Genomic DNA, 72,089 nt, shown 5'->3' with positions numbered 1-72,089 from the left:
TAGCTCTTACAAGGTCCAGTTGGCTATGTAAGGAATTCATATTTTATTGTAAGCACAGTAGGAAGCCACTGAAGGTCTTCAGTTAGAAGAGTGACAGGATCTAATGCGAGTTTTTATTTTTAAAGGTAAGATTTCCTTCCTTTAAAATAATGATTTAAGAGAGAGAAAAGAAGAGGGAGAGAGAAAAAAAACATCAATGAAGAGAGAATAATCAATCAGCTGCTTCTTGGATGCCCCCTACAGGGAATCAAAGCAAACTACCCAGGAATATGCTCTGATGGGGAACCAAACTGTGACCCCAGTTTCATGGGTTGATGCTCAACCACTGATCCATACCGACTGGGCTGATGTGAACAACTTGAAACAATGTGTCAATATACTATGTTAATTACCTTCTTTATTGTTTCAATGTAAGGATTTTAAAAATATTGTTCTCACTGAGGGCCTCCACTACAATTTACCAGGGATTTTGGTCTTCCTCTTCCATATGGTATAACAGAATATGGACAATTATAAAGTCTTTACATGTTGGTAAAGCCATAACTGTGGTAAGTAGAATATACGGTTTCATCCCATTATCTGTGAGTCTGATTCTTTACAAAGTTATAATTCAGAGGTTTCCCTCCTTCTACTCTGAGGAGTATAGATGATGAATGTCAGCATTACTATCTCTTTAAGGAATCCTTCTCATGCTTCCACTCTAAAGTGTTTCTTACTATTTATAGCTGGAAAAAAAATGAGTAAAACTATTCTTAAAAATTGAATTTCCTTATAGATCCTTGAGAGGTTACCATTACCTTTATCAAGAAGTGATCTCTTGAAGTACCAAAGAACCAATTAGTGTGATTCTGAGAGCAATTTATATTTGAATGGTTTCTAAATATGTACTTTATGACAGGGAAGTAAAAAAGTACCTATTTGATTAATTTGATTGCTAAAGGTGAATCTCCAAAAAAGAGAACTCTTTCCCTTCAGTACACAGGTTCTTATTTTTCCCTAAAGCTAAAAATTGATAATTAAGAGCTTTCAAACATGACCTCTGCTGGGATATAATGGGGTCTTATGAAACTGGTGTACTAAATATATCTAGACACCCAAGGAAAATTCCTTAATCTTTTAACTGGCAGATCCTCAACTAAATATAATGAATGCTTTTTTATATATTTGAAATAATTTGTTTTCATGTTTTGCTCTTGTAAGAGAAGAAATCACATAGTATTCTACCTAGTTTTAAAAATCTGATTTGAATTATTTCATGTTTAGTTTCTAAACAGGAACTTTTAGTCTTTGATCTCTGATTTAAATGTTGTTTCTTCTGGCATTTTTCTTAAAGATTTTTCTAAAAATCAGGCATGAGTCTTTGTAAAGGAAATATGGTGGGCAGAAGCAGCATGGATGACCTTGAGTTCTAATTCTTCATACACAGACTGATGTCTCCTAGAAACCTAGTTGGTAGGGTGAAAGTGATGAGTTGCGGTTGGGATATAAACGACAGCAAAAGCCACCATTACAATAAAGGCTATAATTTGTCTCTTCAACATGGAGACCCCATGAAAATGTAACCCCTCAGCTAGCAATCTCATTCAGAAACACTTCACAGCTCTTCCAAAAAGTTTGAAAAGTAAGTGCTGTCCTTCAGAGGTGGGATTGTTGTGAAGCTCAGAATCTCCTCAGAATTTGGCAAGGTAAGAGCTTGGTATAAGATCTTATGAGGCTGGATATACACTTTTGTTTTGTTTCAATGTTAGAGATGACAGGGGATCCTAAGGTTGTCATTATTCTCCAGTGAAATGATGATTTTGTTTGAAATAGAGACTACACACATTTTCATTGATGCTGTAGCCATTGGTACTTTAATGTAGATGGCACTTCCTCCAGTGAAAGCGGCCATGGCTTCAGTCACAATGCTCCAGGTGGGCAGAGCACTAACCACCTCAGCATCTTCTCAAGGCCAGGAATGAAAAGATGGGCCCAGGACAATGGGGCCCTCCTTGGCTAAAGATACAGAAATAAGAGGGCTGCACAGTGGCCAAGGAATCACAACTATCTTCAGCATGGAGCAATCTGAAAATGGTTATGATTTTGTGCTTTCACAAAAAAATGGAGAATGGTAATTTAAAAAATTAATTCATGGAATCATTTTTTTTTTCAAACATGGGCTATCTATTGGCACAGGAGTCAGCATTCCTTGATTTCCTCTGACTGTTGGTGAGGGTCATGGAATTGACATTGTTCCCCGAGTAAACACTAGTGGTCCTTCTCTAGTCAAAGAACTTACTACTACAGTGATTTGCACACTCTTGATATTTGCACTTGACCATTCCACAACCAGAAATTTGACCTCCATGTCATTGGCTTCTTCAATAAAATATAGACTGGGAATTATACTTATGTGTATAGCATACCTGGTTGTAATATACCTACTAATGTGGTTATATGCCTTTCCCAAATATAAAACTAAACAGGGTCTGTTACTAAGAAAAAAAAAGAAAGAATAAATTCTGCTAAAGCTTTTTAAATTATGAAATACTAATTTCAAAAAACATGAGTATTTCTAGAAACATGCATTCTTTGTAACACAGTTTGGGAAACAGTGGTCTAGAAAATCTCCTTTAGTTTCTCTCCCCTCCCCTCCACGCCCGCCTCCCCCACCCCAAGGGTAACTCCATGTCATTAGATACTAATTACTCAAGGACTGGGCTGCAGATCTCCTCGGGCTTGATCGCCTATCTTTCTATTATGTCAAACCTGCCTTATTAGTTCAGGTAACTTTTATTTATTTTATTTTTATTTTTTAATATATTTTATTGATTTCTTACAGAGAGGAAGGGAGAGGGATAGAGAGCTAGAAACATCAATGAGAGAGAAACATTGACCAGCTGCCTCCTCCACACCCCCTACTGGGGATGTGCCCGCAACCAAGGTACATGCCCTTAATCGGAATCGAATCTGGGACCTTTCAGTCTGCAGGCCTATGCTCTATCCACTGAGCCAAACCGGTTTCAGCTCAGGTAACTTTTAGTGTTCCCTTCCCTTTGACTTTGTGCATTTATGAAGCATATTCTGCAGGATGATCAAAATCCCTTCTCATTAAAGATATTTCCCAAAAAGTTATTATTTTTCTTCCAAAATACCAATGCCTAGAAGTGTCTGTAATAAAACATGGGTAGCTATATTCTCCTGCTAGATGATCGATCCATTTGGGCACTTCAGCCCATTGTCTCACTCAGGCCTAGTGCATCTGTTGTCTGCTGTGGACTCACAGGAAGAGCAAATGGCATGTGCTGTATTTCAGCTGTTGTACAGGCCCAGCTCTTCAAACAATGCTGATAAAAGGCACCAATCATTTTGTCCCAGGACTGAGCCTCACGATCTCTGTTGGGATACTACAATGCTCTATCATCTGATGGCAGAGCCGCCTGCTTTATGAGGGAAGAACATCTGCAGGGGAAGATGCTGTACTAGAACACAGGCTGCATAGTCTGCAAAAATCCTGGATCTGAAGCCAGAGACCTGCCATGGGTCAAATCCTGGCTCAGGCACAGGCGAGGTGAAAATTTCAGGCGAAGAACTTTCCTCTCTGAGCCTGAATCTCCAGTTCTGGAAGGAGCATCAAAGCATTTTGCAGAGTAATTTTGAAGTTTAGAAAAAGTATGTAAAGCATTTAATGTAGTTCTTGGCACAGGAATCTATCCATAAATTGCTTTCCTTCTAGTCTTCCTTTTCTTCCTCCCCATCCTCCTCCTTTGCTCCTCCTTCTATTGTTACTTTTAGTAGTTGCAGAAGTACTAGTGTTTTAGTAGTAATAATAGTAATAGTGGTAGTTAATTGCAATTATACTTAATTTTGTTCTTCAAAAGTTTCTAGGTAAAGGCATTTTTTTCTCCTAGAAATCCATACACCTGAATTCTAGAGCACAAATGCTTTCCTTATATTTGGAATACTCATAGTTTTTAAAGAAATGCAGCAAGTGATCCAATTTAACTTCACAAATGAAAAGAGACAGCATTTATCCCAGCTGACTATAGTCTATATCTCCCAATATTATCCGGCCCCTGCACTAACTGCTAAATTTACCCAGTATCACATTTCCTCTCACTCATTATATTCCAGGAACACTGCTTTTATTCTTCTCGTTCAAGCCTGTCTCTTCTCATTCTCTCTCTCCCTCTTCCCTCTTCCTTGCTCCTTCTTTCTCCTCCTCCTGTTCTCACTCTCTGTTTCTTCATCCTCCTGAAATATTCTTTCCCCCAAACTACATGGCAGACCTCAGACCATGTGTCACTCCTTTAGGAAGGCCTTGCCTGACGTCCCTAATTAAAGATGCTACCCCTAATCACATTATCCTTTTCATTCTGCTTCACAAAATGCATAACCACCTGAGATTTTAGATTGTATTTATTCACTTTTTTGTATTTGTCTCTGCTCACGAATAGGCATGGAGCCAGAAGGAGGGAACTTGCCACTCAGAGTCAGTACTATATTTCTCGTACCTAGAACAATACCCTGCCACATAGGTGGTGCTCAATATAAATAAATAAATTGGACCTTTATTAAAACATGAAGGAGGAAAATCACAGGCTACTGTTTACTCTTTTACCCCTCTAGAGCTTTTCTATATGCTCTATCTCTTTATTTTTCTGTGTTCTGCCAAAATCTGTGAAGTGCCTAATACTTTACTTGCAAGCTAATGCTTTATTCTGCTGCAGTTTCATGGATGCTGGCAGGCATAAGACTCCTGGGCCAAAGACAAAGGACTTTATTATTTAAGGCATAGCAAACAGCATGAATTTTACGTCTGCATCAGTGCTGTGCACCCCGATTTCCACTGGGCCAGATGATACCCACATATGCAGTGGGTGCATCACAGGAGAGGAAGCCTGAACTCAGGGAACCCACGTCTCTTATTGTGAGAAGCATGCCCACACTTCACTCCAGAACGGAATACTATCTTCACCTGCCAAAGCTGTAAGGATACCTGCTCTTTCTCTGAAGACATATGCTCTCTTTATCATTTAAGGCTGTTTACTACAGACATATCCCTAAAAAAAAAAACAAACCATAATCTGGAACAAAGCAATCATTGTCTATGCTAATAAAATGGACATGAATGCTAGAAAGCAAGAGTGAATTGCCCTAGCTGGTTTGGCTCAGTGGTTAGAGTGTCAGCCTGTGGACCAAAGAGTCCCAGGTTTGATTCCAGTCCAGGGCATGTGCCTTGATTGCAGACTCAAGGCCCTGGTCAAGGTGAGTGCAGGAGGCAACTAATTGATGTGTTTCTCTCTCATCGATGTTTCTCTCTGTCTTTCCCTCTCTCTAAAGATCAATGGGGAAATATCCTTGGGTGAGGATTAACAACCCCCACAACCCGCAAAAAACAACAATAGTGAATTGTCTCCCAATAAGTCCTTCTAACTTACACTTCACCCCAATGTCTAGTTTGTTTTCTTCTAGATTCTGCCTTAGATAAGACTTGTTTAACCCATTTGCTTGACCTCATGCTCCTGGATCTCAGGAAGCTCACAGTCTAATATTAGTGAGTAAGGAAGCCCATGTGTGCAGCCTCCTAAATACTTGCAATGCTGGCCACTGTTCCTCAGGCTCTCTTGCTAACTAGAGCCAGTAGCATGTAGTTAAGCAATGCTTCCCAATAAGACTGGAGAGCTGAGTATCCTCTGAAGGACATGGGGATAGTATCCCCCACAGGGGAAGTGAAGGCATAAATTGCACTGAGAAGAATCCCCTCATGCGAATCCCAGTTTGGGAGCAATCATAATATCCTGACCAGCATGGCTCTAACCCTCTGAAGTTGAAAATGTACCTATCATAGCTTGGAATGCAACATCTGCATTTTTAAGAGCAGGATTAGGGGAGGAAACTTTTTAAATGCAGTAAAAGCTTAGGCACCAATACATGAGCTGCCAAGTTCTTGAAACTGTTCAGTAAGATCTTTGGCCTTATACATAAGGGACATAGGGGCTTGGCATATAGAGAAGTAATTTTCTTGCTGAAGTACTGAAATAAGGGAGATAGCCTTTAATATTCAAAAAGGAACAGTGAAGGTGACAAGGACATACACAATTTGCAAAATGCAACATGAGCATTTTAAATCTACGTATAGACTCGTGGAGCCAATGAAAAGTAATTGTATGTGCCGGCTGATCTAATGTCAATGTTCCTACGACTTGGGTTTTTCTGAACCTTTTTGGCTGCAGAGTGCAGCCTTGAAGGCAGGATCACCTGCAACCTGCAATGCCTGCTCATGCATCAGCATCACTTCTAGAGACTTGAATTCATCCATTGCATCCTACACTGTGCAGTGCATACAGAGAGGCCTGAGTTCCTGGATGTGTGACATTTAGTGAATTCTCAAGTGACAGTGACACAGTGGTGTTCCTTACAAAAAAATGTTTTAATACCAGTGTCTTAAGTAATGGTACGTACAGTGACATTCCTCTTGTATTATTGACTTTGAACCTCACTGTGAGAAAGGATATTGATTTCGATCTATAGATTCAGAAACTGGGTCTCATAAAGCATTTATTATGCTGGTGATAATAATATTATATGAACAGAAATAATATCAATAACATTTTTTTAAATGTTCATTGAGCGTTTATCATTGAGCTAAGCATTTTCTCTAATTTAGGTTTCATAAAAAAAAAGTGAAGTAGTTTTTTTTTAAAAAAATAAATATATTTTATTGATTTTTTCAGAGAGGAAGGGAGAGAGATAGAGAGCTAGAAATGTCGATGAGAGAGAAACATCGACCAGCTGCCTCCTGCACACCCCCTACCGGGGATGTGCCCACAACCAATGCACATGCCCTTGACCGGAATCGAACCTGGGACCTTTCAGTCCGCAGACTGACGCTCTACCACTGAGCCAAACTGGTTTCGGCTGAAGTAGCTTTTGTTCCTAATTTTCAGGTGTATAATCAGAGATATAGAAATTCAAATAACTGCAGCTGAACCAGGTCCTGACCCATGTTTCCCTGAAACTGCTATGCAATATCCACTAGGACATCAATGTCATCGAGTTTCTTTTGAACAAAATCTCTCTGTCATCTTTATGGTTGGTTATCCCAAACTGGACATTTAGACCCTTCCTTCAACCTCTAATCTTACTTTATCTCACTACCCTCCTCTTTATAACCAGTCTGGAGGCTGACTTCATATGAATGTCCACTTAATCTTCACTTACTCTTCTGAAATGCAAACTTATTTATGGTATGTGAGAAATAAGAATGCTGAACTCATCCGCCATAGCTCGATAATAAAATGCAATGATCAGAGTTTTTAAACTTAGAAGTGTTTCAAAGAAATCCTGCAGATATATTTATCAAAGATTGAGCCTGATCTTTTCATCCTTGAGAATGAAAGCTGTGCTTTTAACTTAGGGAAAATAGATGCCCAAATTGCAATGTATATCCAGATGTGGAAAAAAAATTGTTGTCTTTCTTAGTCCAAATTATGCAAATTATACTTTTTTCTTGACCAAGAGGGTATTTTTTTTAATGCCATAAACAGTGAATGTATGATGGTATACTTTTAGGGATGAAAACAGGGAACCAAGGATATGCTTTTTATTGACTAGAAAGAATGAGAAATATTGATATGAGACAAAAACATTGACCAGTAACCTCTGTAAATGCTCCAACCTGGGATCAAACCCACAATCTAGGAAAGCGCCCTGATGGGAAATTGAGCCTGAAACCTTTTGGTGGGTGGGATGAAGCTCTAGTCAACTGAGCCCCTGTTGAGGGCTTAAATTTAAGTCCATGTTTTCAAACCTATTCTCCTAGCTGAGGCCATGTGGAAGGAAACACAAACACACAGACACAAACCACAAGCTTCCAAATGAGAGAAACGATCATGCTTGATAGGGTTTTACAGCTGTTTGCTTACATAACTGTTGTGCAAAATCGAAAAACAAAACTTAAGAGCAGATTCACTTAAAAATAAGCTATAAGAATTATATGATTGGTGAAGAGTTCCAAAGTCTATAGTCAGAGAAGTAGGTGAAAAACTTTGGCTTCCATCAATGTGGTGCCAACATACTTAAACACATGCTCCCTAGGGTTTTTAGCAAGCACAAAAGGAATTCTGCCTGAAAGTGTGTGCGCGCGCGTGTACACGTACACACACACACACACACACACACACACACACACACACACAGTGGCTAAAAGTCTGCACTCTGTGAAAACGATCTGGTATTTATAGCATGCACCAGGGAGTCTTTCATACTCAACCATGTCTGTTCAGTTGATTGAAAGCCTTTATTTTTCAATAATTTGTTTTTGAGTTTATGGTAAGTCTATATGCCCATTTTTTTGAGCAGGGCCTACGATTCTGAACTGAGTGTCTCTTTCCTGCAGGGAAGTGTCACTCCTGGAGGACTATATAATGAGGAGGATGGGGAAGGTGAGTATGAGCTTCTAGCACTCTGCTGCCACTTCCTCCTCCACTTCCGAGAGAAGTGAATGAAATCTCAGCAATTCTGAGACTCCAGCTCTTTCTGGGTGATAATTATAACAACAAACCTGGCTCTGTAAATGAAGAGTTAGACTTTTGAGGTTTAAGCTGAACTCTAGTGTCACTGATTCCTTTCTTCTATACCTAGGAATCGAAATAAAATCCTTTGCTTTTTTTTCCTTTTTGTTACTGTTTTATAAACACTTTTACAAAAAAAAGGTGCAAACACACTAAAAAAAATCATATTGTATGAAAAGGATAAAATAGAAAGGAGTGATCTCTGATAAGGGGTGACTAGCTAATAAATTTATATACAATAGGTTTCAAGTGTACAATTCTGTAATACCTCATCTGTACCTTATATTGTGTGCCCACTACCCAAAGTCAAATCTTCCATCACCATATATTTGATTCCCTTTATTCTTTACTGCCAGACCCACAAATAAAAAAAAAAATAAACAAGAAAAACTAACAAACAAAACCTCACAGGCACAGATAATAGTATGGTGGTTACCAGAGGAATCACATTTAGATGTTTGTTTTCTGATTGAGCAATACATTGCAAGTACCTTCTTGTGTCAATGGGTATATTTTTTTAAACACTACTACACATAATTATATGTGTAAGTATACCAAAATTTATTCAGCTACTCTTCTATTTTTGAACTTTTAAGATGCCTCTAATTTTAGAGGCATTTACAGATAGTTGATCCTACATTAAAACTTCAACTATATATACCCTTCCCTACTTGCATTAAAATATCTACAGAAAGCATTCCTACAAATAGAATTACAAATTGAAATTTTGTATATATTTATCATTGAATATATACTAACAGATTGCTACCAGTTTTATTACCAGCAACTGAGATGAACATTAAATAAAATAAACTGTCTAACAAAATAGAAACAGAGGCATTGATACATGGAACAGATTGACAGTTGTCAGAGATGAAGGAGGATGGGGGACTGGAAGAAAGAAGGTAAAGAGACTAAACAAAAAGACACAGACTACAGTGCACTGATAGACAGAAGGAAAGAGGTGTGGAGTTGGTGGAGGTGGGCAAAGGGGGAGAAAATGGGATGGAAAGAGACTTTGCCTGGGGCCATGGGTATCTGAAGCACTGTACAGATGATGTTTTACTGATGTACCCTTGCAATCTATACATTCAATAAAAATAAAGTTAAATTCTTTGTTTTCAATCTGATTACAATGTCATTACATTGTTTTAATTAGCATTTATTTGATCACAATTAGAGTTTAATGCCTGCTCTGTTTCTGCTAGCAGAATCTCCTTATAAATGTAAAATTTCATCCTCTTTATCCATTTTTCTGCGAGTTGTCTTTTAGTATTGACTTAGTTGATATATTGTAGTTTTTAAAGATTTCTTTCTTTACCAGGAATCCATTTTTATTTATATTTGGAAGTTCAAATCTAATTTTAAGGGTTTTTACTCATTTGTTTAGTTCTCTTCTACTGTACGACTCATGGTCCTGTTCCATGTATTACATAAAAATTACTTCACAATGATTTGAAATTCCAGCTTTTCTTATAAGATTCCTCATATATGCATGGATCTGTTTCTGGGCTCTTCATTGCTTTTATATTTATACAGGTATTTATGGACCAGAACTATTGAGCCTATTTATTATAGTTTCTTCATGTATATTTTTTACATCTGGTACTGTAATCCCCATGCCTAGGTTCCCTTACCCCAATTTTTTATGTCTTTGTTCAAATTTCTTTCTTCAGAGGGACATATACATTGACTTTATCAGTTCTAAAAATTAATTTGAGCATATTATTCACCACGTTTGTAAAGATTTTGTATAAAATAAAATTTTGAAATTCTAAAGCAACAATATACACAGATATGAATTCTGCAAATGGGCATAGGAAAGTGAAACCCAAGGCTTGAGTATGGAGTGTCCCTGATAAGAGTCAGAGAATGCTGTTAAATGAGAGAATCTCAAATTTAGATTTTGAACTGGAAACTAGAGAGAAATAATGATCTGAACAAAGCATGGTTACTGAGGCCTCCTCAAATAACAGTGGCATGAACAAATAACTACTTGCTATTGTGTCCAAGAGTCATGTTTTTAGATTTCATAAAATTTTTATTTTTCCATGTTTGATGTGCTGAGCTCTGAAGACCATACTTCTCTTTATGTCTTAATCAATGTGTTTCAAAAGATAAGTGATTTTAGCAACTTTAGCCTAAGAATGATATTTCAAAGTGAAGAATGATAAAAAAAAATTGGGGCTACAATTTCAAATCTTACACTTTCTCCTAGCTGTGCCCATGTATTATAGTTCAGAAGTTACTATAAGTTTTAAACAAATTTAGTCCTGAAATGTTTTTTTTTTCTCCCCTTCTTACATTTTCCTGTTGCCTCATAAGATTTTTATTTTCTTTTGTTCTTATATGTTGCTGTGGGCCAAATTACACATTGATTTTAGGATATGTGAGTAGAGGAGGCCACATTTTGTAATGGATTTTTTTCCCATAATTTATGGGGCATTCCATAAGTATATATATAAGAATAATTCTTATATATGAGACAGATGCTGTTCTGAGAATAGTATTTGTGTCCTCCTTAAGCCAAGGCTTTCTGAACCTTGACTGACCTTCCCCAAACATGTTCTTCTAAAGCCACAGGGCAATTTTCCTGAATTTGCTGACTTGCTTGGGAGCCTGACAAAAATTTCTTCAGGGGCTGAAATCATGATTTAAACATATGGCTGTCAGACTAACTTAGGGTAGTTCAATTCCTGAAATAGCTAGTTTTCCTAGAGGTAAGAGTCTCTCAAGGTCACCCAAAAAGTAACTGTAGTATTTTAACATTGTTTACAGAGCTAATAATGAAGAATAAGCACAGAACATTAATATAGTTAAGCTGCTTTGCAGACATGTTTCTAAATTCTGGCTGTATTCCACTTTGATAGCGTAGGAGAAATATAAGCACGCTCAAATTGGTCTATTAAAAATTCATAAAACAAAACAGAATGTTTTGTATGATTTTCAATTTAATAAGAGCTGACATTTGTGTTTAATTTGTATTTCAGAACACTGGTATGATTCACTTGGTTCATCATGGAATGAACTTCCCTGCTATAGTATTCCCACGTGAGTAAATAGAAAAAGCACTGTATAAAAATGGATCTTTCCCTGATTTTTCTTTGTCCATGAAAAGTGGCTTTTCAATTTCAGAATTTGCCGAAATCATAATAATGGTTTATCTTTCAATGTTTCTTTCTAGAGTTTCTGAACTGCTTCCTCCTTTAGCAATATCTACTCCAATTGTCAGAAAAGAGTAAGGCAGAGCAAGAGTAGGTATTTTCTTTAAACTCTTATTCATTAATTTTCATCCCATCTATTTTAGATCCCTTTTTGTCTGATTTCAATATTAAGCTATCCTATATTTTCACTAAACATACTGTCTTAATGCCAAAGTAGCTGAGCAGAAGTTGGATGGAGACAGAATTTCTTGCCTTCTGTCATAGGGTTATGGCTGAGTCTTGCACTTGCTTCAGCCTTAAACATTTTATGTTTTATGTCCTACAACCAGATAAGTTGAATTTCTCTGAGATAATGAATTCACTCTCTTTGCAAAGGCCAAAGCTTTCTTGATTAAGGCTACAACTACATGATCAAAAGAACCAAATGGTCAGCCTGGTATTTGAAAAATTTTGGCTAAGTGAGTTGGTTCAACTGCAAAGCCACAACATAATTGGTTGTGATATACAAAAACTTAATTTCAAAATCAGGGAAGCTAAGAAATATTCTAGGAAAAGTTGTATGTTTTCACAGACGGTTAACAATGTAAAAATTATATTAATAATTACCATAGTTATTAATTAGTGTATATATTTTAATATGTTATCTACTTTGCAAGTATGAGTTCATTAATATTCCATGCAAAGTTAAACTATTAGTCCTCTGTGAAAAATAATGAAACTGAAGCTCAGAACAGTTAGGTGGCCAAACGGTAAGTAATTGCCAGAAAAAGAAAATATCCGACTCCAAATTCTACTTTCTTAAGTGTGTTACTCTGATTACCTATACTAATCACTACAAACTTCCTAATTCATAAGACCTGCATTTCATTGTGTAATTATTTGTGAACAGAACTGTTTTCATTGACAATGCTTCTCCCGCCCTACATGGGAGAGATTTACATGCATTGCCTTATAATCACAAGTTTTTGAAGCCACAAGATCTATGCCTGGGTTAAAATCAAGGCTGATTTATAAGCCATGTGTCTCTGAGAAAATCTATTTGTTTTGAACCTAAGTTATCTATCTATAAACAGCATTATTGTGAGAATGCAATTGTAAAAGTTATGTGAAAAAACACAAACACTGCAGTGTCTGGTATATTATAGGTATTAAATAGGAGATAATCCCTCTCATATAGGGAAGAAATTGTAGTTTGGAGTTCATTCTCTTATGTTCTTAAATAAAAATTTAAAATTGTCTACTTTATGTTTAAATTCTAACACCAAATATGAGTAGTGACAAATAGTAAGCACACTCAATTGCCTTCAAAATCACACTTTATATCTTCCCAAGGCAACAAAGCACTGTCATCTTAGAAGCACCGAAGTGTAGGACACCTAAATATATCTTTGTCATCTTGATTCTATATGTTAAGTTTTCTTACGTTGTACCGATTTACTCATCCATTGCAGTGCTTTCTGGCCCAAACCTAAAGTTCTCATGGAAGAAAGTTTATATTTCAAAGATTTGTAGGGGCTTCTAGTTTCATAAATAAAATTACTCAAAAGTGATCATCACTCATCTTTAAAATTCATCAGTTCTTCCCTACCCATGCCTAATCTCACAGATGTAATTAAAATAGAGGCTATACATTTTTCTCTAATAAAAATCTTAGTGAATGTTATTAAAATAAAAATTGGAAATGGATTGAGAGATTTTTTTTTAGTTTTAAATTATAGTAAAAAAATTGAATTAGTTCTATTATATTTTCTACATTTAACATAAGGACATTAGTCACATTTAAATATATTTATGAATAATCATAATAAGATGCATTCACAGCCACAAACTCATTTTCAATTTATTCCACAGAACACGATTATGTGAACACCAAGAATTGGGAACTATTGAACAGATGGGGCATTAGTGTCTTAATTCTTGATCTTTGTTCTAGTAAATCCTTCCATTGCATATCCTTTCCACAAATAATTTAGCCATTTAGGGAAGACTGACTGATTTTTTAAATGCTGCTTTACTGTTTGTGTCACTTTTTGTGTTTTACAGATTCAAACGGAAATATATAAACGCAGCTGCCCAACAGGATAACGAGAACACATTAAAATTCTCAACATTCTAAACAAGGCATAGGCCTAATCATGCCAGAAGGCTCTGCATAAATGAAATGCAGTTTCTGGGTACCAACATGCCTATTTACTATCATATTATTATTATTTCTGATAAGTAATCTCTCTAAGTTGAGTCTCCAAGTCAGATCTTTACTTTTCAGCCTGCATGCTAAACAATTATGATACTGATTAAATAACCTATTCATTATGTTCACCTTAATGAAGAAAAATATGGATAGATAAGGATTTTACTGGTTTAAAGGAGTTTAAAGAGACTATGTACACACACACACACACACACACACACACACACACACATACACACATCCTGAATGTCTTCATTTCCCCACAAAAATAGAGTACATGCTTCTTATGTCAACTCATAGAGTATAAAACATCTACAAATATAACATATAAAACTGTGACATTTTAATTAACAATGTCTGCTTCCCTATGTCCTTTGATTTACTACATTACACTTTTCAAGATGCTAATGGTATCTAGAATCGTTTTGGAAATTATTGATATTGTTATATTTTTATTGATTTCAGAGAAAAAAGGAGAGGGAGAGAGATAGAAACATCAATGATGAGAGAAAATCACTGATTGGCTGCCCCCTGCATGCCCCCTACTGGGATCAAGCCTGCAACCCCTGGCCAGGAATCAAACCAGCGACCTCTTGGTTTATGGGTCGATGCTCAACCATTGATCCACACTGGCTGGGTAAAATTACTGATATTTTATTCGATATTCTAAAATATCTTTCAACTATCAGCATATTATCACTCCTCATGACTCTAAATAAATCTGTATTTTTCCTGTCTGGGTTGATGGGTTTAACAAAGTGAGAAGACTTGGAAGGAAAATGGGTGAATATGGGTTACACATGAGTTGCTGATAAATGAAAACTGTCACAGAAGAAAATTAAGTTGTGTCCTACTTATATGACTATTAAGTAATATATATATATATATATATATATATATATATATATATATATATATATATATATATGACATATATATGGGTATTACAATAGTTGGGCCCTTCTTAGATCTTATGGAAAAATAATGTAAAATGTCCTCTGGGGGCGTCCATGCTGGCTGTAGGAGCTGTGGTGTGAACATGTGCTGTGGTTGGATCTACCATGGTGCATAGGCTCTTCAAATCCCCTTGGTTTGGAGTGTGTGTAAAATACTCTATGCCTAGGGCAGGTGTAGTGAAAAGTGTCCCTTTTCTCTGAATACCTTATAAATAAAAACACAGGCCTGGGATTAAAGTGGCGTGGGAGTTAGCTTGTCATAGTACCTTGTCCGACAATGGAATATTTTATGTTTCAGTTAAATTTTATGTAAAATATGGACAATATAATCAGTATTATGAGTTACACGGGCATACTACTGACAATGCACCAACATGCTAAAAAGTAACGACTCTATGTTCAGATAAAAGAGAAGAAAAATGGCATTTATTGGACACCTCTTAGGAGTTACACAAGATGATTCTTTTTCCCCCATGTTATACCATAAGCAGTTAAGGATGTACTGTTATCTCATTTTAAAATATGAGCCTCAGAAAATTTCAGTAACATACAGCTATTAGGTGTCAGTGACTTCAGACTTATGTCCATGGATGAGCATTCAGTATGCCAGGCTAACCTGGGTTCTACCTCTGCAAAGATCACAGGAAAAACTGCACAGTCTCTCCGATCTGTCAAAGTGGTTGTGGCTAACGATTTCTAAGTCCAGTTAGAGTGCCAAATATTTAAGACTAAAGTATTTTGGGGGAAATTTGGTTTTGTTTTCATGATACCTACCATGCCACTCACTATGCTGAGATATTAAACTAGCCTTCCAGGCTGGATAAAATCATTTGTCTAAGTAATCCAGATGAAAAAAAGTATCTAGGTTAAGGTTCAAAATTACTCGATTACATATATCATAGTTTTTTCCTTTCCCCAAATCAAACCTTTATTTCAATATCAATTATAAATGATGAGCTAGCCTTTTAGATATGTTGGAATAGTTCATTAATAAGATGGTCTTTATTTTTTACTGGGAAATTAGAAAAAAAGGGCAAGTTTAGTGAATGTAAATATTCTATATAAAATCTAACTATATATACACAAATGTAGGGAAATCATCTTTAATTATAACCTGTATGCTTATTGTTGCAAACTGATAACCACGTTTCACAGTATGCTAATGTTAAAATATAATTTCAGTGTATATATCTGAGCCATGCAATTACTTTGAAAATGACCACTTCATTCTAGATTTCAGCTGAAGCTTATTTGATATTTTATCATTTTACTTGTATCTTTTTTTTCTTCACTCCAATTTATTTTGTAAATGATAAAAAGCCACACTGAATTAATGAGAACACTCTTACTATTTTTTTCCTCATTTGGGTCCACATTTAGTTGAAAGAAGTAAAAAAAAAAACAACATTTCTGTTGAAAAGAATCAGTGCCACTTCAATTAGGTCAGGGCTCCCTGCCATTTAAAATTGACAGAAAAAGCAAAATGTACCAGACTGTAACACTAGAAATAGAGCTATTAGGCCTCCCCAGGATCCCTGGTCCTAGGTTTGACCTCAAATCCCTTCCGCCCAGAACTAGTGCCTGTGTGGAAGGCCTTTGCAGCTGGCCCCATAAGGCAGGAGGAAAATAGCAGAAGCCTCTGAAATACTAAAGTAAGCCTATTACATTGCAGTTGGATGTACTAGATTATTAAAATAAAAAGTCTCAGAGGAATATTTTATGTGACAGACATGAAGAGGGTCAATGATAGACATAAGATAAATAAGATGGATTTTAACTTGAGCTCACTACCACAGAGTAAAGAAATAAAGTAACATAGAAACGTGGTTAAGAATAAGACTTGAAGTCAGAAGATATGGGTTTGCATTCCACCATGAACATGCACCAGCTGTGGGACCTTGGGCAAGTCTCATGCTCTTCATAATTCAAAAGTTACTGAATAATTTGTAAAATGGAAATATTAAGACTCTCTCTAACAGTCATATTTTCAGAATTAAATGGCATGATGTATGCAAACTGATTAGCATATTATTTGGCACCAAGTAAATATTTTAAGAATATTGAACATATGGTTATTGTTATTTCAAAACTTCAATCAGATTCACACACACTTTGAAGAGATTCATTCCCCTAGGTAAAAAGTAAAAATAATTTCAACAATTATCTAAGCAGGGGTTAAATTAACAAGACAGTATAAAGTAAGTTATTTCCTCTCATTAATTTCTTATATTTTATTCTCTCTGGCATTATGTGCAAATGGCAATAATACCTTAGATGGGAAATAATAAACACAATAATAATTTATAGATGCAATTGCTATTTTTTCAAATGGTCAAATTATCAAATTTTAAACACCCACAAGTTATTAAATTTACTTATTAAAAACATATCATACATATCACAAAACAAGTTACACATTAATCATCTAGTAAAAACTACCTTTGAGTTTTTGAAAAGAAAATCATAGTATGGACATTTTCATTTTCATATGTGTGCTATATTTGAAGATATACCCAAAAGTTATTTATAAATACTTGTTTCAAAATATATGGAATCACTATGCAATCCAATTCCTGTTGGATAGTAACATGACTCTTACAGTCTGAAGCAAGATGTGATTGGATTTATTCTCAGAGATTACTGTTCAAATGATCAAGTTTCAGTGGCTGTGCTCATAAAAACATCATCGGTATGGTGATTTGGTTGTATTCATTAGGTATAGGAAATAAAGTTATTCTCAATTTGTAGAGGAAAGTAAAAGAAGCTGCAACAATTCAACTAAGAGAAAAATACACTAAAAGATCACATTTTTAGGACTATCAGTCTTTGTTGAGTCAAAACAAAACCATGGAATTGCATTATATATTATCAGGTTAAAAAACAACAACTATGTTTTCTTATTGCTAACCTCAGATTTCAAACCTTACTAAAGTGAGTTTTAGTCTCAGAACTGCTCAATAAACAACTAAATTAATGGACAAACAAATTAAATAAAAATTGGGTCATGTCACATGGGGGAGTTATGATGTTTAATGGGTACCTTTAAGAATATATGAACATTTGTTAAGTCTCAACAGAGTAGGCAACTCCTGCCCAGAAATAGGTTATCATAATTCCCCCTTCCTCAAAGATTTTTTTTTTCTGAAATAATTTCCTGCTAACATTTCCCTTTGAAAACTCACAAGATAACCAAACCCAACTGTGGATGTGGTCTTTAATGCTAGATTCCTTGTCATTTCAATCACCTGCCTTATGCTTTCATCTTGGAAGATGATTGTGCTGCAGCACAAAATCAAGGAACACTTGTAGAATCCAAACCTAGGAGTGGCATGGACTAGTGTTACCTTTGCTTAACCAAGCCCTGCCCCTTCCAGAAGTATCTCCTATGCTAGAAGTCCTCTTGGGGGAAAAAAATGGCTAGGAGCTCACCAAAGTTGGAAATTCAGAGTTTATTTACCAGAGGAGCACGCAGAGTCCATGATGGCTCAGACCTTATGAAGGCACCACATCTTTTCCACCTAGTTCTGGCGAAAGTGCTGAAGGGACAGCTCCCAGCGCTTTGGGTCCTTTCAGTAAGTACTATCCCAGGAAGATAGCACTCATCTCCTCCCTGCTACAAACACCCATTCACAAAATCCAAGGAGAGAAACCACAGCCTCCCCTGACTCCTTAGAGATTTAGTGAGACTGCGATTGAAACACACCCTCCTTCCCTAAATGTATAATGACTCCTGGGTGGAGAGCCACCAGAGCAGAAGGGCAGAGGTAAACACCAGGAGGGGGTTTGGGTCCTGACTTCTAAACATCTTTTTGTGCATCTCTCCTCCCCATCTCCCGTTTGTTTTCCTAATCCCTAGAATGATAGCATGGGAGGCAAAGGGAAGATTCTGGGGATGGAGGTAGGAATCTCCAACCTAGAAATGATCTGGGCAATGTATTTAAAGTTAAATACTCCTTGTCTTAGGGACCCAGAGGCAGTTCCCATGTAAGGAGCCTGCGTTTTCTCCATCACCAAGTAAACAAACAATTGCATCTAAAAGTTCAAACCCCGATTGGAGCTAGGGAGCATGCTCTCTTGCTGTCCTCTCTCTAAGCTACGGATGGATGAAGGCGGGTTGGCAAGCGCTCACAACTGGGGAAAGTGCGAAGGATCCCCTAAACCCTGGAGCCAGTTGGTTCCCTGCTGTCCAGAACTCTCTTCTGGCCATTGCTCACCATTCGTGACTCTGCAAGACAGGGCGCTCAGACATGTGTGTGGGAGTGCGAGTATAGGGGACGGAGGCGAGGGCAGCGTGCGCCACATGTGTGCAGCCCTGCGTCTGTCTCCTGCTCCGCGCCTCGCCTTCATTCATCTGCATGCTCTCATCGCAATTCTGATCAGAGGCGGGCCCGTTACCCCGATCTGCTTTGTCTGGAACGGGCACACGTTCACAGAACGTGCTGCTACATGGAAAGTGGACCAAAAAAAACCATCCTGAACGTGGGTCCTCGGTCTCTCCCCCTGCCTCCCCTTCCCTCCCCCAGCCGGACGCCCCACAAACAGGGAAGGCTCGCAGCAGCAATCTGATGGTGGAAGGATCTGAGTCTGTAGCTGGGGAAGGAGATGAGGGCCAAAAGCGGTGCAAGTTAAATGGTGCTGCATCTATATAAAAAAAATAAATAAATAAAAATTAAAAAAAAATGGGCGGATTGGTCTCCAGACCCAGAGACTTGGTACCACCTTCCTTTCTAAAATAAAATCTCTCTGGCATGAAGTCACCGCCTATTTCACATCCGGTTTGCCCTGGGACGTATTACTACTGTCTCGGCAGAGAGAAATCTTTTGTTGTGGAGCCGCGGATTGGATTTGGGGGAGCCAATCTGGGTGTGAAATCCTCGGCAGAGGAGCACGCAGAGTCCATGATGGCTCAGACCGAGTGAGCGAGTGAGCGAGTGAGCGGGAGGCTGGGCGCAGACGCCCCTCTGCTCGCCGCCGCCTGGACTCGGGCTGCTCCGGGCTCCCCGCGGCTTCCTCTCGCACACACTTTGCCCGGGTCTGAAGCAATCAATCGATCATCGATCGGCGCCCACGGGGGCCTGAGGTAAGTGCTGCTTCCAACCACAGCACGCAGGCAGAGCTGTGGCTTTGCCTAGCGGGAGAGCACGGCTGCTACCCACAGACAGACGCGGGAGCCAGGGGGACCAGGACCGGGACCCAGGACCGAGCCCGCTCCCATCGCAGGTAGCATGAAGGCACGTTTCCCTTGCAAGCTGAAAGCTGCAGCGATAGAGGGGGCATTTGCTTTCTGTGGACTCTGTTTCTCTGTCCCCCTTTCTGGAAGCAGATTGGAATGTGCATCCCACTGGGTGGGTGGTGACCTGTTGTTTTGGTCGCGTTGCTGTTGTTGTTGTTTTCCATCCCACCTCCCCTCTCCCCAAAAGGGAGTCGGGGTGAGGTGGGGAGGGGCTTGGGTGGGCACAGCCTGAAGTTAGGAAGGCTGGGACGGAAAACCTGTCTCGCTGTTCCATCCTGGCCAGGGAGAGCCATCCTCCTCTTCCAGCTGCAAAATGCCTATTCTCCCCCCTTCGGTGGACACGCTGCTGAAATGCCCCTTCCTGGTGTAGGGGGTCTCCCTGATTCCAATGCAAACAACTCAAGTTATCATTGGAAGGGCATGGGCGCCGTGGAACATGGGTGTTTGGAGTGCGTGTTCCGTGGGGGGAAGTGGGGGTGGAAAAGGGGGAAGGAGGCAGCTTCACGGTTCTTTTAAACTATTATGCTTGTATTTGCAAGAAACTTTCTCACTGAACAACTCCCGTGCCGTGGTGGTAGGTTTGTTTTTCTCTTTCCAAAATGTTAGAGCAACAAAAAGCTGTGGTACCTTGCCTTGGGATTTTGTTCTGTCTCATTTACCCCTTCAGGAATTTTTCAAAAAGAAAAACCGACGTATTAGTAGGGGAAGAGAAACCGTTTTTCTTTCAGAGCAGCTGTCAAAGACTAATAAAAAGGATGAATTATAATCATGCAATTTCGATGCAATGTTTTAACATAATATAATTGATCTCATATTTCCTGTCATATCCAACTCATCTGTGTCAACGCCAGACAGTAAATTAAGTGGAAAACTATGATGCTCCCAGTTCTTATCTCTAGACCATTTCACTCTAAACACATTATGTTGCATTGCTTACATGCCTGTTTGTAATGGTTTTTGCTGATCTAAATGATCCCAGAGAGTGTGGGAAGCATTTGGTAGCTGTATTTAAAGGCATACTGCATTCGATGATAGAGCGCTCAGTGAAAAATAGGTTTTAAAAGATTTGTTATACATTTAGGAAATTGCTAACAGATACCTTGAACATTTCTCATATTGTGACTGGGATGAATTATCACACATTAAATCAATTGTTGCCATATCTGCTCTTTAACTAGGTAGTGCAGTGCCTTTTAAAAATTGACACCACCAATAGACTATACTTAAAAAAAAAATTATCTAAGCCTTCCGTATTCCATTTCTCCAGCATCCCACCACGAAGTCTAAATTCAACAATCAGATGATGATTGATTACACTTTACCTATGAGAGAAAAAAGAATTCCTTATTTATGCAAAGCAAAGCACTCCGCTTCCATCTGTTGGAGATGAAACATTTTCTAACAGCAACCTGGCAGAATATGAGAGGGCTTGAGAAATACGTGTGGGCATGTTGGCGTGCTCTGATGTGAGTGTGGTATGCGTGTGTGAGGGAGACCAGCACATGGCTTGACTGTAAAGTGTGTCCTTTAGCCTCGCCGAAGCACTAGTGAGCATATTTAACAAGGCAATCACAGGCAGAAAATACAAGCACGACTTTGACATTCAACAGTGTGTTTCGTATGTTGCTGGGTTTTTTTTTTGAGAAACATAAGTACAGTTGCTTCTGAAATCGAGGCACATTCAGAATGCAAAGATGAATTCAGTCACGAAAGCATTTTAACCTTCCCCATTCTGGTCCCCGAATATTCTCTCTCTGTGACAGACACCAACCTAAACATGTCAATGCATAGTTCAGTTGCAGGAACGTGAATCAGAAAGGTCAGATTTCTCAGATGATTAATAAAAAATAAAAATAAATAAAAAAGAAGAGAGTAATGCAAACTATATAGGAAGTATAAAACCTAGAGAGAACAAAATGACCCACAGTTTTTATGTTAAGCAATATTGTAACCTGAAAGCATTTCAACTTGTCTTCTTTTATAGGAGAAATTAAGATACTGGTATATATCTAAATGGAGAAATGGAAGGGACAGTGGAGAGTGGAAGGTCCAGGTTTCCATTGCTTCCAATGAGGTGTCATAGCCCAGTGAGGTCATTTCCTGACTTCAAAGCAGTCATCTGAACTGCCTCAGTCAGCCCTAGTGGTGATAACCTGATGTTCCTACAAGAGACATTGATCTCTACTTGTTCTACTTCTCAGCTGCACAAGCCATGATGAGGAGGAAGAGCCTGCGTCTCCCTGTCTGTCTCTGGGCCTGGACCTTCCTTCTGGGCACACTGGCTGGAAGAAGGTGGGGATGCTTTATTTTACATCCGCATGAGAATTTCTGTAACTTTTCCTCTTATTCTTTCAGTGGGAAGAAAATTGCCCTTGGATGAATTCATGACTAAGGGAATTCAAAAAACTTAACTGCAATAAGATTCCAGTTAAGCTTAAGGAAAAGCAGCACGAAAAAATAACCACCTGATTTGTATGTTAGTTAGAATACACTTATTATGCTTTTATTGAGGAATGTATTAATTCAACATTTAAGTCTTAAATTGAACTTTTTTTTTCACAGTCCATCTGTAACTGAACAAAACCAGCTATTTCTTATTCATAGAAAAGTTACCCCAGTTAATGTCTGCATACTATGTGAGCTGATTTTTTAACAAGAAAAAATTTAACCAATAGTAAAATTGTAGAGAAACTTATGACTATATGGTAGTGAAAAGTTCAAAATAATATTTGTAATTTGAAAGTCATTAGTCTCAATAAAAGCATATACATATGTTTTGAAAACATTACTTATATAACAACTAGAGGTAAAATATGCCAAAAAAGTAATTGAGAATGTCAGATAAAATTGAAATTCTTAATTTAAGCATAACTATTATGAACACAAGTTATAAGACAAATTTAATAATATGCTTACCCATATTCAGAACGTTTGCTAATGACCCAACTGAGCATATAAAGATATTATAGTAGCAATGATATAAATAACCAAATATTTCAGATTATTCTTTATCTACTTTTATATTTCTTATGTAATTTCCTATGGCTCATAAGGAAGTCTTAGACATACTATAAAAATCTAAGATTCTTCAAAATGTAATGGAAAGTAAGCCCTTATGTATAAGGCAGAGGGAGAGAATCGCCTGCCTGGGAAGATATAAATTTAGGAGGATTTTTAAAATTGAGAAGCTGCTTTTATTTTTGGTATTTCATGTGGTAAATACTGACTACCAGATGAACAGGAAATGCTTTATTGCCAGATACTCTTAATCTGAGGAGTTAAATGTTCTTCACTGCTTTTGAAAAATTACATGAAGTGTTACTATTGTAATGACCTGTAGATGGAGGTAGTGCACAGTGTTTTATTATCTAGTGGTTCATATGGAGTCAAAATCAGGTACCATAACTGACATTTCTCACCAAATTATATATTTAATTTAGAAAACATTAAATCAGCATGAGTGTTTAATAGCAAATCAATTATATTTATCCTAGGGCTATTCTCTGACAATTACAATGGGGCAGAGTGAATTAGAAATAAAGAAAGAATACCTGCTTATAAAATCCCATTTAAAAATCAGGTTACCATTCCAATTGCAATAACAGAACCGGTTTTCTGGGAGTGTGGGGACACATATTTTTGGCATTTGTATTCCAATGCAAAAAAATAAAATTGGTGAATACATTTACAGGTTAGAATAGGGGGGGAAATTTTCCTGAATGTGATATAAGCTGAAAAAAAAAAAGGAGAAGAAAAGAAAAGGAATACAGGTAAAAGTAATAGATAACTAACTTCATATTCTAAGAATCATGGTAACAATCTAATTGTGCCCTGTCATGTCACCCATCTCATCTTTCCCCCTTCTTATTTTATTGCTTTCTTCCTTTAATTACTTGATCTGGCCCTCTCACAACATAAGGTGTGCTAACATTTCTTTCCCATTTTTATCAGGATGACCTTCTAATATCCTTGAAAGATAACATTTGACAGTTGGTTTGTGACAGAGTTTTTGTAAATAATTGCAGTCAGAAAACTATTTTTGATTTATTGCTATCATCGACTAATGAGACATGCTGAAGATACAGAGCTCATTAAAAAAAAAAAAAACTACTAAGATGTTTAATTTTACCAAAGGAGAGCAAACCCTTAATCTGCATGATATTCATGTTGAATTTAGGAGAACTAAAGATCATTTAATAGAGGAATATTCTATGCATTGACTACTGTGAGTTGCATTTAGTTATTATAATGTTATAAAATTAAAACTTACCAGAAAAAATAGCCATTACATTTTGCTGATATAAATTTAATTTAACAATCATGTTTTTTTAAAATGATATTTTGGTTATATATCTTGCTCCTGTAAAATAAGTGGGTCCTAGTTTCATACGTTACTACTTGTTTTTTGGATTGATCAGTAATATAAAAATGCAAGATTCAAACCAAAGCATGTTAAACAGAAAATATGAAAGTGTTATTTTTGTGGAATTTGCCTCCTTTATACTCTAATTCACATTCTTTTTACTCAAGGTCAGAGCTATCACTGTAATATATAAGATATCAGTGGATGGAATGTGATCCATCCTAAATTAGAAGACTTCTCTCTCACAGGATTTTGGAGGTGTCATCTTAATCATTACATAAAATATGATTCAAGGAGCATAGATAAGATGATAATGTGATTGAAGTAAGAAACACACAATATTTGAATTTCAGTCACTATGTGGTTGAAACTCAAAGACTAGCAATGGTAAAGAATAATTACACCTTCAACTATAAAGATTTAAAGTTTAAACAAGTACTCCAATATAGAAGAATAGAAATAAAGTTTTAGACTAAAATGTGAAAAAAAACGGGCCCTATTTCCAGCTCTGCTCACAAGTTTTGTTTCTTAAACAAAACACCAATCTTACACTACAGTTTAGTAAACCATAAATTAAGAATATTGGACCATATTTTTTTCAAGGTATTTTTTTTTTACTTACAAGACCAGAAATGACAAAAAGTCAATTAATTAGAGGCTTGAATAAACAAATTATAAAACTACCTAAATAGGTTTATAAACCTTCAGATGAATGGAAACTACTCAATGATGTAAAAATGTATTTATACTAAGTAACATGTTTTATCTATTTATCTATTCTGTATTATCTTGAAAGAACATCAAAAAAGCAAAGTACAGCCCCAGGCGGTGTTTGCTCAGTGGATAGAGTATCCACCTGCAGACAAAAGGGTCCAAGGTTTGATTCGAGTTTGATTCAGGTCAAGGACACCTCAGTTGCAGGCTCCTCCTGGGCCCAGGCCCTGGCTGGGGTGAGTGCAAGAGGCAACCAATTGATGTGTCTTTCCCTCTCTCTTCCACTCACTCTGAAAATCAATGGAAAAATATCCTCCGGTGAGGATAAAAAAGCAAAAGAACAAAAGCAAAACACACAAGTATGTACATGAAGTAGATAAAGAAAGGGATGTTAGGAGGGGAAGTTTAACTTATGTTCCATGTTAAATAAGTGAAATTAACATAAAACTATTAATTATCTTGGTAGCTCATAAATATTTATATTTTTATTTGGGAAGAAATCTCTCAACATTTCTCTCACAATATGCATTAACCTTGTTTGTCATGAAAAAACAAAAACAAAAACAAACATTAGAGCATTGCGTTTACGTGCTGAGAACTATGAATGTAAAGAGAAGGAACTCATTTCCTGATAATTTTCCTTCCATAGTTAGAAATATTAGAATAAAGAGCTTATCACCCATGAGAACGAGTATGAGAAAATGGTAGGAATTAAAATAAGACTTGTTTTTTCACTACACCAGAAGGAATTTTCAAATTAAGATTCAATTGAAGGAAAATCTGGACAAAAGGTTTTAGTAGAAATGTTACATTTAGTTATCACCTCCTATTCTGCTTTTTTCAGCTATGGACAATCCTCATCAACACAAGATGAACTTAAAGACAATACCACTGTCTTTACGAGGATTTTGGACCGACTTCTAGATGGTTATGACAATCGCCTAAGACCAGGATTGGGAGGTGGGTCACCTTATTGTTTTCATTTTAGAGAACAACATTAAACCCTTATTTTAAAAGCCTGGCTTTTCTTCTAAATGGTAACATAATAAAAATGGCATTATGTAGTTAAATGACTAACTTATTTTTAATAGATTGCTCAACGTTGAATTTACCAGGGTAGTTTCATGTACAAATGCATATGTAATAAAAGGCAGATACAGACTTATAACATTAAAGATATGTTACTTTTACTAGACAAGGAAGAAATGGGGTTAATATTCTTCCTTCCAGCCTGAAGAGTTCAGCTACTGCATTCGGCATTGCTGTGCCTGCACTGAATTCAAGTAGAATATCTCTGAATCCATTGCTCTAAACATTACTTTTGGGATATTACTCATTGATCCACTATTTTGCATTAGATTAACACCGCCTCTGAAATAAAAGGTGAATTAGATAGATGGTAGCGATTTTTATAAACCACGCATTCAAAACTTAAACCCTTATTTTCTGAAGTATAAGTGTGTTTTTCTTTGTATCGGTATTGCTATTTGGTTATATTAATAACTTTTTATTATACTCAATTGAATTTAATTGCTTATACAAATAAAATTTTGCTTAGGACAAAGATACTTAATAACACGATATTTATAACAATAAAAGTAATAGCATTAGACATTACACACTTACTTGACTAACCCTTGAATAAGATAATCAACCAATCTTTTTTAGTTAAACAAAGACTAATGAAGCCAGAACAAAATATTGATCTCAGAGTAAAACAAGTGAAACAAAGAAATAAATTAACATCCAAAGTCCCACAAGAAACCAAGGTTAGAATCTAGGATTCCCAACTATTACTGATGGTGTACCTTCTCCAAAGAATTTATAGAAACTATTTAATAACAATATTAAAATTAAAATTAAATAGAAATATTAAGAAAGTTACCTCTTCATTTAGATAGTAAAAGTATGTAAACAATAAGAAGCTTAAGAATTCAAAACTGAATGGCAGCATGGATTTAGACTTAATTTTTAAAATACTTTGGTTCATGTCATCAGCTGAATATGGATCATGGGCCAATTTTGATGCTACCAAATGCCATTAATGCCTCAAGGGTGGAGGGAAACTGCTTTGTCAAAGACACAAGTCAAACATGTGACAGATTTTACCAGGGATCCTTTCTTACCAATTCCAAACATTCATTCTAGAACTTGCTATTCAAATTTCTTGAGGTTTGTATTCCACTGAGTTTTCCTTTACTATGTTTTTAGAAAAAAATCTTATGGAACAAAATGTACGGGTCACAAAATGGAGCGTATAGTGGTGTGTGCGATGTATTAATGTAACGTCTGTGTGTATGTATCTAAGCGTCTGAATTGGTTTTAGGACAACTATTTCCTGATTCATCAAATTTAAAATAACTTAGAAAGACTGCAGGTAGGGAAGGAAAATATGAAAAGCAGAAACACTCAGGATAATAACATAAGTTTTAAAAAGCAAAACTTTAACTTGCTGATGGGCATGCATCTAATTTCTTTACCGATTCTCCTTCCAGTTCTATGATTTCAATACTTACAAAATCAGCAGAATTTTTAAAAGACATCTAGAAAACCAGGTCTTTATTCTAGTTTAAGAAATCCCATTAATAATTTTACACGTGAATGAGTATTCTTCCTAAGCTCTGTGCAAAGTATTCTGCTTGTTAAAGAATTTTACACACACACACACACACACACACACACACTCACATACTCTTTCTGTTAGAAAAAACAACAATATTAATTCATAAAGCAACAATACTATTTTGATAGAATTTATTTTTATTATCTATTAATCCCCTCAAATAAAACAAAAGCAGATCCAGAGACAGAGAAGCATTGATCAGACCATCAAACCTCAGAGGGAAGATAGGGTAAGGTGCGGATAAGGAGGAGAGATCAACCAAATGACTTGTACGATTGCATATAAGCTTAACCAATGAACACAGACACTAGGGGGGTAGGGCATGAATTGGAGTGGGGTGAGAGGGTCATTGTGGGGATAAGGATATATATGTAATAGCTTAATCAATAAAGAAAAAAATAAAGAAGAGAAATAGGTAGTTGACTATGGTTAAGGTATGATATATTCTACTTAATTGAAATGAATAAAATTTACTGTTGTAATAGCAAATTCAAGGACTCAGAAAAATTGAAAAGAATAATGTCATTTCATCTTTGTTAAAGATACTTTCTCTGATATTTATGATTCCTTAAAAGTGATTTTGAGGATATAATAAACATTAAAATATTAAAAATCTCAAATATTTTCCTCTATTTCTATTTTATGTATTATCCTATAAGGTATTGAAATTCAATCTAATGGGTATGAGACTTTGGAAAAAAACTTCAATAATAATGGCTAACTTAATTTTTATAATTTTTGGAGTTTATTTTTTAGCCTTAAAGGATATAATGGTAAATGTTTATTACAAAAATCTTCAGAGTCATTAAAAATTTAAAGTACATTTTGAGAATGTCTGTATTTTGAAAACTACTCTTCATAGTATTAAATACAGACCATAGATTTAAAAAAAAAAACATAATCAGCTACAGAATTAGAGAAGAATGTCTGGATGCCATAAACTGAAAGGATCTAAAATATAATTAATTTCATTTCTTTACCATCGATTTCTGGTAGGTTATGTATTCCAGTAGATTTCCATTATAAAAATGGACCATTCAAAATATTATTTATGTGGGGAAAAAGGTGACATAATTAATACTTTTAACAATAAATACTTATTTTAAATATCCATTTGCTTTCAGATAAAAATATGTAGAGGAAATATTTGAGACTGTCAATGACTTATAAGGGAGTAAAAGACTCCTCTTACCAGGTTTATTATCACAGCTGGGATAATCTACTCTTGCAAGGAAAAGGGGCTCACTCTCTTCATTATTATGGCAAAAGTCTGGTTTTATAAAAATAACAGCACATTGTGCAGAAGACAGGGATATTTTGTTCCAAATGCCCTCAGAAAATATAAAAAATGTGACAAGCTGAGACTTGAGACTAATGTAAAAAACTCTGTGTGTGCAAATTCATTATGACCTGTTTTTTTCACCCAGAAACACGCACTGCATCAGAAGGTTTAGCATTACTGTATGGAGATATGCCCATTGTCCAATAAATAAGAAACAAAATAGTTAACTTGGTGCATCCAGATGACAGAAATCAGTCTGCAGATATTATAACACTATTTAACAAGGCTACCATTTCAAGACCAAGAGCAATACTGAGAAATGAAAATAAAAGAATAACATATAAATAAGATATACTGGAAGGGGCTTTGCATTTGGGATAAAAGAGATAAAAAAGAATAGGATGTGTGGAATTCTAATGATTTCATATACTCTATTTAGGAACACAAAGAGAAAAATAAGTTGACTTTGTTCATATTTTAAGTACAAAATAAATGAAGAAACCTTTAAGTGAACCTGAATCGAAATACAATCAGTAGCCAGAAAATACAAATTGAAATTGTCAGTAATCGTGGAATTTGTTCTCATTTAAAATTCCTGTCTTTGAGGGGAAGATGTGGAGGTCTGCTTCCCTCTTGCAACTAGGGCCTGAAGAATGTTTTCGAAAGGCTCTTGACCTCCTGTACTGACCTAAACCATGGACAGTATAGAAGAATACAATGGTTGGGAAAGGGTGAAGGCAAAAGCCAGAAAGAATGGTGAGACAGGAAAGTACAGGTAAGAGAAGAAAGGAGAGCAGAAAAGAATATTGGAAATAAGGAGAGAGTAGAGAGAGAAGTAAAGGGGAAGTGAAAGGGGTGAGGGGAGCAGCATGAAAACACGATAAAGGAGAAGGATCAGCGTTATGAGGAGTTCCTGGATGAGTCAGGATTCCTCTGTTCATTTCAAATCAGGACCAAACTACACACTTTTCTGATATTCATTTTCCCAAGTTTCTCCTTATTAACTGTGATTATAATAAACCAAAGAAACCTGAATTCTCTGAATTCTCTCCAACTTTCTAAAAAAAAAAAAAAATTAAATAATGCTCCCTTTGAATTGTACTCATCTGGTTGCAGTTCAGCCACCATCAGAGTGGCCTCCTGCACTCTGTAAAGGGGTTGCAGAAAGAACCCATAACATAGATCCAAACTTTAATTCAGTAGAAAAGATGTTTGTATTTTTAATGACAAACAATGCCTTTCAGTGATATTTTTACCTTCCTGTATGCCTCACCATATACACAGGTGACACTTTATTGATGATATGACAAAATCCCAAGGTGAGCCAGGTTACTGACATCCAGTTTAGTGTCTGGGGCTTGCCACTAGGCTGAGGGTTGACCTTCCTCCTGTTCACAGTTTCATTCTCACACAAAAGACCTTGGCTTCAATAAACAATTTTATCGCATTCCTTAGAAAACAGATTAGGGCAAAAGACATTTTTTAAAATGGAACTTAACCAAGGATAGAGCCAAAGAAGTGAGATCTTGGTTGAGTCACATGTTAAAGGAACTGCAGAACTTTTAACCTCCTCCCTCCCTACAAATGGCATTTCCTAAAAATAGTGTTATAATTTCTAAATACTGCCTTGTCTTAAGTTTAACCTCAATAAATAATGTATAGGATGATGGAATCTCAAAGATTTCATCATCAAACCATATAGGTAAGAAGGCAAAGAAAAGGAATGTACCATCAGGCGACAAACCCAGATAGATGGGAGTAGACAGAAGTGAACTGGTGGGCAGGAATATAGATAGAAGAATGGGCTTTATTTCTTCCTACTTAACAGATATCTAGTTAATATTTTCTTCTTTTTTTCTGTGTCATAGATTTCAGGTTTTGCTTTGTTTTATATTTTACTTAATTGGAGGTATCAGTTAGATAAGTAGTAGCAAACAGACTATAAATAGAGTTTTCTCTTAAGGTATATTAGTACTAACATGTTATTTAACAAACAATCTTTGCCTCAAAGCAGACTTTCTCCTTATTTATATAATGTCACTAATTTTGGATTTATTTATGTCTGTATAAGACCTTTCAGACTTCTTTTAGCCCAATTATTGTATGAGACTTCTGCTTTAAGATTTAAACATCTCCGACTCTGTAAATTGACTGGGCTGGATATGCGTGCAGCTGGCCAGGTGACACTGGGTCCTTGGGGAATTAGGATGGGATCTTGGCATTTATATGTGTCTTTATGTCAAAATATGTGAAGTTGTAAAACTAAATGCTCTGTGAAAAAATTGGATTAACTTCAGTTTGAAATTGTTTGCAACTTCGTGAAGTTTAGATTATGAAGGGATAGAGAAAGCAGTATAGATTAATATGTTATAAAAAAATTTCAGCCCTGTTCTAGCTCAAGATTATAAGATATCTGATATTCATGCAATCTTTTATTATTTTTTCCACCTGTGTGATGTTGAGATTATAGGCAATCATTTTATTCATGTTTAATTAAAATTAAAACACATGTTTTATATTTATGTGAAAAAGCTAGAATTCCAAAAGGTTAGAAGACGAAATATATTTCTGTCACAATGGAATAGTTTTTGATAAAATAAAAAAAAAGATTCTGAAACACTGACAATACCAAAAACAAATTTTAATAACTTAGATTTATCCAATTTTTATTATTGTTATTATATTTACTGTCCCAGATAGTGGCTTTGAGTATTATCTGCTGAAATTCTATTCCTGAATTCTTCTATTTGAATTTGCTGTAGTTTTATCTGGTGCTTTCAATGCAAGGTGTGTAGCAGATGCTCAGACTTTGGCATAATGCAATATATTTCCACAGAAATCGAATATCTAGACATCCCATAATTCAGTTGAATTTCATTGAAAAGGCAGTTATCAAAACCCAAGTGGGACTGTTAAAATGAGCAGAGAGCACCTCTTAGCCTTTGCTGGCTGACATCGCCAGTCATCTCGTGAAGCCAGCCCGCCTAATGAATCCAACCAAATACCCAAAGGGATGTGCCAGAATGTTTTGGAACTTTCTACTCTCATCTTTTCCTGGTGTGTAGAAACTGTCTACCAGTGCAGAGCCAAGAATTTCCTAAGATAATATGTAGCCACCAAGGCTATGCTCTCCCTGTAAAGGCCAGATGACTAGTACAAGGATGCACTTGATTTTTTGTGCAGTTCTTCTGACCTTTCATTTAGTTTTCACTTCCCAAATTCTTTCTAGAAACAATGTTGATTTTTAAAAATAAACATTTTCTATAGATGATTGACTTTTACAAATAGAATCTGAATTCTTTATTTGAAAAATAATGTAGGAGTGCTTTTGAGATGACAATTTCATTATTAATCATCAGGAATGCTGCCACTTCAGAAAACATCAGAGGACAAAGTCCTAAGTGGACACTGCCTCCCTCCAAGATTGTTGTATTATTATTTGCATATAATTAAAATGGGGGAAAAAGAAGTATCTTACCGCAAAGAGATTGCAGGTTACACAATCAAGACCTAACATAGAGGGGGAGAAACCCATTCCTCCAACACAGCAACAATACTTTTTTTCTAACGGTTAGCCCTCTCTCTAGAGAAACTGCCCATAATGTAAGGAGCAAAGGAGGACATTTCTAAGCGGAAATGAGATAAATGTCTGCCACAGTAAAATTTACTTTTGTTCCCCCAACCCTGGTAGTTGCTTGTATCACCCGAGTTCTTGAAATGCAAAGGCAACAAAGGAGCAGGAACTATTTAGACACCTTGAAGTGGGAGTCTCCACCTGCTCTGCATCTTTAGCAGTTAAGCACGTACACAATTAAGTAGCACTACATACCAACTAGGGAAAGCTGCCAACTAGTCTAACACATTAAGGGATGAAAATGAAGGATGTTCCAGAAAGATTGGCAGGGAGCAGATACATTGCCCAATCCAGCAGCATACATTGGTATTTATGTAGGGAGTCCAGGATATTTTCAATTTCCAAACAGGACCATTACAAAGTAAAACTTAAATGATACACTTTATTCTGATGACTAATGTGAGTTCAGTTAGTCTCCATATAGTGACTACAAAGAAGTTTAGAGAAGGCAGTAGACCTCCTTCGTAAGGTACAAGTCCTTGGAACTTGGCATAGTGAATACTCTGAGTGCTGCAGTAGACTGCATTTCCAGTAAAACCATGGCCAGTGCCTTAGTAAATAAGTTGTGATAGGCATCCTATATAATAAAAGCTTAATGTGCAAATTGTCCCCTTGTCCCAGAGTTTGACCACAGGGGTGGGGGGGAGCCCTAGCTCACCAACCATCTGTTCCCATCCTCCCCTGGCTGGCCCTGCCCCCGACTGGCCACCCCTACTCTGATCAGGAGCAGAGCCAGCCAGTCAACCTCCTGTGACCCCTCCTCCAGCCGGCCCAGATTGAGGTGGTCCGGCTAGACCCCAGCTGTGCACAAATTTGTGCACTGAACCTCTAGTTTCTAATAAAATACCACCTATAATTTTTCACTGTTGATTGCCTCCCTAACTCCCTTTTGAAGATTCTTGCAATGCATTATTCACACAGTATTAGCCATCTTTTTAAGCTGCAACCGACATAATTTCACTTCATTACCCAAAGGCTTCTTTTTGCATTAGAGTAAAGGTCAACTGCTTAGTGAAATGCACAAAGATCTCTAGGTGTGGGCCTATCAATACTTACCACTAGAGTGTCATCTTTTATCATGATTATCAGCAACACCAGGCTCTGGACATATTAACCTTTGTTTTATTTTGTTTTGTTTAGAGCTAGAGGAAGGGAGAAGGGGACAGGGAGAGAGAAACATGGAGAAAAATGTCAACCAGTTGCCTCTCCCATATACCTAGGTTGAGGATCAAACCTGCAATCTGGGTATGTGCCCTGACCTGGAATCAAACCAGAATCCCTTAGGTGCATGGAACTATGCTCAACCCACTGCATACACCAATGAGGGCAAACTTTCTGTTTCTTAAACATAACACACTTACTTCTAATCTTGTTCTTTCCTCTCATTGAAACGTCCTTCCCTGGATCTGCCTCTTCCTGACGTTTTCTCATCTTTCAAGTAGTTTACAGTCATCTCTTCAAAAGACATTCTTTCAGAGAATTCCCAGTAATCTGAAATTTATTAGGATAATTTGCGTATTTGTACATAAATAAATATATATATATATATTAGATAATATCTATTTATCTAATCTGTTTCTAATCTATCTAAAACATATTTTCTCAAAGACTCTGAGATATGCTACATAAGAACAAGAACATTTGCACTTTTGCTCATGAATATGTAACTGTTACCTGCCTAACACAGAAAATGCTACACACACGTTTGCTGACAAATTTAATATACCCAACAAATTCATCTCAAAGTGTTTTTGGCATCACAATCTTATTTAACCCTCATACCAATGCAATGCAGTCAGCTGTGCAGGTATTTCTTGAGATGAGAATTTCATTATTAATAGTCACGGATGATCAGAGCAATTAAAGGATAGTACCTAAAATCATGCAGCTTGTTCTCCAGGAAAATCACAGTTAAAATCTGAATCTTTTGACTCAGAATCTCCACTGTGCTTACTGCTTACTATAGTCCACTGCTTTTCTCATTTTTGCCTCAAGCACTAATCATCTTTTTGAATTATCACTGCAAAACATCTGTTTTTTCAATACTTATCAGTGGGTTATCAACATTGTAAGACATCCCAAGTAAGAACAGAGCTACCATGGTCTAGCAGTTAGAGTATATAATATAGTGTGTATATATGTATACATATATGTGTGCATTTGTATGTAGGTATATATGTTTTATACATAAATGTATCTTTGTAGTTTGACTTGTTAAAAGATTTATTTGAATTGATTTATTTATCAACAAAATCTTCATTTACATTGATGAACTACTTGAAGATATTCCCCAATCATTGTAAGAAGAGCAATCATCATCATCAACATAATTCTGTTTTATATAACTCTATTCCATGTTACTCCCTTGAAAACTGGAACATGTGTATGCATTTAAATAATTTTGTTATTTTTTACATTGGACAGTGAAAGATTATGAAGAAAATATTTGATGGAAAAAATATGCTGATTAATCTGTTCTTTCAACATGTCTTCCAAACAAGTTATTTTAAATGATCTTCATTTTCAGACTATTTCCTAGTTACATAAAGGGATTCATTTATGTTTAACTTTGGCTAGGTGTATAAACATTCATAAGAAGTTCCTGACTCATGTTGCATGCTCTTAAGTAGAGTATTTGGAAGGATAAAAATGTATTGTCTTTTCCTCATGTAATCCAGAGAAAGGCTTTGAGTATTTCTAATAACACTTTAGAATCTAGCACTAAGTCAATAAAGTTTGGTATTTGAGCAGATGATTTAGATCCTAATGTTCTAGTATTCCTTAAATAATAAATAATTTACATAGATAGATCCCCTCCTCCCACCCTATGGCAATTTCAACCTGAAGGGGAGAGGAAGACATGACTAAATTTTCCCAGATTTGGGGAAAAGAATATTCCTCAACCATTCCCTTAAGTCTCAAAGAGTATGCATATGAGCACATCTTCCATTGAAGCCTGTTCCTGAACCTGAAGAGGTCTTCATTTCTTTGCCACAAAAGCAAGATAACCACTAATTACAATTTGGCTGAAGTTCATTCACACCAATCCTCTGGCTATCTTAAAACTTTGCCCTACAGATTTCTCTGCCTTAAAGAAGAATCACTTCAGGAGCCACTTAGGGACTTCCTGGTGAGCTACAGAGAGTGACATACTTGTGGTCAAAGGTGTCAATCCTTTGTTTACCAACACTGAACTCAACTCAGTGAGAATGCGATTTGAGGATAATCATTAAGTACTATATTTTAATAGAAAATATACAAGGAAATACATCAAAATATTAATAGTGGATTTATGTGGATGGTGGTTCTCCATGATACTGCACGGTGAAAAGATAATGTCAGCGACTCACGAGCTGAGGCTCTTGGTCAGGTATCTGCCTTGCAATAGTACAGTAGTGAGTTTTGGGAAACTTTGGAGGGAGATGGCTGGCAGAAAATAAAAAGAAATACTGGAATATGATGAAATGGTATGGTAAATACACTTAGGGAAAAGGATAGATAAAGTAATATGATAGACTTTAAAATGTGGCGATAGCCATTGATGTAACCTGTTTTCCATTTATGCCTAATTCCTACATGCACAGTAACAATTATGTCTGGCAATAAATGTATGCAAACTTAACCATGTTTTATGTTCTATTTGAATGATATGGTGCTATTTACAAAGAGGCTTCTGGGCCTTTATAATTTGTCACTTATGTAGTACAGTAACCTACTAGAAAGCTAGAAACATCAGAGGGAAACAGCACATATATTTGTCAAATGAATATCTCACGGCTTAAGAGCATTTTATCATGCTAGATAAAACAGATTGGCTGCTCCCAAAACATCTGGTAAGCTAATTTTTGTAAAGCCAGCTACCATGGGGAAATACCTTACAGAGCAGAAATGTTACTCTCCCTGTATGCATGATGTAGGTAATCGTGATAAAGGAGTCCAGGAGAGCTGCCCCACGCCACCCAGCACTGCCCAGTGCAGACAGGCATTCGTATATTTCTCAAATTATCATGCATTTAATGGCAGATCCCTGCTACAAACATAGAAGTGAATGTAATTTTAGTGCCATAAACGGTCACTCAGATTTTTAAGATGTATACCATAAATCTCATAGTTTATAATCTGGAGAGTATCTAAATTCAGCCTTGGAAATGAATGACTGCTGAAGGGGCTTACAAGCATGGGAACCCACACAAGTGGCAAACTGTTAATATAGCTGAGACTTATTGCTGACAGCTGTTCCTTCCTCTGAATCTGCACAGTTGGTGCAGAATATTAAAACTGAAGTCCCAAGTGAGTCTTAAAAACTCAACTCTATTTTTTGTCTCAATTCATATCCTCCATTTTGAAATTTTAAAAAGGTAAACCCAGATAATTCTTATGTCAACCGTCTCTTTAAGCATTTTGGAACAAACAAAATTGTTTGCAAAAACAAACAAACAAAAAGAAGCCAAAAATATTGTATTGGTTATTGAAGGGGCTATCTCCATCTTCAAATGATTTTATTCTGTGAGGTACACATTATGTGTATTGGATCACATGACTTCTTTGAGAGAAATTTGCTCAGAGAGTATTGACTGTGTACAAGTGAATTGCTGAGGGATAAAATTGATATTCAAAAATTTATTATCACATATATTGGATCACCATTTTAATGTCCTATGCCAGAGATACATGTCCTAATAAATAAAATAAATTGCTTAATATACTGAGGTGTTATTTCTCAGAGCTAAAGCTGGAAATTACAAAGTCATCTGTTTTTCATTCTCACCTCTCAACAAATTGTTTCCTTTTATGAAAGAAACATTTTGCTATTTATTGTGCAAGTGAATGTCTTTCCTTAAAAATGTCTGTGTTGAGTTGATAGAAAACCATAATAAATATGTTTTATTGGTTGATATATATGCCTCAGAGACCACTACAATAAAATCATATTGAACTTGAAATTGAATCTATTAAATGAACTTTTCTGTGCCATAATATGTTCTTCTTATCCTCAAAATTGAAGATATTTATATAAGTTGTCAGGTTTTTCCAGGGAGTAATTTGGGTAATTCAGTTATGATTTAGTGGCAGAAAGCAATAATTTATAAAGCGTACCCTTGAGTCTATAAAGAGTTAATAAAGCTTGCTACCACACAGTATATACTTACCAAGAGTAGCTAAAAACATAATGGATCTGGCAAGTTGTGTAAGAATATAGACGCTTCAGTCATACCCATATGTTAACACCTTTTTATTGCAAAGTGAAATGGCCTTGTATCATTTAGGAAAGTGTGTCCATTCCTGAAGAATTCATTAAACAGTAGCTGACTTCTCCATAAAGTTTCCACCTCCCAAAGTAGCATATTTAGGCTCTGTTCTCCATTGAAAAATATTAACTGTGAAATTTCATGTGTAAGCAGTAAATTATCAGGACTGCACAGTGGACCAATTTTAGAAATAGCTAATCAAAGCCAATAAATTTCCCATTTGGTGTAAGTGTGTAGCAGTGAGATCTAATAAGGGCTGTTGATAGACATTTACTGTCCCAATTTTCTGCTTCATCAGAGCGCGTAACTGAAGTAAAAACTGACATCTTCGTCACCAGTTTCGGACCGGTTTCGGACCATGATATGGTGAGTGACGCTGCATTTTTTTTGCTCTCTTGGAGTGTTTTCTAAATTTACTTTGAACGATAAATAAATACTAAGTATTTAGGGAACAACTTGAAATAACTTGACTATAGCTTTGCGCCTATGTGCATAATATATAATATAAAATGTATACGTAATATTTATATAACAGAAAATACCCATTTATTTCTCTGGCCAAGACTATTTATGGTTATCAATCACTACAACCTTCTTTATTTCCATCCCTGAAGTGACAGCTTTGCCTTGGTTTATGCTCTGTAATCCAAATAGTGTGAGTGTAAGTTATCTTCCATTTCAGTTAGGAGGATTCTAGGTTTCTGAGTAGCCAGCGATATTATAGAATAGCCATAAATATTTCCGTTACTGAATTTTTTTGGCTGCAAAGGGGAAATGAATATGAAATCTTAATGTATATTTGACCAGCATTAGAAAGATAAATAGTTAAAATATAGTAGTAAGAAGTATTCCGTTTCATTACAAAAAGGCATTCATTAAATTGTTATCAAGAGTGTGAATAAAATGAAAGCATACCTGTTCTTTCTTTTCCCAATCCCAATGATTAACATGCATTTCTCATCCATCTGATGGCACTGGTGCACCAGTAGAGCTCTTCAGGTATTCAATAATGTTTCCAAAGTCCTAATAGCCAAGCTCCTATATAAGCAAAAAAATAAATAAATAAAATAAATAAATAAATCACAAGGAGGCCATGAAGATACATCATTATGAACATTTCAAAGATCTATTAATTGAATATTATTTTTGAAATGCCATATTAATGTAAAGGTCCTGATTTCATAGTAGCTCAGATGACTCAGAATAAAGGTTATAGAAAATATCAACTGAGACCAGCATTTCCCAAAGTGTGAAATTTTCAGTGCACCCACCTTGGCTGGGTAACAGCTCGGACAAGTCCTGAAATAAGGAAACTGCTTAACGTCATATAACCTAGTATCTGCCAATTGTATTTATCCAAAATCCTTTTCCTTCAGGAACATCTATTGACATTCTTTATAGACCTAATGCCTGTGAGTCAAACATTGGGAGATGCGGGCATGAAATGTACCAACTGTTACAAATTAGGATCAGTGGAGAGTACATGAGAGACAGCAGGGTGGTGGGTAACAATACAGATTTCTAAACCAGAATGTCTGGGTTTATGAACCCAGCTCCTCCACTTATAAGGATAGTTCCTTGGGTAATATCTTTCTGCCTCAGTTTCTTCATGTGTAAGATGGAAGTAATAATAATAATACCTCATGGGGTAATCACAAGTGTTAAGTAAATTAATACATGAAAAACACTTTAAAATTTTGGTGTATAATAAGCACTAAACAAATGTCAGCCTTTCTTCCATTCTTACTCTGGAAGAAATAGAAATAGAAAAGTTAGCCATAATTGTGGATTTATTGCTCCAGCAAAACATTTTGCCACTGTGGTTAGTCTGTAGACCGCTTATTGAAATATTGTGTGATACAATAGTTGCTATATTGATTGCTCTCTGAGGACCTATTGTGATTCTTCCAAGTGGGAACTCCATCTTCACACCCACTATTCTTTCATGCTGCTTTTCTAATTAAGATTTCATAGATCTCAGTCATAATTAAGGTTAAATTTAAACTCCTCTGCTTGTATTCCATACAATCCATAAATGATTTTATTAAAATGTCCTCACTTGTTCTAAATATTGACTATTTTATCATTTGTGTGACAAATACAACTTGGGGGTTAGCAGGACTAGCTCTAGAATTCAGGCTGGCTGAATGCAAATCTCCTTATTATCAACAGCATGACCTTGAGCAAATCACTTAAACTTACACTGGGTATGGTACTATTATTACCTATTATTATAAGATTGTTAGGATTTAAAAAAAATCTTTATTGTTCAAATTGTTAGGAATTTTAAATTAGATACACAACTGAAGCATCTATTGATAGTACTCAATAAATAATAATTACTATTTTGCCTCTGAACTCCTTATGTACCCTTCATGGAAATTTCCTCTATTCTATACCCATCTAAATCCTGTATTTCCACAAAGGCCCAAATAAAGACCCACATGCTTTATAAAAAAATGTTTTAATTAATGCAATATCAAAATAAATTTCCTTTTCAGCATTCTAATTACATTTACTGACTATGAAATACAATTTAAGCTCACATAGAGCATTGCTTTGTAAAGTTGTTTTTCTTATAAAATGTCTTATTTTCCTAAAATGATGCAAATATACTGAAGGTACAGTTTCACATTCCTCGCAGTATCAGTGCGCTGCTAGCTTACTGAAAGTGTTGAATTATTACTTAATTGGAATAGGTTTAAGAGTCTATATTATCTTTAAAAATTAAGGTCTCAAGGGACTTAATAAATATTACCATTTTCCCAGCTTGAGTTCTGAACCTTTTGAGAAATAAGACAATGAGTAAGGGATATGAAATATGACAAAATCACTTTTATTCTTAATAATACTATTGTAGAAGGTGGCTTTTATCTGCAGAAAAGTGAGTTTTATGAGAGTAAACTCTTGGATTAACCAGATTAACCCAACTAGTCAACAGGCAGTGTTGGCCTCCCACTGCTAGGGTGTAGACTGTCCATGTGAACCTTCTAGCAGAGAGGTGCACAGAAAACTTTGTGAGCCTTATGAACAGCCAGCATCCAAAATGGAAAAGTCAAGAGGAAGAGGCTATTACTGGCAAGACTGATTTTTCCTTCCAAATTCACCCATCAAGTTAAATTAGTTCTCCTTCCTCCCCTCCCCAAATAGAATATATTAGGGAATGGAGAACATTCAATGATTTATACTGGATCTGTGCTCTTCTAACTGATGGAAACATCAAGAGAAGAAGTAAAGCATTATAGACATGATACTCAGGCAATAATAATAATAATAATAATAATAATATATAATAAAAGAATAATATGCAGATTGACCATTACTCCAACACACAAGATGGCTGCTCCCATGTGGTCAAAGATCCTGCCCCCATGTATAGACAAGATGGCCACCACAAGAGGGCCAGCAGGGGAGGGTATTTGGGAGGGACCAGGCCTGCAAGGGAAGGCAGTCCAGTGAAACCTGGCCTGCAAGGAAGAGCAGTTGGAGGCAATCAACCCTGTAGGGGAAGGCAGTTAGGGGTGACAAGGCCAGCAAAGGAGAGAAGTTGGGGGCAAACAGGCTGGCAGGGGAGCAGTTAGACATCAATCAGGCTGGCATGGGAGTGGTTAGGGGGTGATCAGGTTGGCATGCAGAAGTGGTTAGGGGCAATCAGGAAGGCAGGCAGGTGAGCAGTTGGGAGCCAGCAGTCCTGGATTGTGAGAGGGATGTCCAACTGCCAGTTTAGCCCCAATTCCACCTGGATAGGCTCTAAATGGGCAGTCAGATATCCCTCAAGGGGTCCCAAATTGGAGAGGGTACTTTCATGCACAGGGCCTCTAGTAATAATAATAATGATAAATGGCTATTCTTTCTCTAGCTCTTAGTATTATGCCTAACAAAGAGTAGATGCTCAATAGGCATTGTAAAGAGATAGTAATGAACAAAGCCCTAGGCAATCAAAATTTTTCCTCTTGAAAAATAGTTGGCATGCCTTTGAGATATTGCTTCAGATTGACTGTGACTTAAGGAACCAATGATATCTATTTTTTGGTCTTAGACCAGAGGTACACAGTAGGATTTTTAACAAACCATTAACCCCATGATTATCATGAATTACTTTCCATGCATGGCCTTTGGTCAAATAGTAGATAGGAAGAAGGGGAAGGGAGTCTAGAGCCAGACATCATTTGAATTGTTCTGTAATCATACTAGCCATAGGTCTGCAACTGATCTGCTAAGTGGCTAGTGGAGATTGTACTTGGCCACTTTGAGAAGATTAATCATGTAAACCGTGTTATAGTAGAATTATGCATAGGACAGAGCAGCATGATTTAGAAACTGTCAGAATTGGAAGGCAGAATGACAAAGCAATTTTTAAGACAGGAAAAGCTTCATAGTTTTTAAAGTGGGAACTAATAAAGTATCTAATTAATAATAGCCATTATGACACTCAATATTATTGGACACTTACAAAACGGTAGGCACCAGGCTAAGGGTTTTATAGACCATAACTCATCTAATCCTAATACCCAACATTTTAGCTAAGTATTCTTATTATCCACATTTTCCAAAGGAGGCAAGTGACCCAGCTACGGAGCAACTTGACCTCAGAATGTCTGTCCCTAGCGGCTCCACAGCTCCCTAACCATCTGACTTCAACTGGAATAGAAAACAAAATTAGGACAACTCCTTAACTTTGTTTTAAAAACCACTAATTAGCAATCAAACAGCACATTCTCAGGGCACGAGGTTCTGACAGAAATATCCAGTGGCACAGCCACAGAGCATTGCTTTCCACGGTGCTTACAATGTAGTAAGCCAAAGCACACACAGATGGCAATAAATGGTGCAAGCAGGAACACTTCATTACAGTACTTATTTGGGAACATAAGACGTTTTGCCCAATCTTCAGAACAAGTCTTGCGTTTTTGAGGTACCTACTCTGTTGAACAAGATAGCTTGGAGAGACTTTTCACCTGAGTGGTGGGGGTTGGGACTATGATCCCTGAACAAGTTCTTCACCACTGCTTCCTGTTTGTTCAGACATCCTTCTGTGGAGTCCTCTCTTTTGCATCTGTCTTTACTTTGCTTGGTTATTATTACCTTCCTGTTTTCCTCAGGATTTCTGCCCTAACGCCATTTCAAAGAAATAGCAATTTTTCATTCCCAGCTACATAAAAACCCATGATAAATATATGTTCATAAAAATAATAAAGTAGGAGACGTATAATAACATCTAACATTTACTGAGAGCTTCCTAGGTTCCAGACAAACTGTTTACTTACAGAAACTAACTTATCAAAAGAACAAGTGAAAATAAGTGCTGCTATCATCCCCATTATCAATTGGGAAACCACAGTTTAGAGAAGGTAAGAAAATGGCCTAAGGCCTTTCAGTGGGCACAGACAATTCAAGCTCTAGTTAGTAGGGTTAGAATTTATTTCTGTAATAGTTATACTATGGCTCTACCCTCTCCTTCCTCTTGTTACAATTTCCTGAAGAAGGGGCTCTGGCCTAACTTGGCCTAATGAACTGTGACTGGGGGCAAGGTCATGCTCTACAAGGTGCTGCTGGCAGCTGCTGCTACCATGGCAATATTGCAGGGGCAGATCTCAGGACACCAGGGACCAAATATTTACACTAGAGTGGGCAGGAGCTGATCCTTATCAACTCCTTTTATTTCATTTTCATTTCCACTTCTAACAGAGAAGAAATAGAAATGAAAACGTATCCAATTAATTTTGCTACCTGTGTGTGTGTGTGTGTGTGTGTGTGTGTGTGTGTGAGAGAGAGAGAGAGAGAGAAAGAGACCCCAGTACATTTCAAAAGAGAATATCTTAAATGAACTTGGGGATTTCATTGTCTGTTATTAGCACAGGTAAGTAAAGCTGGCGGTAAACATGATATCCATGTAAATATGAGAATTTTTTCAAGACATATTTTTGAAATCACTGACTTTGGTATAGATCTTGCCAAAGACTTGATAACAGATATATTTCCAGTTTATTCTACATTAACATATATCTTCAAAAATATCCTTGGAGCAAGCAAACAAATGAACCCAGTTTTTAGATTCACGAGGAATTGGACAGTTAAGATTTCACATCCTTGGAACTTTCATTTACAAGTGGCCATTCCTGCTACTGCTGACCAGGCTAAAATAGTCCAGTTGGACAGAGAAGAGAGTATATGTGGCTGATTACCGAGTAATGGCAATCTCCTCCTGATCTCATACTCTGGCCTGTTCTTCTAGAGAAGAGAACATGCGCAGCCCAGAGTAAATGCACCCACACCTCCCCCCTCTCCCTCCTCCCAGCACTACTACTTTGTATCACTTCTTGATGGAATGAATCTGCAGGCTCCCTTGCCATTTCTCTCCTCACCAAAGAGACCATTCTATGAGTACCCTATTCCTCAAAGAGTTCTTACAGCATCCAAATGAAACCATTTCTCCCTCTGCTGAATTTAACAGATGCTTAAACAAATGTTTCTTGGTGAGTAAATTCCTATCTCATGCATCTTAGTGCCTTTATCTGATACTGACAGATACAGAAAGGCCTAACCATCCATCAAGGTAACTTTCTTTGTCTACAAAGATAGTTTAGCATCATGTTATACTTTTTTGTTTCAATCAGAGTTTCACACTTTGCTTAGCATTATAAACTACCCAATATAAAGTGATCAGTAAAGGCCCAGCAGAGCCAACTGTGCACCAAGAATGAACCTTCAGGCTTGACCCAATCTTGCTTAAAGTCTGAGAGACAGGTAGTTAAATTCATGCACAAAATGCCTAGACACAGACATTAGTTTGCAAGCTGAAAAGTTGATACGGATGTGATTTAAAAAAACAAGAAGCAGGTTTCTGATGCATCAGAGTTAAGTAAATGTAGGGCAATGTCTTCAAGTTAACCTTCCATCTAGTTTGGAGCATGCTAAGATTAATGGAGAATCCAGTAATCTTTATTTCAAACCATTGAGTTCCAAATTTAGTGTCAGTGTAGCAAATCCTGCAAGGAAGATGGATAGAACCGTTTTCAATTTTAGGAGCTGGTAAGTCACATTGCTTGTATTCAGATCAGCAGATGTTTATCTCTGGGAATTGCCATAAGGAAAGCTGTGTTTATTCAAATAGACAGAGTCTCTGGCTGTGAATGATGACGAGCTTCACACATTTCTCATGTGTCCTATACACACCAACACTCAAAAACACACTCACACATGCACCCATATTCTATAGTCTTTGTTTCTTTGGAAAAGATCTAAATTATCAGCAAAAGAGATTTCTTATTTTCATATTCATCTTCATTGCGTAGAGTTGAAAGTGTACATACATTATCTATGATAAAAAATGTTCAACTTAGCAAAAAAAAGGAGATAGGATTGTTACACTCACATTGGAATCATGAATGATTTGGGATTGAGTGTGAAGTCTCCATACACCATGAAGAACCCTCCAAAACACTATGCTTTATCTTTAGCATTGGAATCTTCTCATTAAAAAGTGTTCTTATATTAATAACTTCTAACATGACTTCCATTTTTATTTGAAAGATATTCTATTTCTATAGGTGCTGGTGTAGTGGAGGAGGGTTGGGGGCAGGGTGTTATTTTCATTTATCTGAGGAGATAACCAGACCCAAGAAATATTTCAAAAAATGCTTATGCCAACCAGTGATTCGCCTGACATTGGCATGTACAGACCACCACAAGCTTACTTCCAGAAACATCACTGGGCTCATATTTTACTTCTAACGTTGCAAAAATTATGCATTGTCAGTGTAAGGTATTTGTATTGCAAATTAGAGCACAGTAAACTCTTTGCCATTTTCCATAATTACCCAGGAATATACCATAGATGTATTTTTCCGTCAAAGCTGGAAGGATGAAAGGTTAAAATTTAAAGGACCCATGACTGTTCTCCGGTTAAATAACCTAATGGCAAGCAAGATATGGACTCCAGATACCTTTTTTCACAATGGGAAGAAGTCAGTGGCACACAACATGACCATGCCCAACAAGCTCCTGAGGATCACGGAGGATGGTACCTTGCTGTACACCATGAGGTATGGAGGACCAGTCCCTTTCTGTCCTTCCTTTTTTTCAGTGGGTAGGTAATCATTAAGCTGATAGGCAATGGTAGGACATCTGGTTTCACTTTTTCCCTATTATTCAACTGCAATAATTACTCTATTATGAGAAATAAGCTAGCTAAACTATTACACAAGTATTAAGTGTTATGTGAAATGACTAGATAAAATAAAAAAGTTTTTACAATACTAGTATATATTAAGCAATTCAGTGCATTTCTCCCACATCTTCTAGTGCAATATGAATAACTTCCCTTCCCTACAATTGACTTCATACATTCCTGCATGCCAATAAGGTCTAGATCAAATTTCTAAAAGCCACCTTTTATGGTAATCTTTCTAATTATAAAGTATGGTAATCTTTCTAATTATATGGTAATCTTTCTAATTATAAAGAAGGATAATCTTATATGGTAGTCTTTCTAATTATAAAGAAGGGGAAAAAACAAAGGAAGGTTCAAAATTCTTAGAAGTGATAGGTTCATGTGGAAGTATACATTTTGAAGGGGGATGTGAATTTATAATATATTGTTAGTTAGGTTAAGAATATAGATATTTTAAATGTTGCTTAAATTCAAGACTAGTATATATTTATGTTTTATAAACATTCTCCACAATTTGAGATTACCAGAGATCCTAGCATCTAGATAGTAATAATATATTTATAGCTGAATGAAGGAAACATGATTCAAATAAAACTTTGAATATTTTAAAGAAAATAGAAATGTTTAAAAATATTTACATATGTTTATGACTCATTTTTAAGGGAAATAACTATTTCATACCCAGTTGACTTGTTAAAATGTTGTTTTTTGTAGATCTGGCCAACACTTGGGTAATTCAGACTGTATTGGAATGGAAAAACAATGAAGGCAAAATCCTAGACTTGGAGGATTCTATTTAGCATGGAAATAAAGTGATATTTTTCCTTTGGAGAGAGCTCCCAGAATTTCTAGCTTATTTTTAATATTCAAATAAATACTAAATATTCAAATAAAATATTCAAATATTAAAAATGCTTCAAGAACTACTTTCGATGTTGGACTCAACTAGTATAAGTATAATAGGACTTAAAAAATGAAAAAAAATTAAGAAGAGATAAAATAGAGGATCAGATACAGGTAGACCTTTCCAGATCATCCGAGCAGGATCTATTAATATTTGAAATTTGAAATAATCTACTAAGTAGCTGCCCAGATGGCAATGTTTATAATGTCTGGCCTTCCTTTTGCTCATTTCCTAGTATTAATAACTAGCTAATTACAAATTATCAATATGAATAAATATATTTTCTAAAGATCATGTGAGGAATTGGGTCATAAATTCCCTCAAAATTCCACCAAAGGAGAGCAAAATTATTTCAGCAAATTCCTTTCTTAAGTACTCATTTTAAAGTGAGAATGGAATTCGCATTCCTAAGAGATGTGGACTAAAGGGAAGCACATCATCATCCTGGCTTCAGTTAGGCAAAGGCTTCTTAAATAAAACAATGGTTGTGATATAGTGAGATCACATGTTCACTCTACAGGACACTTATGTTAATCTCAATTACACAAACCATGAGGACACAGATCCTGTTTCACATCTTCCTTTGATTTGTATATTTGATGCTATTTTAGAGGAGGAGGTAGGGAGGACCGCTCAAAGGAAAGGAGAATTTCCTTTTTCCTCTTTCTATCCATAAATTATTCATAATCAAGGATAAATTGGTAAATTTGAAGTATTTATTTGCTTATATCCAGTCTCATCCTTGAAGGATTTAGTGTTGCTAGGTGGATTATTGATGATACTTGTTTTGGAAAACATTAATAATTCTTGCCCAATCATACAGAATCAGGTGTCATCTACTTTCTCAAAACAAACAAAAATGGGGAAAATCATCATAATTATAAATAATTCTTTTTAGATAATTTGATTACTAACAGCTCAATATAGTGCTACAGTTTATGCCAGTCTCCCTGCTTTGTTAATATCTTTGCTATAGGTAATAATATCACATTTGCATGTATCAGGAAGTATCTAACCTATAGGACTCTTCTTTGTGTCCCATATTTTTCCTGAAATGATAAGGCTGACAGTGAGAGCTGAATGCCCAATGCATCTGGAGGACTTCCCTATGGATGCCCATGCCTGCCCACTGAAATTTGGAAGCTGTGAGTAAATTTATTCTCATTTTTAATTATTTTTTTAATGAAAGGGCTAAATCTTTACATAAGCAAGAAATCTCTAAGTTTGTTAGATTTATAAAGAGCATCAAGAAAGTTTAGTGAATTGCTGCAATATATCCTAAAAGTAAAAATCTTCTTTTATATTTTTATTAATTTCAGGGAGAAAGGGAGAGGGAGAGAGAGCTAGAAACATCAATAATCAGTTGCCTCCTGCACACCCCACACTGGGGATCAAGCCCACAACCCGGGCATGTACCCTGACCGGCAATCACACCTTGACGTCTGGGTTCATAGGTCAATGTTCAACCACTGAGCCACACCTATCTACACTAATAAAAGAAAAACATGCAAATTGAACGAACCTCCACTAAGCCTGTCATGGTGGCCTTGGCCTCTGCTCAAGGCTACAAAGTTTCAATTTTAGAAAATAAATAAATCCCAGATACCTGCTTCTAGCTGGACCTAGCCTCCACTCAAGGAGGCACAGAAAAAAAGAAAGAAAAAACTGAAGGGCTGGGAGCTTGGGTTGCCTGGGTGTGTGGCCAGCCTGCAAACAGCCCTCACCATGGGATGAGGGTTCCCACTGGGGGGCTTGACCAGCCTGCAAGCATCCATCAGCCCCTCAACCAGGTTGGCCAGGCACCCCCCAGTAGGGACCCTCACCCCATGGAGGCATGGCCAGCCTACAAACCACTGCAGGCCCCTCACCCAGGCCGCCCCACGCCCCAAGGGACCCCCCACCTTGATCCCAGACACCCTTCAGGGCAAACCAGCCAGGTCCCACCCATGCACCAGGCTTCTGTCTGTACTAATAAAAGGGTAATATGTTCATTAGACTGGGAGACCTTTCAGAAGACCTTCTGGACTTTCTTCTGGACAAAGCCATGGTGGCAGGGCTGAAGTAGAGGTGGTTAGAGGTCAAGAGGGGAGGGCTGTTGTGGATGATCAGGCCAGGATAGGATGGCAGTTGTGGGTGAACAGGCTGGTGGAGGTGGGGCTGCTGGAGGTAAGCACACCAGCAGAGGGGCCAGTTTCCAATAATTAAGCTTACACCTAAAAGATACAGCCAGGAACAAATTTACCTGATCAAAGTCTTCAGGATGTTATAGGTCTGTTAGCATACTGCATAAAACTCATGTATATATTAATACTTTTGAAGGTCTCTTAGATCAATCCCTTTCATAATAATTTTCTGGGTTTCTGCTACTAAATATGAGGGCACACATTTGAGGAGCCAAGAGAACTGTGGCCCCAGAGCCAGGTTCTCTGGCCTTCCTCTCCCCTTCTGCTTTTGACCAGTGTGCAGGCAGAAAGTGTGTGGGATAATGCATTCCTGGCTTCCTGCAGGGGAGGTACATACAAAGACTGAGTCAACTCCTGGACTTACCTAACCAGCTGTCTGTTCTCTCTAGACAAACAATCTAAACAATTATTTCAGTCAAAGTATATGATTCATAGAAGAAAATTGTGGTAGTGTAGGAAGAGAGCAAGCAAAGAAAATAGCAAAGGACCTTCGGGCTCCTAACAGCACTAGTCATAGAGAGACAGATTTCTTTTTTTATGAGTCTCATTCTATAGTGAAACCCGAGGATATAGTACTTCACAAGCTGACTGCTCAATAGAACTTTGGTGATAAGTCCCTCTTATCCATTATTTTTTCATTTTAATGAATGTTTTATGTCAAGAACTATGATGTTTTCTCCTGATTACCGGTTTCATTTTTAACAATGGTATTAGGTATTATGTGTTAGTTGTATGTCAGGCAGTACAGTGAGCATTTGTGTATGCATCAGTTCATCTAATCCACAAATTATCCTCATAAGTAGGCATATCAAACCTCATAGTAGCCTGACGTAGTTTGGATGCAGGCTACTGCCTTACCCTTACTTCACCTCTCATGTACTTCACTCCAGCCACATTGGTCTTCCTGTCTGTTCTCACACATGACACACTTTTACCTGCCCTGGAGGAAGAACCTTGTTAGTTTGCCTATCCAGAGGAACTCTTCACCATGACTGAAGATGACTCATTCTCTCAGGCCTTTATAAAAATGTCACTTCTTCAGTGACCCTCTCTGAGTCCCTAAAACAGGCCCTACCCCCTTCATTTTCTATCCCCTGACCTTTGGTGTATGCTTTATTGTATTTAGCACTACTTGAAAGTATACACTGATTAGCTTATCTGGTGTTGCCCCCACCACTTGCAACGCCCATTCCCTAAGATCAGGGAACCTCGTTAATGCTCACTGCTATAGCCTCAGCAAAGTGATTTGTCCTTTGCAGATGCTTAATGACCATTTGTTATGAGAGTGAACAGATAACTGAATGAATCAGGGACATGTGTTTCAGTGTTCCTAAACTAAGGGACATGGGCTCTCTGTTCCTAGCCTGCTCCTGGAACCATGAACTAGAAAATATGAAGCTGATAGAACACACCAATTCATTAGGAGAAGCAAAGTGGCATGACACATGGACTGTTTTCCATTCCTTCCTTTTAGATGCTTATACTAGGGCAGAGGTTGTTTATGAGTGGACCAGGGAACCAGCACGCTCAGTGGTGGTAGCAGAAGATGGGTCACGCCTCAACCAGTATGACCTTCTTGGACAAACCGTAGACTCTGGAATTGTTCAGTCCAGCACAGGTAAGCGCCATTTGGCAACTCCAGAAATAAAGAAGGGAGCATAAAAGATTTTTTATGTGTGAGAATGTGGTAATTCAGTAAGTCTTTCAAAATCCCAGTAAGAGAAAGAAGAAAAAAAATGTACTAAGCTGGGATACAATTGACTTGAAAACCTGTCATCTTAGACTTTTCATTTAATGCCCTTTGTCCTGTGTTCATCTACAAAATAAATAACTGATTCTATGTGATCAGTATAGCACAATATTTAGGTATGCGAATTCTTAAGGAAGAATGTTTGGGTTAAACCCTTACTCCTCTACCTTGCCAGTTGTTTGTGGTCACCTCACAAGGTGGTTGGAAAGAAAAAATTACATCCGCTAAAAATACATACCACAGTTCCTGGCACATAAAATGCTGTCAGTGGGGCTTGGCTGGATAGCTAGGTTGGTTAGAACATTGTCCACTACATCAAGGTTATGGGTTTGATCCCAGGTCAGGGCACAGACAAGAATCAGAAAATAAATGCATTTATAGGTGGGATAATAGATTGATTTTTCTCTCCCTCTAAAAATCAGTAAATAATTTTAAAAACTCTAAGAAATGTTAGGTATTAATATCAACTAGTCCCCATGGTGAAATTATGGCAGTGATCATTACACATGGGACATCAAAAAACAATTCATTCTACAAATCCATTTGTATCTGTAGCCAAGAACCTTTCTTAGCTATATCCTATAGAAATATAATGACATTACTGATAACTCCAGTTTGGAATTAAAAATAGGTGGCATGCCATCCTTCTTAGAGTTATAACTATCTTACCAAATGCAATCCTCAGAAATAGATCAAATAATAATAAACAGCTGGATCCAAAATTTTAAATTTGTACCAAGAAATGAGGTAATAGTTTAATTATGCAAGTATCCATTTTGTGACTAACTTAATTGTGATCATAAGGGCATATAATTATAAATAAATTTGGGGTTCTAACAATTAGTAAAAGTTACCCCCTCCAATCTCAATATTTTCAACTATGTTCAATTACTGAAAGTGTAGGAAGACTCAACAATTACTTTTATGGATGTTTTTAAAATTTAAAATTAATTTCTTCATTTTGATTTGTAATTTCTAAATTACAACTTAGTAATAAGGAAGGGTGGGATTGCTTTTTTCTTCTTCCTCAAACGTGTTTTTCTTAGATTTCAGTCTTTATATTGGGACCCTAATCATTCTAACATGTTTAAGAAATAGGTCAATATTTCTTACTGAGATTATAGGATAATCCCTGCTTAATAGAATTTGTGTTTTGCTTACTTTAAAGTATATATGGCTATCCTAAAAGCTCAAATATTTGTGTTTCTTCTTTTGAAAAATGGAGAAAGTTGTTTTTCAGCTTTAAAAACATTAAAAATGCACATAGAATTGACAAATTTTAAAAATAATGAATTTAAAAAATTTATGTAGCATAGTGGACAGGACTTAAGCTTTGTAGTGAGAAAGAGTTGGACTGAATTTCTGGTCCTGTCTCTTAAAAGAAGCCTTGTGACTTTGTCAAAGCCATATATCCAATTACAAACTTCGATCTCTTCTAAGAATGGGGATTCTATAATTTTGCATTCAAGATGAGATAGCATAGAACAATGATTACAATGTTTATATAATGAATGCTCAAAATGATATATAGTACTTGTTGCTATAGTCCTAAAAATATCACAGAATGTGGAAAATACTGAAATTTTTTTCTCCTCACAAGTTATGTTGGAAAATATATTAAAATGAGTATTGTTGACTTTTTAGAAATGGAATGCTGTTATAAGCTGGATATTATGGCAGGCACTAGGGAGTTGATGATAGACAAGGCAGAAATCTTGCTGCCATGAAGTCTAAGGGAAGACAAACACATAAACTATAACTATCAAAATGCGTGGTCAGTGCCATGGTTAACATTTTTGTGAGGGCTAGGACTACATCTGTGTGTTTGGTTTTTGTTTTTTTTTTGTTTTGTTTTTTTGTGAGTGTGTCCCTAGCATTTACTGTAGTAGCTGAAATATAGGAGGTATGAAGTAAATAAAAAGTGAATTAATCTAGCCTAGAATAATCAAGGAAGGATTAGTGCAGGATTTAACTTTCATTTTGTTAATCTGTATTAATTGAAAGCCAAACAATCAGTCTTCTAGAGCAGTGTTTTTGAACCTTTTTTGGGCAAAGGCACACTTGTTTCATGAAAAAAATCACGAGGCACACCACCATTAGAAAATGTTAAAAAATTTAACTCTGTGCCTATATTGACTATATATAAAGTAATTCTCTTGAATAGGAATCAAATAAACACAAAGGAAGTATTTTATAATTACTTTATTATGAAATATTAAGTAAACAAAATAGTGAAAAATTTTAAAATTCTTGTCTTGTCTGCACCTACAGCACACCAGGCAACATCTGCCGCAGAACAGCGGTTGAAAAACGCTGTTCTAGAGGCATTCAGAATAATAGACATAGAACATCTTCCCAAGAAACTCCCCATTTATTATCATTAGGATGGAAGTTGGAGGATTTCAGGGAAATAGTAATTCAAGAGAAGCAGCACACGTGCAATACACATATATACAAGACACAAACGTCACTCAGCAGAAGGAATGCCTTCATTTAGTCCTAGCACCAGTGACTTCCCTATGCCCCAGTTCTCATGTCTGTAAATTGATGTCTTAGTCTGATTAACTTGGAGACCACTTTCATCTCTGGCTTCTTGAGGATTCAGCCTATCTGCATTCTAGTTACTCAGAAAGATGCACAGTGACAAAGAGGGGCAATAGATGAGACAGTGACTTAACTCATCAACCCCCAGCTGTCTGGACCTCATACATTTGGTCCATTAAAAGTCATCATTCTGTGCTAGAGGGACAAATTTATCTGTACAAAATGGGAGTTTTTTCTTATCATTCCCATAATGAGTATTGGTGATATTGGTGAGGAGAATAATGACCAAATTCTCAAATGCAGGGGTTCAGTACAATGCACATTTTCAACTCCATATATGACACTTAAGTGTAGTTACACTTCCTCTGAGTCTACTATGGCTCATCAAAAATCCACTTTGATGCCCTAACTGGTTCGCCTCAGTGGATAGAACATCAGCCTGTAGACCAAAAAGTCCTGTGTTTGATTCTGGTCAAGGGCACATACCTTGGTTGTAGGCTCCTCCCGGGCCCAGGCCTGGTTGGAGCTCATGCAGGAAGCAACCAATCAATGTGCTTCTCTGACATTGATGTTTCTCACTGTCTTCCCCTTTCTCTTCTACTCTCCCTTAAAATCAATGGAAAAATGTCCTGGGGTGAGGATTAACAACAAAAAAATCTCACTTTGATAGACTTCTGTGGGAAGAAACAAAGATCTTTTGTAAAGTCTGCAATCCCATATTTCACATCTCCTAGTGGAGCCCTGAAAACATCAAGATAAATGACATTCGGTGCTATTACCTCCCTGATTCTGCCAGAAGACTAGGAATGATGGCAGGAAAGAGCACACACATTGACAATGATTAAATAAAGAACATCTTTTTCCACCTTAAAGTCTCTGTGGGGAGAGAATCAATTCAGATAATCTTTTAGAAGGTTAGAAAGTGTGGTTCCACTTGCCTGCAATCCACACTCACATGGAACAAACTCACACACACACTACCAGTGACCTCTTGCAGGCCAAAATACCCAATTCTATAACACAGGAGCAAAATATATGAGGCTCAACCCAATACTTGGGTTTTTTAGAGGTGCAATTCCTTTCTTGGAGTCTGCCATCATATTTTAGGGAAGAAAATGAGTCAGAGACATAGCTTTTAATGTACTTACTCAACTGGCAGAGCAAAACCTTTAAAGGCACATAATGAGTTTTCAAATCCACTACAATTATCTGTTATTCATTTACTCTCTTATTCCTTTACTTATTTTCTTATGTTCTGTGCTTAGGCCTGGAGAAGGACATACAGTTCCTATTCTCAAGAAGCTCATAGTTGAATGATGGAGACATTATTATTATCCCCATATTTACATATGGGACATAATTGAGGCCCAAGAGAGGCTTAACTATTTTTCTACAAATAATGGCAGGGGATCTGAACCTGGGTAGTTGAGCTGCAAATTATGTTCTGTCAACCACATACTCTAACACACCGGTAACAGGCAAGACAGGCCTGTGTGGAAATGTAACCATGTGATGAAGCACAGTTTAAGAGTGTGGATTCTCAAATTTTACTATCAGGGTTTAAAGGCTGTTTTTAACTTATTAACAGTGACCTCTGGCAAGACATTTCTCTGTTTATCTTTTGCACTATTTGGAGATAATAAGAGATTGTACATTATGAGCTACCATGAGACTAAAATGAAAAGAAAGTGCATACAGACTGATGAGTAGAGTATCTGACATGTAAAAATTATATAATAAATATTAGCTATTATTATTAATGATAGAATTAGTACAAGAGAGCTACCTGATGACATAAAGAAGAAGAGCTAGGGTTACTCGGTAAAAATAAATGAGGAACTGAATTGTCTTCCCTGACCAGGGAGCAACAATGGTGATTAACCTTCATGAAAGGAACCTGAGGGTCCCACTCACACAGCCTAGTGCAATGGTTGGCAAATCGCGGCTCGCAAGCTACATGCGGCTCTTTGGCCCCTTGAGTGTGGTTCTTGCACAAGATACCATGTGCGAGTGCACACGAACAGTACGATTGAAACTTCGTGAGTAGATGTCAGTTTTTGGCCTGGGCGAGTTTATTTTGAAGAAGTGGCGTTAGAACACTCAAGGAGCCAAAGAGCTGCATGTGGCTCCTGAGCCACGATTTGTCGACTACTGGCCTAGTGCATGGTATTCAGAGAAATAATTATAACCATAAAATGTGAAAACTAGGGGTGGGAAAGGGAGACTTCTATAGTTATCTGGTCAACCTACTCATATTTCACATAACAAGATGGGTCCAAAGAGGCTAAGTGGCCTAAAACTATAATCACTGTTTCATTTCTATTTCATTATACTTTGAAGCAGAATTTAAAATACCAACTACTCTGCCAATGATATTTTTAATATCTCGTTCCTCTTAAAAGGGTAGTATTTACAGAAAATACTAACTTTTGAATACTTGGAAGAAAAAAATAATAGCTGTACATGGAATCAATGCTTACTACAATTTTGTTGAAAAAGTGAATGGTTTATCTCTTAAGCTGGAAAGAATACATTGCTAATCTTTCTTGCAAATCTGCAAGTGACTCCCAATATTTAAAAAATACTCTCACATCTATCATTTAATTTTATCCTCACAGCATTTCAGGAATAATGAAATAAACACTATCATTTTAATTGAACAAATGAGAAAAAGTCCAAGAGATTAAGCAAGGTATTTACCCTTCACGTAACTAACATTTGAGAAAGCAAAGAATGGAGGCCAGGTCTACACAAACACTCGATTCTGCTTTACAAAATTAAATCCCTGCTTCTATTTTTCTACTCCCCTTAATTTTGTATTGTAATGTAACAGAAATATTGTCACATCTAACTTACAAGATTCCCTCAGGGTTACATGATGTACAAGAATATTTGAATTACAATTCTTCTAGACTGTTGAGTTAGAGGGAAATAATTTGACATGCTTAGTGTACAAATACATGCTTTCTAGACATAGTCTTTTAATCCAATTTAGGAGACCATTTTTGTTGTTGTATTTTTCCTTCCTTTTTTAAATTATTACAACATGATTTTGATTTGGCTGCCTTTTTCTTTCCTTTTTAAAATATTTTATGCCAAAACTTAGATTTTGTTTAATTTGGGAAGATGATTTTAAAAGACCTTAAATTCTCCTAATTTTTTTTTTTTTTAGTAAGGAAGTGGTTTATAAAATAAGTATAATAAATAATTGCTCTTCAGAACACCAAAATCATATTCTTTGAAGAATTTTCCCAAAATGGCACACTGTGAACAACAAAAGATGATAATGAAATATATGTAGAGACACATATCATCTTTCTGATATTATATGAAAGGTATGTCTTAGATGCATGTGCCAGGATAAGGATGTAAGACTATCAGTGACATCCTTGGTGCATCAATCTCATCCTCAGAGCCATTTTGTCATGTTATTAATTTGTTTTTTTCTCTTTCCTGGATAAAAGCCTTTCTCTTCAGGAACTAAGTTTCACATGGAGAAAGGACGTGTCTAACCTCCAGGTCTTTGTTGCTGATGGAAAACCTCAGAAATTAACTTTTTTTTTTTCAAGGTCAAATTGCTCAAAGTTACTGTCTGTTTCACCCTCTAGGAGAATATGTTGTGATGACTACTCATTTCCACCTGAAAAGAAAGATTGGCTATTTTGTTATTCAAACATACCTGCCATGTATAATGACCGTCATTCTGTCCCAAGTCTCCTTCTGGCTCAACAGAGAGTCTGTACCAGCAAGGACCGTCTTTGGTAAGTGCCAATCAAAACATGCATGTGAGGGTTTGGAGGGCAAGTTATTCCGGTGCTAGTACAAATAGAATGAAAAAAATAATTGTACGTTAAAATATGAAGTTAGTACAATATAAATTGCTTATTATTTAAAAATCATTGCCCTAAATAGCAAGCTGCTTCAGTGAAAGTAAATCGATGTGATTAATAAACATTTGAGCTGATGTTTTGGGAGACAAACTGGAATTATTCAGGCATAAAGTGTATCATACTAGATTAAAACATATACACACACACACACACACACACACACACAGAAACATTAATATTTAAAGCCTATTTTCAGGTTTCATAATCATATACTACTACTTCCTTACATATATAAAAGCAGGGGTTCCTTACATTGAGAGAAAGCATTGGACCATATCATATGACAGTACAGGAATACTTCATTTACCTATAAATGCACACTTCTAAAGAATTACAAATATGCATTTTTTTAATTAAAATGGTTAAAATGCCCTAAGTTCTTCAAGTTAAGGCAAGCTAATGGAAAATTGCTTAAAGGGTAATAAGCTTCTAGTAATAGGAAAAGTCATTCCCTAATTTATTATTTAAGAAATTTGTACGCCATAAAAAGTGTGATACTATCTTAATTATAATTTTTGGATTGATAGAAACAAAAGAGTCCATAACCATAAACTTCTTGATTCTTTTCTTCACTAAGCGATTTTTATTTGAAGTCTACTATGAGCTAGACACAGAATACAGCAGTGACCTTAACATAAATCACTCCCCTCATTAAGGTTATAACTTGGAGCTTAATATTATATTTGAATAACAACACAATCATACACATTATTTACTGAGTGTTTTTATTGCAGGCTCTGTCCTATGGGGGAAAAAAAAACCCTACACTATCTTACTTAATACTAAAAAGAAAAACCCTGTGTTAGAAATAAAAAAGCTAAAAAACAGGAGATTTTTATCCTTGTGTTAGAAATAAGAAAGCTAAGGAACAGGAGATTATGTAACATGCTCAAGGTCAGAAGCTACGAGGTGAAGTAGTGTGGATGAACACCCAAAACTTTATATCCACAGTCTGTGCCCTTAATGACATCCTGCACCCCCACCAGTGGGCTACCCTGTTCCAATGATAAGACATGGAATGGGTTGTTGGGGGCACCCTCATTTGTTTGTAAATAACAACCATATATTCATTGGTGAAAGGTGTGGTTACCAAGGTTCATTCCAGAAATATCAGCTAGGCACAATGCTATATTTAAGACCCTTCACTATAAAAGCCTTAAGAAGCTTAAAATCTAAATTGGGGATCATCCATGTGCAAAAGATCCTTACGCCATCTTCCAATATTATGCAAGGTATGAGAAAATCAGTTATCGAAAAAAAAAAAAAAAGCAAGGCTCTGCTCCAAGTGCCCAGAAAAATTATTTATTTCTGAATGTCGCAAGGTCCTTCTAGGTTGGAAACCACCAAATCTTTGCTCTGACAATACCCTAAGAACACAACTAAATCAAGATCCAGAAAGAACCAGCTACCGAGCAAAGATCACTCCAAACATCCCTTATCACCATGTGTCAGTATTAACCAGCTGTGACTCTGCTTGTTAGAAATAAAGACACTCTCTTTTGTGTGCATATGTAATTTGAGCCCCCTAACCCCCCAAGAATTTTTTAAATTAGAACACATAAGATATTTACATTATATTTTATGAGAATGAATCCAGCACTACAGTGAAAAATGTTTTTAATGTCATTTTCCCCACTTAACCACAACATATCTGATCCTTCCAGTTTGGAAACTTTCTAAAACATTTTGTACTGTTTTATTAATCAAAACTTTGCTTTTTAAAAAATACATATCCATTTATTTTAAAAATCTTGTTTTTAATACTTTCAATAATCAGACAACTCATGTCTTTTTGATAAACATAACTATCTATGCATAACCTTAAGCTGTGGCAAATATTTATGTCTATCAAGTTTCTAAAATTTCAAGCTCAATAAAATCACAAATATAATTTTCTAAGATCCAGACTCTTAATATTTATTTAGTACAGATGTTTTTAGTCTTTTTCTGTCTTAACTCAGCATATTTCACTGAGCTGTGTAAGATGCCTGAAAGGGTCATAGGTTGCAATTTATAATAGCTTACTAAAATGCAAACCAGACTTCAACAAAGCTGAAGCCTGTTTTATGTCTTAAAATATCATATTTTTTACTTTCCATGCTCACATTTGAAGCCAATGTGGTCATGGAATTTTGCTGCCAGACAGATTCAAGTTTTAGTTTTAATCTGTTTTTCTAAGCTTCAGTTGCCAATAAAATGTGAATATAATTAATGTCAAATTATACTGTTTAAAAGATTAAGTAAAAAAGAAAATATGTAAATTATCAGGCTTAGTACTTGTAACTTAAGAGATGCTCAACACACTTTTATTCTTTTCCTCTCCCCTATAACAGGAATTATAAGAACACACACACACACACACACACACACACACACACACACACACCTCTTTATGCTATTCTTCACTGCTTTTAATTTATGCATGCATTTGATTTAAGAACACCTACTCCTGAATTCCTTATGCTGCTTACATAAACCAAAATTCACAAAATTAAAGAAATGAATTCACTATAGCAGGAATTTACCCAAAAGGACTGTATTTGTCAATAATAATAAGTAATTAATCTTGCCCTAAGTAAATATCAGGCTAAGTGCTAAACACTCCACTACTGTACTGTATTTAATAGTCACAACACTCCTCTGAGTTAGATTTATTGACATGAGTTTACAAAGAAATAATTATTTTTAAAGAATGAAGCAGAAGCTCTGAATTGTGAGGCAATTTTCCCAAGGTCACTCAGCAATTACAGAACTGAGATTTAAAACTGGGTTGCTCTGTTTCCTAGATACTGGTATTTAGTTACCTTGCTCTTTGCTCAAGTTAATATTGACATGTACATTTGAGAGCTGTTTTCTAGCCACTATTCTTTAAGCTATTTGTTGGTTAGATAATATAGACAAGGCCACAGAACTTTCTGTAATGCTGTTAAAATTCAAAGTAATAACCATGATCCATAAAAGTCTCAGTATTCCTTCTTAATCCTATCATTTTCTAAAATAGTTGCCAAGATAATCTACCTTGAAATTCATGGAAAACTAGGAAATACTGGGTGGTTTAAAGTAGTTAATAAAAATTAGTGCCCCCCCCCCCCCCGCCCCATCTCTGTATTCCTACCAATTCTCTGAAAAGTCATCAAATGGGGGAAGTATAGATATTAATTGTAGACCCAGTGGAAGATAGCATCTTCTAAGGCAATAATTTATTTACATCTTTAAAATGCTTGTACATAGTACTACATTTTATCTTCAAACAATTGTGTGAATGACTGTGTAGAAATGTTCCTCTCTTAGAACCTCAACAATGATATAGACAGTCAAGAGAATGTTTCAATCAGGCCACTAAAATATGAAAACTGAGGTCCCTGGAAGTTAACTCACTTGCTCAGGTTATGGAGCTAATAAGTGGTCAGGTTGAGAGTAGTCACTGGAACAGGTCACGATTTTTCCATATTAGGCTGCCTGAGTCATCCTTACTGGATTATGGTGAATTTTTAAATACTTCCCAAATGGTTTATAAGGAAACTTGCAACAGTCTAACTGTAAGATGTATGACATTTAGTAGGTTGATAATATTGTATTAATTTGTTATGTGAACATTAATGGGTACCATTATGTACATACCAACTTATATATATTAACTAAAAACAACAGACTTAAAGACGGCATTGGGGCAGCAGTAACAGAAAAGGAAAGATTGTGAAGATTTAAATCTCAAAATGTGTTTAAATTTTGGCTTTGCTCCTTCTGAAATGTATAACCTCAGGCAAGTTACATGCAACTTATTTCAGGAATTTCTTCAAAAGAAGGGCTACTTCAAAATCAGCAATAAATAAATAAATAAATAAATAAATAAATAAGTATGAAAGCAGAAGAGTTAATAATGTAACAAAGTATTATCTAAATATAATTTAGTTATCTATCACTTATCAATAATCAATACACTATTATCTTCTTGGTTTATAATATTTAGGGTACACGGGGACAATACCAAACAGAGCTTAGGATTCAGAGCGAGATAGCGATCTATGCCTTCTATTTCAAAGAGTTGGAGAAAGTCAGGGAATATTATTTCCTTTTCTAACCAGGATACCACGTTCAAGATGCCCATTTTAAAAAGTTCACTATTTTATTAACAGCTCAACAACGAAGTAGTTTATACCTAGAAGAGATCCCCTTCAAATTGCCATTCCATCAACTGCAAATTACACTGGGATTAAATGAAAACTCATCTATTCCAGACCAGAATAAAAAAATGTATACTACTCTGGGATATGGTGGTTCTCCCTCTGCACAAGTAGCATGACATCCAGTGATGCCATTGTGTAGTAGCAATTGACAAATTCACTTAATTTCCTTCTTTACAGGAGTAACAACTGTGCTCACCATGACAACTTTGAGCATCAGTGCCAGGAATTCGCTCCCGAAGGTGGCTTATGCAACTGCTATGGATTGGTTTATCGCAGTGTGCTATGCCTTTGTGTTCTCTGCTCTGATTGAGTTCGCCACCGTAAACTATTTCACCAAGAGAGGTTATGCGTGGGATGGCAAAAGCGTGGTTCCAGAAAAGGTAAATGCATTAATAGTCCTTGTGGTATAGCACTAATATGTCTTTTTAAACATATTAGATGGCATGTTTGGACTTGACGAAATGGATGAAGAATGCAGAGATTGGTTAATAAGGATCATAATCCTTATGTCATTAATGATTAAGTGGTGTGATAATTTCATTTTTGTTAAATAAAGGTTGAGTAGATAGATGTGCAGAGTAGATGCAGAATGTAAAAGAGACAAAAATTAATATTTCTACTCAAATATACTTTTCTTTGGCTTCAATTGATCTGAGAGAGTTTTAACATTAGGAGCAAATAAACTGGCACACAGCATTATAATTTTTATAACTTGAAAATCATGGGTTTTTGGTTACTTTTTAAACCTTATCCCTCTGGTTATAAACATCATTACTATAATGCCTCAATTTAACTGTGTTTGCAAAATGCATTATCTTCAATTATAAGTGAAATAAAAAGCAGGAAACATTTTCTCTTTCCAAAATAGAGGCTTGCTTTAAGGGTCATAACACAGAAATCACAGAAAACTATCTAGGATGGAACTGGAGAGCATTATGCTAAGTGAAATAAGCCAGTTAGAGAAAGATAAATATCACATGATCTCACTCATTTATGGAACATAATGAACAACATAAACTGATGAACAAAAAGAGATTCAGATACAGAGAAGCATCGATCAGAACATCAAACATCTGAAGGGAAGAGAGGAAGGTGGGGGGAAGGGTGAGAGATCAACCAAAGGATTTATATGCATGCATATAAGCCTAACCAATGGGCACAGACAACAGAAGGGTGAAGGCATGAGTAGGGAGGTGGAGGGGGGCAATTGGGCTATAAGGACACACAAGTAATACCTTAATCAATAAAGAAAAATTAAAAAAAAATAAATGGTGTTAAGAAAAAAAAAAAGATATCACTCAGCCCTAGCTAGTTTGGCTCAGTGGACAGAGCATTGGCCTGTAGACCAAAAGACTCCAGGTTCAATTCTGATCAAGGGCATGTACTTTGGTTGCAGGCTCTTCCCTGGCCCAGGCCCTGGTGGGGACTCATGCAGAAGGCAACCAATTGATATGTTTCTCTCACATCAATGTTTCTCTCTGTCTTTCCCTCTCTCTCCTACCCTGTTTCCCCGAAAATAAGACAGTATCTTATGTTAATTTTTTCTCCCAAAGTTGCACTAGGTCTTATTTTCAGGGGATGTCTTATCTTTCCATGTACTAGGTCTTATTTTCGGAGGATGTCTTATTTTCGGGGAAACACGGTACTTTCCCTAAAAAACAATGGAAAAATACGCTGGGGTGAGGACTAACTATAACAAAAACAAAAAAACACACACACACAGAGAGAATATCATTCAGAAACTATTTTAGAGTATATTTGAAAACATTTGGAGAGGCTATTTCTACTTCTGAAGTTTGAAGGAAAAAATATATCAAAATGCAAGTGAGTCTTGGGATGGTAGAAAGAAGGGCAAAGTCAAAGACAGAGGTTAGAAGATCTCTAGAAGTAATCAAGGAGGATTCACTCTTTAGTAGTTTTCCCTGAATTCCACTCCATTGAATGCTATCTTCTTGTGATGGTCCCTGAAAATACAGCTCTATGGTAAAATACAAATAAAGAAAATCTGCTGTGAGGTAAAATTCTTTTAGATTTACCCCTCAGCAACAGATGAGTCAATTCAACACCCCAATGAGCTACATAGTAAAAGCAAAAGGGTTCTTTACAGGGTGCACTATCATAGCCGAAGTGTTCCAGAAGCTGGCCCTGAAAATCTAGCCTGCCTTGAAACATTCTTGCCCAGTATAAATATTCTTTGATTTGCAAACAAAGAACTTTGTTGAGTAGAGAGAAGAGACAAGATACAGGGACTGCATATACCAGCTGGAGAGAGAGCCAAGAAGGTGGAGACAAAGTTATTGTCAAATATATGCCTTAGTCATCCATGGCTCCTTCGTCCTAGACCAGAAGGGCAGCCTGAAGGAGATAGAGCCAACCCAGGAGGCAGGTTAACACAAAACACTGAGACTTGCAAGACCCAGCCCAGAGACAAAGCTGTGAAAATTTTCTAAATGTACATTTTAGGATTACTGACATATTCTACTGAAATTATTCAGAATGAGTAATATGCAAACATGGGTTACATACAGTGAAACTGGTGTGCAAACATTGGGAAAAGTTGCTTTTGTAGATTACTACTTTCTTTGCAAGTTGTGAGAGGCCAACACCTTTCTGATTCTGGCTCCTATGTGTAAGCTATTAGTGACTAGTGGTTAGATGAATGGAAATTTTTATGGACACCATGGAATTTTGGTTGAGGCATTGGTGAGCTCATAGTTCTGATTGTTATTTATCCCATTCTGATCCCTACTTTAGTCTTTCAGGTGCTATATCTCAAATATTTTAATATCTATCAATCTTTAGTCCATACTAGTCAATATATATGTATGCATTGCAATGCATCCATATATAATAACTTCTATATTTACATCAATCATCCTCTTAGACAATATTTTCTATAAATTATGTATGCTTCTATAAAAACTTTCCTACAGGTTTTGACAGTTTGATTTGTTTATTCTAATCTAGGTCTCATCTTGACATTCAGAAATGAAGAATATATTTTTTTTTCCTGGCACTAGGTTAATGTTTCTAAGAAAGTTAAATTTTCAACCACTTAACAAGATTCAATTTAAAATTCAAAAGAACTTTCCCACAGGGTTATCACATTATCCAGTGAGCATATAGCAGCCTGCTTAAAATTCATCCTTCTGTGGTTAATTGCTGAAAGAAATGCCAAGAACATGGGGGAGCTCAATATTTTCAGAAATTAGTATTTCCTGATGAACTAAACAGTTACCTCTAAATATTCTATTCAACATGATGTTGCAAAAAAAAAGCACTCAATTTGAGAATTTTTAGTAGTGGAGTCATAATAAATTGACATGGGAAGAAATTAAATCTCCATGAACATTTTCTTTAGAAGATTGTTTATTTCAGTTTACCTAATAGGATGTCTGTCACTCAGCATGTTTTGGTTAGACTGGCACCCTTGGCCTATCTTCAATACCAGAGTACATTATACATGTTATCTAAAGGCATAACAAGCTGTTTAATGTATCTACAATATTACAACTCCAATTTTGAAAGAAATGAACTCAACATAAGGTCAGTTTGGCTCTTTAATGGTGTTGAAATAAATCATAATCTCTTTCTGACCTGTAGTCATTTGGACCACATTCAGAATCACTTTAACTTAATTATGGAAATTTCTGTTCTTCCTCATAAAGCTTAACCAACTCTGCCTTCACAGAAAAATGATTGTATACTTAGAGAAAATGACCTTATTTTAATAAAGTAATACTGGAAAAAACAATAATATATTTGTTTTTAAGTCTCAAAATAGCTTAAGGATTTGGAGAGGAAAAAGAAAGTAGCAGGCAGGGCACATAGCTGGGAAATAAATAAATTTACCTGGTAAAATTCCTGACTGTTGTGTCTAGTGAGAAGTATCAGGTCTTCTGGAAATAATAATTTATCCTGATTTAATAATTTAAGAATACAAATCATTCAGAGAGTACTGCATCTGGTAGTTCAAGTTTAGATGCTCATCGATGGCTAAGTTTTTGGAAAGTCAATAATCAGGTTCAAATTGTGAGGAATCCTAATAAAAATATGAGATTGTGTCCAAGACCCTGCACTTTAAAAAATGTTACTAGTAATTTACTGTACACAAAAGAATGAGAAACTCTTCTAGACTATTGCTGTCCAGCAGATATATAAGTTCATGGCAAACATTAGCCAAGTATGTACTTTGAAATTTTCTAGCAGCTTTATTTTTTAAGTACAAGCCAGTGGAATTAAGTTTAATAATATAGTCCATATATAAAAAGACTAGAGACCCAATGCATGAAGATTCATTCAAGAATGGGCCTTCCTTCACCTGGCTGTGACACTTTTCCACCTTCTCACACTGCCCAGAGGCCCGGAGCTGCTGGGGCTGTGCAGAACACCTGCATTGTTGCCATGGCCTCAGCCACTGGGAATGTGGGTATGCAAATTAACCCACCGTCTTTGTTGGGTTATTTTGCATACTGAATCCTGATTGGCTGGTGGGCATTGTGAAGGTACTGTCAATTTGCATCTTTCTATTTTATTAGTGTAAATATTATCTTTACAACATGGAAACCATATAAAACATTATTAAGGAGATAGATTTCATTCTTTTTTTCACACTAGGTCTTCAAAATACTATGTGTATTTTAAACATACAGTATGTGTCTAGTCAGACTGGCTACATTTTATTGCTCAGTGGCTATTGACAATTGTATTGGGCTACACAGGTATAAACTCATTATTTTTGGCAATGTCTACATGACAGAAACCCTAAGAAATGCTGCAGTTCTCAATTGTTGCATAGATGGCATTGATGAGCAGCTAACATGAACAAGAATTGAATTCTGGATATTCTGAATAATTCTGCTTTATCATTTTCCTACCTGAAACCTGGGGAGAAGGAGCAACTACTACTAACTGGCTCAGCAACTTATTGCTGAAAAACAAACCACTGGGTAATGGCAATGTATAGATCTTAAAATAACAACCAAGAGTACAGTCAGGGATAATCCCATTAGTCTAACCTGGGCTCACTCACTTGGTTGCAGTTAACTGCAGGCTCCACGAGGGTGAGAAGACCCACAGGGGCCTCTCTCACATGTCTGGGGCCTGATGCTGGCTGGGCCTCTCACGTGATCTCAGCCACTCAGCAGTCTGGTCCAGCCTTCTTCATGCGGCAGTGGCATGTTTGTAGAAGTTGATAGCTGAGATTGCAAGGTCTCTTGCCATTAGGCTCCTACATTGCAACAGCATCACTCTGTCCAAAGTCACAAGTGGGGAAACCGAGCGCAGCTCTTGATAGGAAAGTGGGGGAAATATTGTGTCAGCATTTTTCCAGCTTTATTAATATATAATTGACACATGTCATTGGGGAAGTTTAAGGTGCACAGTGTGATTGCTTTGATACATATTCATACTGTGAATTGATTACCCCTGCAGCATTAGCTAGCATCTTCACCTGTTGCATAATTACCGTTTCTTTCCGTAGTAAAGCATTTAACATATATTCTCTTAGCAGCATTCAAATATATGATATAGTATTATAAGCTATTATATTAAAGAGTATAGCTTATAATGCTATATCTTATATTTATAATACTATATCATGCTGCACATTATATCTCCCAAATTGTTAATCTTATGACTGGATATGGGTGTCTGCAATTTTAATGTACTCCAATAATACAGTCATAAATTACATTTCTTAGGTTTCAAATAAAGCACAGATTTAGGTTCCAAAGTGAAGGTCACTTTTACTCAGCAACTTATAAACGTGCTTATCTCACGGTTTACTGACCAAAATGTTTTTTACTCTTCCTTTGATAGCCAAAGAAAGTGAAGGATCCTCTTATGAAGAAAAACAACACTTATGCTCCAACAGCAACCAGCTACACTCCTAACATGGCCAGAGGTGACCCTGGCTTAGCCACCATCTCTAAAAGTGCGACCATTGAACCGAAAGAGGTCAAGCCAGAAGTCAAACCTCCAGAACCCAAGAAAACCTTTAACAGCGTCAGCAAAATTGACCGCCTGTCAAGAATAGCCTTCCCGCTCCTATTTGGAATCTTCAACTTGGTTTACTGGGCTACCTATTTAAACAGAGAGCCTCAGCTCAAAGCCCCCACCCCGCATAAGTAGGTCCTTTCATTCATATTCTGCTGTTCAGTCCTCTGCAATAGAAGTTGCTTTCTGTTCTCAACGCAGTAATTCCCATCTGCTTTATTGCCTCTGTCTTAAAGAATTTGAGGGTTCCTTTATTTCCATAATTCCTACAAGAACTGACCCCTGTCCAGCAGAGCAGAGCAGAGAATTCAGCTAAGAGACAGGATTCTGAGAGAGAGAGAGAACGGGAGAGCAAACACAATCACAATGGAAGGAGACAGAACGAAAGAGAGAGGGAAGAAGGAGGAGGGGGGCATAGTTCCCAAGATAGGAGGTAAAGTAGAAGAAAAATAAAACAACTCTTAACTCTAGATAATTTGTAGATATATATTTCCAAATATTCTAAACAAAGAAGAAGATACTATATATGTCAAAAATATTTTTATGTGAAGGTGTTTAAAAGAAAAAAAATTATGTGTTTAATGGAGAAAATTTTCAAAGAATCTATATCTTTATTGCACAAACTATGGTGTGCTTACATTTTTGTGTTGCTTTTCAAACTGATGGATAACTTCAATATTTTTGTTTCCAAAGCTAAGGACCCCCATTCATTCTCCTGCTATAAATGCCTAACATGCTATTTTGTTGCTAAGTGATATTTCAAAATTCAGAGAGAAGTCCCTCCTTGTAGAGCACATCTCGTCCAAGGAGAGAAATGCTCTACGCAGGCGATTTTCACTATCATCTGTGCTTTCATCACTGGATTGATGAAGAATCATTTTAACAAAAACATAGATACTCAACAGCAGCCAAATATTTTGAAAATTAAATAAAATATTAAAAAATATTCCCTTTCTCATCATGCCTATTTAGAGATAGCACATGGGTCTCATGAATCACTTCATTCCCATTATGAAGATGTTTTAGAGGGGCAAAAATATTTTGCAAGCTCTAGAATTGTTGAATGTATTTTATATACAGTACATTAAAAGCTTTAGATTAAAATTTATGACTAGCAAACAAAAATAGAATATATAAATTATCTATGTAAATATACAGCATGAGATTGTACATTTTTTTACTTTTTTTTTTTAAGGTTGTGTTCTTAAAATAGTGTGTAAGACTCACCGCTCTTAGCTGTTAGAATGTTAAGTGCTATGGAAATACTTTTAGAGCCTGCATTCCAGATCAGAACAGCTTGCAGGAATCAGGTGGAACTTCAAATATATGGGCATAATGTTTATTTACGTAGAGAAAGCTTATAATTGCAAACTGCTGTCTGGCGTACAGTAGTAAATCAGTTGCTCTCTGCTCCAGTCCTGCCACAGTTCCCTAAATTAGGCTCTTAGAATATAGAAATGAAATGGAAAAGCATTAGTGAGAGCGAGAAAATCAACTGTATATTACTGCTGTCTTCGCTGATATCAACTATTTCGATGTGCCATATGTAGCACCAACTATAAAAATTCATGAAAGAATGTACAGGAAATAGCTTTTATTGAGTAGTGTTATTACATTTTGTTTATACCGTAGCAATATATTTGTAGGTATACTATGTAAGGGCTTTAATGACAGGAGGTCCCTTAATACTCCCTATGAAAGGTCTAGGCGGTTTCATGACTTCCCAGATGTTTTAGAGATGAATATTTATGCAGAAGGTATTTTTGAAGTCTCCTTTTTTTGTCTGCTAGGGTTTCATTTGTATTTAAAATTAGCATCCAGAATCCATGGGTCATGGTCTGAGCAACGCATTTAGGATACCACAACGTAAGCCTGTCAGACTAGTTGCCAAATGAGATAGTCGGGATCCACACCTAGGTTTGGAGCTATGTCTTTCTCAAAAAGCTGCTATCCAATGATGTAGGAAAATGCACTCTGTTTTCCTAAACAAACTCTGGTTTTCTTTTTAAATGTGCTTTACTGTTTGATTTGGTCCTGCCGAAATTCCATGAGCTAGGCCAATCAAGGCTGAAGCAAGGGTGTTCATCCTCTGGTATTGTGTGTAGATATCATGTATAGAAAATAAAGTAAACTATGGCTCTAACTTCTATGTTACTGTTTATCTTGTTACTTTTCTGTGTCAATCTGATGTGTTAGTTAAAATGTATTTTATCTTCCAGACTCATCATGACTAACGTTTGGTCTGTATTTTGCTCATTAGATGTGAATATTTCTTATTAGTCAGCTTCCTGCTATGCAATGATGGCATTTCTCTCATTTCTTAGTTTGTTAGTATATGTGGATAATATTCTATTGTATTAACTGATTACATAATTTATGGAAGACAAATGATTCTATGTAGCTTTTCTACAGTGCTTTGCTAAACCATGTAATACTAGTTAAGTCTTCCTTGAATATAAAGTTACGCTGTTACAGGACAGTTCCTGTTTATTACCAGGAATATTTTTAAAGATGACACTGAATGTTTATTGCACATTAGTGCAGTGAAGTGGCAATAAAACCTAAGATGAATTGAGGTTGTTTATCGCAGATGCATGTATTGCTTTACAGCGTTTAGCAAAAGCTCTTAATTTTATGTCATACTGTATTCTATTATAATAATAAAGCTAACATTATTAAATAACAAGATGGAATTCATGATTATCTTTTAATATTATTAATAGGACATGCTGTTTCTCTATTTTAAAACATTTTCAGGTAGGAGTACCTAAAAGTGTTAATTATTAGGAATCTAGGATATAGAGAAGGCTCTTGAATATGTATCAGTAGTATAATCGCAAAGTATCATTTAAAAAATATATATTTTAATGATGCCATAGAGGAAAGGAGAGGGGGAAAGAGACAGAACCATTGATGATGAGAGAGAATCATTGATTGGCTGTCTCCTGCACACCCCCAACTGGGGATCGAGCACCCAACCCTTGCATTTGCCCTGATCTGGAATACAACTGTGACCTCCTCATTCATAGGTCCACACCCAACCACCGAGCCACACGAGCAGAACTAACCTATCATTTTTCCATGAATCATTTTAAAAAAGAAAAAGTATTAAACATCTGGTATCTAGTGTTACCAGTAGCACTTTAACTCAAAATTTATAAAGTATACACAGAACAGCATAAAAATGCTTAAATGAAAGTAGAGTCTGGTCAAATCTGTGGTTTATTTAAAATTTCTCTGAAGAGACTCTGGTTTAATTGTTTTTGGGGAGAAATCTGAGAATTGTAGTTTTATTTAAAAGCTCCCCAGGAGCTGTTACATTCCTTAATGTTTCTATATCCACAAAGTCAGATGGAAGTACAGAATACTTACAGTTATTTGAAAGATAATAGAAAAGTCACTTAAATGTCAGGCATAAAATTGTATCTGGTTTCTACAGACAAGACCACATCTTTCTGTGTCAATGGTGGCCAGGGAAAAACAAAGTATATTGTACTTCTATAGATGAAGTATGTGTCTTCCTAAAAAGTTATCCTTGCCTATTGGTATAACATTAGCAAAATTAATAATTTTAAAATCCTCCAACTCGACTGATTCAACCAACATAAAACTGCCCATTATAAACCAGCTAAACCATCACATTCATTGACTTTTTGGCTGTTCTAAAAATGAACCTAGTGAATGATGATTATTTTGGCTATCAAACTCACCCAGGCCAGGGCTCACCATAATAATTATCCAAGGAGTGGAAACAAGGATGGACTTGGCATGATTGCTGGCCATCTGTTTGAATTTCACTATACCTGTTTGTTGAGACCTTCTGTTGGAGGTTTCTAAAATCTATCCAGCCCTTGTGAACAGCAAGAACAGTTATCTCACTTGGTTATGCTATAGCCAAAATTTGGTCGAATACGTTGACTCCAAATGTAAATTCAGTTTAACTAAACTAAATTCTACCAATATTGCTGAATCCCTACTCTGTTAAGCATTGTGCTAGAATATAGGGATGTAGAGATAAACATTTCATGGCCATTTTCATTAAGGAAATCACAGTTCTGATGGGAAAGACAGAGAATCAGGCAAAGACAACATAAATATTGTGAGAAAAGTAGAGGATCAGAGACCCAACAGGGGTTCTTTGCTATTCTGCATAAGGTTACATAATCAAATACTTAGGAACTAATAATATCAAAATAAAATAATATATAAGAGGTGAAATGGCCCTGGACCACATGTAGGAGAACTTGGATATAGTACCAGCCCTATGAGTTTCTAGCCATTTAATCCCTGACTAACATTTGAGACCAAAGATCTTTCAGTTAATGTGGTAGGTCCTGATATGACAGAGATAAAGATGACAATATTCTCTTGGGAAACTCATAATTTCATGGGGAATCCAAGTGAACCTGAAGTTACAACACTTTACACTAGATGTACAACTACCAATAAACGGATTTCTCCTTGCCCAGTGGTATGAGGAAAGCCTCTAAAAGTGTC

The 72,089-nt window shown here is 36.3% G+C and overlaps 1 protein-coding gene across 1 annotated transcript; it reads left to right on the top strand.

Annotated features, from left to right (window-relative positions):
* Positions 1 to 22,238: 22,238 nt before the first annotated feature.
* GABRA1 (gamma-aminobutyric acid type A receptor subunit alpha1) lies at positions 22,239 to 70,278 on the top strand. Its single transcript, XM_036424429.2, has 9 exons — positions 22,239 to 22,391; positions 26,021 to 26,136; positions 38,263 to 38,330; positions 45,789 to 46,009; positions 48,104 to 48,186; positions 50,699 to 50,842; positions 57,127 to 57,279; positions 61,773 to 61,975; positions 67,416 to 70,278. The coding sequence occupies exons 1-9, from the start codon at positions 22,312 to 22,314 to the stop codon at positions 67,725 to 67,727; spliced, it is 1,380 nt and encodes a 459-aa protein (XP_036280322.1). The 5' UTR covers positions 22,239 to 22,311; the 3' UTR covers positions 67,728 to 70,278.
* Positions 70,279 to 72,089: the final 1,811 nt, after the last annotated feature.

Source organism: Pipistrellus kuhlii, unplaced genomic scaffold, assembly GCF_014108245.1.
Source record: "Pipistrellus kuhlii isolate mPipKuh1 unplaced genomic scaffold, mPipKuh1.p scaffold_m20_p_8, whole genome shotgun sequence".
In the NCBI taxonomy this organism is placed as follows: Eukaryota; Metazoa; Chordata; class Mammalia; order Chiroptera; family Vespertilionidae; genus Pipistrellus; species Pipistrellus kuhlii.
This window is presented reverse-complemented; position numbering and strand designations above follow the sequence as displayed.

Excerpts from the sequence above, each read along its gene's own strand:
- GABRA1 (XM_036424429.2), top strand. The coding sequence starts at position 22,312 with ATGATGAGGAGGAAGAGCCTGCGTCTCCCTGTCTGTCTCTGGGCCTGG. Across the intron at positions 26,137-38,262 it reads CCTAAGACCAGGATTGGGAG|AGCGCGTAACTGAAGTAAAA; the intron begins GTGGGTCACCTT and ends CTGCTTCATCAG. Across the intron at positions 57,280-61,772 it reads ACCAGCAAGGACCGTCTTTG|GAGTAACAACTGTGCTCACC; the intron begins GTAAGTGCCAAT and ends CCTTCTTTACAG.